Source organism: Suncus etruscus, chromosome 9 (genome assembly GCF_024139225.1).
Source record: "Suncus etruscus isolate mSunEtr1 chromosome 9, mSunEtr1.pri.cur, whole genome shotgun sequence".
Taxonomy (NCBI): Eukaryota; Metazoa; Chordata; class Mammalia; order Eulipotyphla; family Soricidae; genus Suncus; species Suncus etruscus.
The window spans coordinates 105,527,787-105,597,793 of record NC_064856.1 but is presented as its reverse complement, the minus strand read 5'-3'; the positions used below and the strand labels follow the sequence as shown (position 1 = coordinate 105,597,793).

The 70,007-nt window shown below is 51.3% G+C and overlaps 2 protein-coding genes across 2 annotated transcripts in view; one reads left to right on the top strand and one right to left on the bottom strand.

The window, feature by feature from the left end:
- Window positions 1-13,739, top strand: part of FADS3 (fatty acid desaturase 3) — a 15,107-nt gene extending 1,368 nt beyond the window's left edge. Inside the window, exons 2-12 of the mRNA XM_049779690.1 lie at window positions 8,441-8,551; window positions 8,880-9,077; window positions 9,921-10,022; window positions 10,133-10,255; window positions 10,398-10,458; window positions 11,018-11,094; window positions 11,456-11,553; window positions 11,849-11,945; window positions 12,034-12,113; window positions 12,231-12,356; window positions 13,605-13,739. Coding sequence (XP_049635647.1) covers window positions 8,441-8,551; window positions 8,880-9,077; window positions 9,921-10,022; window positions 10,133-10,255; window positions 10,398-10,458; window positions 11,018-11,094; window positions 11,456-11,553; window positions 11,849-11,945; window positions 12,034-12,113; window positions 12,231-12,356; window positions 13,605-13,656 — 1,125 coding nt within the window. The 3' untranslated portion in view covers window positions 13,657-13,739. The remainder of the gene's footprint in view (window positions 1-8,440; window positions 8,552-8,879; window positions 9,078-9,920; window positions 10,023-10,132; window positions 10,256-10,397; window positions 10,459-11,017; window positions 11,095-11,455; window positions 11,554-11,848; window positions 11,946-12,033; window positions 12,114-12,230; window positions 12,357-13,604) is intronic.
- Window positions 13,740-17,195: 3,456 nt separating this feature from the next.
- Window positions 17,196-48,023, bottom strand: FADS2 (fatty acid desaturase 2). The gene is made up of 12 exons (XM_049779689.1): window positions 47,796-48,023; window positions 30,948-31,058; window positions 29,389-29,586; window positions 29,189-29,290; window positions 25,658-25,783; window positions 22,422-22,482; window positions 22,214-22,290; window positions 18,808-18,905; window positions 18,586-18,682; window positions 18,388-18,467; window positions 18,160-18,285; window positions 17,196-17,477 (listed from the first exon to the last, which is right to left on the bottom strand). Exons 1-12 carry the CDS (start codon window positions 47,988-47,990, stop codon window positions 17,426-17,428), a joined length of 1,323 nt encoding a protein of 440 aa, XP_049635646.1. The 5' UTR covers window positions 47,991-48,023; the 3' UTR covers window positions 17,196-17,425.
- Between the last annotated feature and the right edge of the window lie 21,984 nt (window positions 48,024-70,007).

Below are 70,007 nucleotides of genomic sequence, written 5' to 3'. Positions count from 1 at the left end.
TTGGGTGGGTTCTCTTTATCCCACTTTCATGTCAAGAGGTTGAGGGGCTCCCAGAACTGGGAGTCTCCTCGAGTCCTGGAAGGTGACAGCCCTGTACCAAGTGCTCAGTGGACAGGTGGGTGGCCGTGGAGACTGGTATGTGGGGGCCCACCCGGTGTGTAGATTCCAGTGTGTGTCAGTCAACCCCTTGTCTGAGTATGCAGATCAGCGGCACCCTGGCAGAAGGTATGCACACCTACCCTCGTGGGTGACTGAACCCGGAGGGCTACCATCTACATCTCTGAGACGGGCACTGTGCATTCTGCCACACACATGCCCTTGCTCCCTGCCACCCAGGCCTGGCTGAGCCCTAGCACCCTGGAGACAGTCCTCTAGGTCTGTGCTGACCTCTTCAGGTTCTGCTGTCAGCGGTGATCCTCAAACTTTTTAAACCGGGGGCCAGTTCGTTGTCCCTCAGATCGTTGGGAGGGTCAGACTAAAGTCAAAACAAAAACTCTGAACAGAGGGCCCGAGAGATAGCATGGAGGTAGAGCATTTGCCTTGCATGCAGGACGGTGGTTCAAATCCTGGCATTCCATATAGTCCCCTCATGCCTGCCATGAGTGATTTCTGAGTGTAGAGCCAGGAGAAACTCTTGAGCGCTGCCGGGTGTGACCCAAACCACCACCCCCCTAAAAAAAATCTCTGAATAAATTCCTATGTACACTGCATATATCTTATTTTGAAGTGAAGAAACAAAACAGGAACAAATACAATATAGGGCCTGTGGCCATAGTTTGAGGACCACTGCAGTTGGTTCTGTACTGTGTAGCATGGGAGGACATGGGGGGGAAAGGCAAGCTGGAGAGACCGGGTACTCAGCCCAACACTGGCTCTGGCCCTGGCCCTGAGACCCCACTTGATGACTCAAATCACTAGTCTGCAGTGAGGTTTATAGCCTTGTTTCGTAGGAGTGGGCAGTCCCCTGGACCTGGGTCTTGGACTCTGTCGGTCAGGGACTGTGGGAAAGGCTTCGCCAGGAAGGGCCCTCCTCTGAACCTCAGTGTCCTCATGTGTAAAGTGGGAAGTGTCCAGTTCACTGCCTGACCTCATTTACTCCCGCCCTCCCTCTCCCCTGCACTTCATACATAACAGGAAGGCGCCCCATCCAATGCTGACCGCCTCTCCCAGGACCCAATGCTGGGCTGGACATGCCAGAAAACTGGGCATGCTCAGACTAGTGCGGCTGTGGATGATCTCTGCGAAAGAATGGACCTCAGAATCTGTCCCCCACCAGACTGTCAATGGTTTGAGAGAGCCCCATGTCTGGTGAACCAAGCTGGGAGCTGAAGCTCCACCGGCCCTAGGGTGCAGGTTGGCGGGGGTGGGTGGGAGTGTGGGGGGGCAGCAACGATCCCCCTCTGGCCAGCCCTGCCACCCATCAGCTGTTCTCACATCCAGCAGGGGAGCTTTCCTGCCAGGAAATTCTCAGAGTGCCTATGCCATGATGTCAAGTCTGTGACCATCCTGGGCTACGGAACTGGGTGCCCTGGGAAGAGTGCTCTGGGACCCGGGCTAGGTTTGTGTAAGAACCACAATGGCTGAGGTGATAGCTGGTATGAAGACAGCCTAGGCTGAAGGAGCAGGAGAGGCCCCTACCCCAAGGCTATGGGAAGCACAACTCCCTCTGTGAAGCGTCCTGGCGTGCCTACATGGCCCAGCAGAAAGAAAGAATAGAGGGGCAGGTGACTGCGACTCAGGAGTGGAGCCAGAGGGACGTTGAGGCACCTGTTTCGCCCTTCCTGTGCTCTTCAACTCACTCAGTCCCCCACAAGGATCAGCAAGCCCCCTCGCTGCTGCCGTGTGCTAAGTGCTGGGGGGAGGAAAAGCCACTGGACTCTAGGGGTGCGGCCTTGGCTGGGCCCTTACTGGGGCCATCGGGCACTCACTTACCAGACAATGGGGATGGTGGCAGTTGCCTCAGGCTTCTGTGGCCTGGAAGCCTGCCTGTCTGTCCCCAGAGGAGAGCCAGCCAGGGTGGAGAGAAGAGGGGTCAGGCGATGGGGTGGACCGTGGTCTGCTCCACCATCGAGCCAGGCCCTCGGTGGTGGTGGGGGGGGGGGGGGGCCAGGGGTAGCGATATCACAGCAGGGAGGGTGTTTGCCTTGCACTCAGCCAACCTGGGTTTGATCCCTGGCACCACATAAGGTCCCCCAGGAGTGATTTCTTTTTTGTTTGTTTGTTTGTTTTTTGGGTCACACCCAGCAGCGCTCAGAGATTACTCCTGGCTCTATGCTCAGAAATCGCCCCCGGCAGGCACAGGGGACCATATGGGATGCTGGGATTCGAACCACCGTCCTTCTGCATGCAAGGCAAATGCTTTACCTCTATGCTATCTCTCCGGCCCCCCAGGAGTAATTTCTGAGCATAGAGCCAGGAGTAACCCCTGAAGTGCCACTGGGTGTGGCTCTAAAACAAAAAATAAAACAAATATCGAGGGTGTCTGAGGCTGGAGTGATAGCACAGCTGGGAGAGCATTTGCCTCGCATGTGGCCGACCTGGGTTCAATCTCTGGCATCTCATATGGTTTGTCCAAGCACCGTCAGGAATAATTTCTAAGCAATGCTGGGTGTGGTCCCTCAAACATAAACATGGGGTGAAATTTTTTAGGGTGCTACCGGACTCAGAAGGTGACTCTGGATTAGAATAGGAGTTGGCAGGTTGGCTGAGGCTCTGGTGTGACAGAAATGACAGCGTGGGATGGGAGATGCTGGCCCCCAGCCAGATATTTAGACCCCATGACCAGCCACCCACTTGCTTCTGGCCACCCGGTGCTGCCGCCCACTCAACAGGTGCCGTCAGCCCATCCTATCCCCCTGGGGAAGTGAAGTCACCAAAGGGATGCTGAGAACAGTCTGAGGGGTTCCTCACCTGTCCCTCGAGAAAACTCCCGCACTGGCCTGAGCTGGGGAAGGGTGGCGGCGAGCAGGCAGAAAGGCCAGTTGGGGACCTGTCTGCTTTGGAGACATTTAGGGCTCAGTGCCCCTGGAGAGCTCCTCTCCCCCATGTGCCTGTCCCAGGGGCTTCCTGGGACATCTCTTTTGTGTGTGTGTGTGTGTGTGTGTGTGTGTGTGTGTGTGGTTTTTGGATCACACCCGGCAGTGCTCAGGGGTTATTCCTGGCTCCAGGCTCAGAAATTGCTCCTGGCAGACACAGGGGACCATATGGGACTCCGGGATTCGAACCGATGACCTCCTGCATGAAAGGGAAATGCCTTACCTCCATGCTATCTCTCCGGCCCCTGGGGCATCTCTTTTTACTTTGGTCTGTGCCTCAGTTTCCCCCAGCCATGGTCTCCGGAAAAGGGCGGGCCTGGGTGTTGGCTTGATCTTTCCATCTGGGAGGGGCAGAGGATGGATTCCTGGGGTTCCCTCCCTCTGAGGTCTCACTACCTCGCAGCTGTCTCTTGGTCAGGTCCCTTTTGCTGTCTTCTCCTGAGTGGAACCTTCCTAGTCTTTGGAGATGACAAGATTGCTGGCGTCCCCGCAAGCTCCCCAATCTCCGCCAGCAGAGTTGGACTAGACACTCACTTCTCCACCCCCATCTTCAGACCCCCCCAGGAGCTCTGACCCCTTGGGGTATCCCCGAAGTGCTGTCCCCTTACACCTGCCCTTGCTCCCCTTGTGTGTGCAGGTTCTGACCTGGAGGAATTGGAGGGGGGTGGAGGCTATCGGCTCAACCCTCAGCTTAGGCCCAGGATTGGGGGGTTCCATCTGCTCCCACAACTCCTGGGAGCAATAGGGGGGCTGCCATGTACAGGGAGGACTCAGACTAAGGTCCAGATGGAGGCTGGAAGAGGAATTCTCAGGAAGGAGCTACATTGCTTATTTTATTTATTTATTTATTTGGTTTTTGAGCCACACCCGGCGGTGCTCAGGGGTTCCTCCTGGCTGTCTGCTCAGAAATAGCTCCTGGCAGGCACGGGGGACCATATGGGACACTGGGATTCGAACCAACCACCTTTGGTCCTGGATCGACTGCTTGCAAGGCAAATGCTGCTGTGCTATCTCTCCGGGCCCTGCTTATTTCATTTTTGGGGGGTTTGTTGAGGTGGGCAGAACACGTGGTGGTGTTCAAAGCTTGCTTCAAGCTCCCAGTGCCAGGAATCAAACCCAGGTTTCCTGCACACAGAGCACTTGTCTCTCTGGCCTGTTTCTGCCTAGCCCTCCCCATACTTCTGTGTGCGGGTGTGTGGGTCCCACGCGAGTCTCTGTGTGTGCACATGGGTGTGGCATGTGTCCGTGTGTATTTAGTCTTGGGCTTTGGGCTCCGTGTGCAGAGTGAGGTAGCCAGAAAAGTTGTCAGCCCTTGAGGGCAAAATCCTATCATCATGCAGTGGTTTTTTTTGCTCAGCGAGTGTGGTGTGTACGCCCAAGGGCTTCCAGAAAGAAGGGATGGAAAATTCTGGGGTGTCTGGGAAGGATACTCAGCCATGTGGAGGGATACTGAGGTGGGCCTGGAAAAATAAGAAGGACATGGGAAAAGGGGATCTTTTTTTTTTTTTTTTTTTTGGTTTTTGGGTCACACCCGGCAGTGCTCAGGGGTTACTCCTGGCTGTCTGCTCAGAAATAGCTCCTGGCAGGCACGGGGGACCATATGGGACACCGGGATTCGAACCAACCACCTTAGGTCCTGGATAGGCTGCTTGCAAGGCAAACGCCGCTGTGCTATCTCTCCGGGCCCGGAAAAGGGGTGGTGCTCAGGGGTTACTCCTGGCTGTCTGCTCAGATATAGCTCCTGGCAGGCAGGGGGGGGGGGCGGAGAACATATGGGACGCCGGGATTCGAACCATCCACCTTTGACTTACTGACCTTATTTAAAAAAAATAAATAAAGACAGCTTTTTTTTGGGGTCAGAGAGATAGCACAAGAGGTAGGACATTTTTCTTGTACACAGCTGACCTCGGACAGACGGTGATTCAAATCCCAGCATCCCATATGGTCCCCCAAGACTGCCAGGGGCAATTTCTGAGAGCAGAGCTAAGAGTATCCAGTGAGCACAGCTGGGTGTGACCGAAAAAAACAGCAACAACAACAAAATAAGACAGCTATTTGAGGTTTGAGGTTGCAGCGACAGTACAGTGGGGAGGTTCTTACAAGCAGTCAATCCAGATTTGATTCCTAGCAATCCCATTAAGTTCCCTCCAAGCACTGACAGGAGTATTTCCTGAGTAACTGGAAATAATCTGGAGTAACCTGGCTTTTTTTGGTGTGACCCTTGCCCCAAAAAATATTAAACTAAACAACTATAAACCAAACTGCTCTGTTCAGTTCCTGCTTTTGTTTTGTTTTGTTGTTTCTTTGTTTGGGGGCCACACCTGGTGGTGCTCAGGGCTATGAACACAGAAATTGCTCCTGGCTTGGAAGACCATATGGGACTCCAGGGGATTGAACTGCAGTTAGCGGGTTAGCGCATGCAAGGCAAACGCCCTACCATTTGCAACACAACTCTGGCCCCTCAGTTCCTGCTTAAAAAAATGGATGTTAACAGTGGTTGCCAAAACTATGTGTGAAAAAAGGGGGGGCAGAAAGATAGCATAGTGGTAAGGTGCTTGCCTTGCAAGCGGCTAACCCAGGACCAACGGTGGTTCGAATCCTGGCATCCCATCTGGTCCCCCATGCCTGGCAGGAGTGATTTCTGAGCAGAGAGGAGTAACCCCTGAGCGCCACTAGGTGTGGCCCAAAAATAAAAAACAAGCAAACAAATAAAAAATCTGTGTATGAAAGGGCTGAAGCAGTGGCGCAAGCTGTAAGGCATCTGCCTTGCGTGCACTAGCCTAAGGCTGACCTTGGTTTCATTTTCCGGTGTCCCATGTGGCCCCAAAGCCAGGAGCAATTTCTGAGTGCATAGCCAGAAGTAACCCCTGAGCGTCACTGGGTGTGGCCCAAAAACAAACAAACAAAAAACTGTGTATGAAGGCTGCAATTTCCTGCCTTTCTCCATCTCCCTTCACTCTGGACTGTGGTTGGGATACTCTTGAGACCCAGAGTTCGGTCTCTGATGGCCACATGGCCTTCCACGCTCCCCAGCACTACTGGTGTGACCATGGGACCCCAATTCCACCAGATCGACCCTCCAAAATCCTTTTCAGTGTTTGGACCACACTTGGTGGTGCTCAGGGCTCATTCCTGGCTCTGCACTCAGGCATCACTCCTAGTGGGGCTTGGAAGATCCCATGGGGATGCTCGGGATTGAACTTGGCTTGACTGTGTGCAAGGCAAGCACCCTACCTGCTGTACTAGCACTCTGGCCCTTTCATAATCTCTTTTCATTTGGGGCCTTACCCAGCAGTGCTCAGGGGTTGCTCCTGCCTCTGCATTCAGAAATTGTTCCTGGCAGGCTTGGGGATGCTGGAATCGAACCCTGTTTGGCCATGGGCTGCTACCCACTGTACTATATTACTCCAACCTCATTAAAACAAAAAACAGGGCCCGGAGAGATAGCACAGTGGCATTTGCCTTGCAAGCAGCCGATCCAGGACCAAAGGTGGTTGGTTCGAATCCCGGTGTCCCACATGGTCCCCCGTGCCTGCCAGGAGCTATTTCTGAGCAGACAGCCAGGAGTAACCCCCTGAGCACCGCCGGGTGTGGCCCAGAAAACCAAAAAAACAAAACAAAACAAAACAAAACAAAACAAAAAACCAGGGGCCTGAGATAGAGTATGGAGGTAAGGCATTTGCCTTATATGCAGAAGGTAGGTGGTTCGAATCCCAGTATCCCATATGGTCCCCCGAGCCTGCCAGGAGCAATTTCTGAGCATAGAGCCAGGAGTAACCCCTGAGCACTGCCAGGTGTGACCCAACTCCCTCCCCCCCCCAAAAAAAAAACAAAAAAAACAGGGCCTGAGCAATAGCACAGCTGGGAAGGGACTTGCCTTGCACGCAACTGACCCGGCTCTGATCCTCAGCATCCCATATGGTCCCCCAAGCACTAGCAGGAGTGATTCCTGAGTACAGAGGCAGGAGTAACCAGCCCTTGAGCACCGCTGGATGTGGCCCCCAAACAAACATAAAACCCAAGTTAAAAACCAAAGTAAGGAGCCAGAGAGATAGCATGGAGGTAGGGCATTTGCCTTGCATGCAGAAGGACGGTGGTTTGAATCCCGGCATCCCTGAGCCTGCCAGGAGCGATTTCTGAGCATAGAACCAGGAGGAACCCCTGAGTACTGCTGGGTGTGACCCCCAAAAAAATATAAAATAAAAAACCAAAATAGAGCCCCGAGAGATAGCACAGTGGCGTTTGCCTTGCAAGCAGCTGATCCAGGACCAAAGGTGGTTGGTTCGAATCCCGGCGTCCCATATGGTCCCCCTGCCAGGAGCTATTTCTGAGCAGACAGCCAGGAGGAACCCCTGAGCACCGCTGGGTGTGGCCCAAAAACCAAAAACCAAACAAACAAACAAAAACCAAAATAACTAATTGCTGAATGTATCGCTTTTCCTTCTGTACTGGGAGGACGGAGCACCCAGGGGACCACAGACAAGGTAGTGCTCTGCCCCTAACCAGATCCTGGGGAGATAGTCCAGGACAAAGCCACCACAGGGTCCCCTAAACCCTGCTGAAAGTGCCCCTGGTTTACAGTAGCTCCGGGGTTCTGCTGCCAAAGGGATTTACAGATCCCTTCGCTTGAAGGGATCTTCCTTGGAAACCCCAAGAACTCCTTTATACATGGCCCTTAACCTTGTTTTTCCCAACCCACACCTCCTCCTCTTACTCCAAGTCGCCCTGACCTGGTAAGCCTGGTAAACCGATCACTCCCACATCACTCCCTGCCCTAGTAGGGCCCATCTGATGGGCAGGAGAATAGCAGTTGATCTCCAAAAAAAATCTGAGACCGGGGCCAGAGAAATAGCACAGCGGTAAGGTGTTTGCCTAGCAGGCAGCCAATTCAGAACGGGTGGTTCGAATCCTGGCTTCCCATATGGTCCCCCGAACCTGCCAGGGGCGGTTTCTAAGCAAAAAGTCAGGAGTAACCCCTGAGCACCAATAAGTGTGACCCAAAAACAAAAAAACAAGGGCCGGAGAGATAGCACAGTGGTAGGGCGTTTGCCTTAGACACTGAAGGACTGGTTTGAATCCCGGCATCCCATATGGTCCCCCGAGCCTGCCAGGGGCGATTTCTGAGCATGAAGCCAGGAGTAACCCCTGAGTGACCCAAAAACCAAAAAAAAAAAAAAAAAAAAAGTCCAAAAACAAAAATCTGAGACCTTCTCTACTTGTGAAAGGCTTTGGTTTCAGGGCATACAGCTTGTGAAACCTAGATTTGTCTTGGAGAGGGGTCCTGGAGGCCAGCCCAGGGCTGAGAGTGGGGAAGGACCCAGGTGTGCCCCAGGGGAGTTAGGGTCCCGAAACCACCGTCTACCTGCTCTGCCCCGCATGCTCCAGCCCTCTGCCTCCTCTCCCAGGATGCCTTCCGAGCCTTCCACCAGGACCTCAAATTCGTCCGCAAGTTCCTGCAGCCGCTGCTGATTGGAGAGTTGGCCCCTGAGGAGCCCAGCCAGGATGGAACCCAGAATGTGAGCTGGGTAGGGTTGTGGGGGGCACCATCTGCAAGCAGCTCCTGCCACTTAACCCCACATGGCAGGCCGACAGAGCGGGAGGGCACCCACTTGGCACAGCGCCCTAGAGCCAGCCTTGTCAGCTGTAGGCCAGTCCATTGCCTGATCTGGGCTTGGCACCCCCCACTCCTGACTGAACTAGGTCCTACTCTGCTCCCAACCAAAGTCTCTGCCTCTGGCTTGCATGAGCCTTTTGTGAACGCTCCTGCTGTGGCTGGGACAGGGGATCCCCTGGGGACTGTTTTCTCATCTCACCCAGTGGCTCCTCTCACCCGCACCCCTATAGGACCAGTTAGTGGAGGATTTCCGAGCCCTGCGCCAGGCGGCCGAGGACATGAAGCTGTTCGATGCCCAGGCCTCCTTCTTCGCCTTCCTGCTGGGCCACATCCTGGCCATGGAGGTGCTGGCCTGGCTGCTTATCTACCTCCTGGGCCCCGGCTGGCTGCCCAGCACCCTGGCCGCATTCATCTTGGCCATCTCCCAGGTGACCCAACACCAGGAGGCCAGAGAGGCGGGTCGACTCTTATCTGATGAATGAATGAATGACTGAATGATTTTTCTTTAGTTTTGGTGCCACACCCGGCTGTGTCCAGGGCTTAACTCCTGGCTCTGCACTCTGGGAAATCATTCCTGGTGTTGACTAGGGGAGGAGGGAATCCTATGGGGAAATCAAACCGAATGCCAGGCCAGCACCCTCCCCATTATCCTATCACCCCAATTCCTTCCCCCACCAAAATGCATCTTCACTGATGCAAAGAAGTTGCATGTTAGCTCCAAGGAAATTTGGGCCTGGGCCAGAAGCAGGAGGTTGGCCCAGCTCCACCTCCCCCAAAATGGACAGGCCCCTGCAGCGCTCCTCATTTGTGTGCTGCTCAGAGGGCAGGAGTCCAGCTTCTGTCTCCCCCAGGACCACAAAGTGTGGGTGCCCCCACTCCCACGTCACCAAAACTAGAAAAAAAGGAGGAATGTGTCAGGGCCAGAGGGGTGGTGCAAGTGGTAGTGTGTTTGTCTTGCAGTGGGCTGATCCAGGATGGACCTTGGTTCAATCCCTGGCATCCCATATGGTACCCCGAGCCAGAGGTGATTTCTGAGCACAGAGCCAGGAGTAACCCCTGAGCGTCACCGGGTGTGGCCCCCAAACCAAAAATAAATAAATAAATAAATAAATAAATAAATAAATAAATAAAAGGAGGAATGTGGATTCTCCGTCCTGCTAGCGTATGAGGCAGCCCAGAGAAGTGGATGAGGGCATGCATAGATTGAGGGGTGGGGGTGGGGGCACAGGATTATGACTTAGCTAGACCCTGGTCTGCTCCACTCTCCCCAGGCCCAGTGCTGGTGTCTGCAGCACGACCTTGGCCACACGTCCGTCTTTAGGAAGACCCGCTGGAACCACTTAGCACAGCAATTCGTGATGGGGCAGCTGAAGGTGAGGAGGAGTCCCAACAGTAGGGACAGCCATGAGGCCAGTGCTGGGGAGAAGGGAGCCCGGTGCACAGCCCGGCCCTGTACCCCTAAACCTTGGCTCCTGCCCTGCAGGGCTTCTCTGCCCACTGGTGGAACTTCCGCCACTTCCAGCACCATGCCAAGCCGAATGTCTTCCACAAAGACCCGGATGTGACAGTGGCACCCGTCTTCCTTCTGGGGGAATCATCTGTTGAGGTGTGTGGGGGCCACTGGGCATGCCGGGGGTGGGTGGGGCTTGAGCACTCAGCCTCTGATCAAGGCTCCCCCCAATGCCCTGGCTGGGGAGGGAATTGGGGTGGGGGAGGCTGCCTTCCACAGAGGCCTCCTGTCTCTACAGTATGGCAAGAAGAAGCGCCGGTACCTTCCCTACAACCACCAGCACCTCTACTTCTTCTTGAGTGAGTATCCTGGGTTTCTGTGGGGGTGCGAGACTCAAGTGGGGACAGCCCCCTCCCTCCCCACCAGTCCAGGAAAAGAGGCCAGCTGGCAAACCTGTCTGCTGCATGGCTCCTCCTTTGCCCTTGCTGCCTGTGCCCCCGGCCCCTCTTGCTCCCAGACCTGAGCTCTCCCAGACCCCAGCAGCCTGGGGGGTCTGTTGTGGGGGAGCACAGGGGGAGTACCCACTTTGAAGGGACATTCACAGAACAGGGCGGGCAAGAGTGAGACATGGAAGCCGGAGAGACAGCTCAGCAGTAAGGCATTTGCCTTGCAAGCAGCTGATGCAGGATGGACGGTGGTTTGAATCCCGGCATCCCATAGGGTCCCCCAAGCCTGCCAGGAGCGATTTCTGAGCACAGAGCCAGGAGTAACCCCTGAGTGCCACGGGGTATGACCCAAAAAAACAAAAACAAAAAAAAGAGCAAGACACATGGGGTGCTGTGATGGTGAGGACCAGCCCAGCACTCCTCGGAGGGGCCCCTGCCTGGCTGCTCCTGAGCCCCATGCTGCTCCCCGCAGTTGGCCCCCCGCTGCTCACGCTGGTGAACTTTGAAGTGGAGAATCTGGCCTACATGCTGGTGTGCATGGAGTGGGCGGTGAGTGGCTGCTGGGGCGCAGGGCTGAGGGCAGCAAGTTGGGTGCTCCCATGTGCCTGCAGAAAGGGACATGGGACCGTGGGGGCATGAATGTAACATGACCGCAGGGGTGTGGGTGTAAGTGACTGCAGGGGTGAGTGACTGCAGGGGGAACCTGTGTGTACATGTGATGTGTGTGGGCAAATAGCCTGGAGGATGCGTCCCCGAGTCAAGTCTCCCTAGCAGGGGCCCCCAGGCTCACCCCTGCAGTTTCCTTGCCTCTGTGCCTGAGGAAACTGAACCCCTGAACAAGATGGGGCTCACCCCAATGGCAATCCAAGTGCCTTGACCCCCCTCCCACCCCCACCCCCACCTTTCCCAGGACTTGCTCTGGGCTGCCAGTTTCTACTTCCGCTTCTTCTTTTCCTACGTTCCCTTCTATGGCTTTCCTGGGGTGCTGTTCCTGTTTGTAGCTGTCAGGTAGGAACCGTGCATGCTGCAAGGTGGGGAGCGAGGAGGTGGCTTGAGGCAGTCAGACCCCCCCCCCACAAATCGTCTCCCCAGAGTGGGGTCAGCAGGACCGTCTCCCCCACCAGGGATGGATGGCAAAGTGTGGGGACCCCTGCCCAGGATGGAGCCTGCTCCCTGCTCCTCGCCCACACCACCATCGAGGGAGGGGGCTGCCGCAGGTGGCTGCTGTGCAGAGAGGGAAACTGAGGCCCTGATCCAGCCCCTTTGGGCAAATGGACATGAGCAATGCCTGAGCCTCACACAGGGTCCTGGAGAGCCACTGGTTCGTATGGATCACGCAGATGAACCACATCCCCAAAGAGATCGGCCACGAGAAGCACCGAGACTGGGCCAGCTCCCAGGTGGGGCTACCTGGGCTGGGGGTGTCCCCTGGGGAGAGGGTGTCTGCCTTCCCAACTGGTGCCAACTCCCCTGCCTTGCACCCCGCAGCTGGCAGCCACCTGCAACGTGGAACAATCCTTCTTCAACGACTGGTTCAGCGGGCACCTCAACTTCCAAATCGAGCACCAGTGAGTGCTAGGGGCCACCCCAGGGAGGCGGGATCACTGGACGTCCTGGGGGGCCTGGCTGGGAGGGGGTTCCCACATTCCCCACACACACACAGTACAGCCTCGCCCTCCACGCAGCCTCTTCCCCACCATGCCTCGGCACAACTACCGCCGCGTGGCCCCGCTGGTGAAGGCGTTGTGTGACAAGCATGGCCTCAGCTACGAGGTGAAGCCCTTCCTCAAGGCCCTGGTGGACATTGTAGGGTAAGGCTCCCCCACAGAGGCCACACAGGGAGTCTGGGGGTGCAGATGGGAGTCCCGAGAAGGCGAGAAGGCTCGGGCAGGGGAAGCTGATAGGTGTTTGGTATGGACTGAGGGCGCAGTGTTTTGGGTTGTGGGTTGTGTGGTGTGTGTGTGTGTGTGTGTGTGTGTTCCACTGCTGGAGTTATGAGGTGGTGGGTAGAGGTCAGAACGATAGCATAGTGAAGAGGGTGACTGTGTACAGCCAACCTGGGTTTGATCCCCAGCATCCCATATAGTCATTCAAACCTACCAGGAGTGTTTTCTGAGCACAGAGAAAGGAGTAATCTCTGAGATCTGTTGGATGTGGCCCAAAAGAAAACTAAAAATAGGGCCTGGAGAGATAGCACAGTGGCGTTTGCCTTGCAAGCAGCCGATCCAGGACCAAAGGTGGTTGGTTCGAATCCCGGTGTCCCATATGGTCCCCCGTGCCTGCCAGGAGCTATTTCTGAGCAGACAGCCAGGAGTAACCCCTGAGCACTGCTGGGTGTGGCCCAAAAACCAAAAAAAAAAAAAAAAGAAAACTAAAACTAATAATAATAATAAGAGAGAGAAAGAGAAGGTAGTAGGTAGAGATGGACAAGAGGGGACAGGGAGGGGCCGGGCGGTGGCGCTAGAGATAAGGTGCCTGCCTTGCCTGTGCCAGCCTAGGACGGACCGCAGTTCGATCCCCCGGCGTCCCATATGGTCCCCCAAGCCAGGAGCGACTTCTGAGCGCATAGCCAGGAGTAACCCCTGAGCGTCACCGGGTGGGGTCCAAAAACCAAAAAAAAAAAAAAAAAAGAGGGGACAGGGATAAGGTACCTGGTCTGTGGCCAGACAGGCTGGTGTGGGCCGAGCTGCAAAGTGGGGTAGGAAGGTGCCCTGGCTGGGGGGGGTACCCCAAGAGTGGGCATTGGCTCAGGTAGCTGTGCAGGAAAAGGCAGTAGTGAAGGGAACTCAGGAAGTCCTGCCCCTCCTTGCAGCATTTGTGCTCCTGGCCATGTTGCCTCCTTTGGGGTCTTCTCTCCCCTGCTGTGTCCATAGAGAGGCTCCAAGTGGGGGCTCCATGCCATGTCCATCTCGGGGCTCAGAGAGCAGCCGAGTGTCGTGAAAGAAGGAGGCTTGGCTCACCTATATGGTCAGCCCTATCCCCCACTGCACTCACATGTTGAATGGAGCCTGGGAAGGGGGCAGGCCCCTGACAGTCCCCCCTTGTCCTCCCATCCACAGGTCCCTGAAGAAATCCGGTGACATTTGGCTGGAAGCCTACCTCCACCAGTAGGGATGGCACCCGGCTGCCCACTCCACGTTCTGTACCCCCAGCCTGGGCATCCCGCCCTCCTGGTTCTGCTGTCCTACCCCAACTCCCCTCCATCCCATCTACTTGTAGCCCTATGTGTCCAGGGCTAGGGACGGGACAGAAAGCTCCCCCACCCTAATAAGCACGACCCATTTATCTGGAGCCAGAGTTGGGGAAAGCTGTTATTTTTATATTAAAAAAAGTCAGCTGTTGTATAGTGTTGTCGACTTTAATGCGCTCTGAAGCGGGGCACTTGGGCCCTGGGAGTATCAGGGGGCTGGAGGAGAAAGGGACGGTGCTTTGGGGCTCACAGCTGCACTCCTAATTTAGCTTGGTCATCCTGGGCCCACCCTGCCTCCCTCTGCACAATGGATGGAGCTGAGGACCCCTCCTTGCTGGCACTGTGTGCCATATGATTGGGGGGTGCTGGGGGCTTTTAATAGGGAACCTTCTCCCCATTTTTCTGCCGGGTCACCGGACGTTGGGCTCCTTGTGTGGAAAGTGGGTGTTTCCCAACGGTTCTGGGGAGATCTAAAGAGAGCCAGGCAGCCACTTCCTGTCCCCCCCCTTACCCCACCTCGCTTTTCACAGCTCCCGACCCAGGTAAAGGTCTATTCAGACAAAGTTGTCAGCAGGAAATGTGAGTGAGGGCTTCCCCTCTGGACCCAGTGCCACGGCCACACCACTATTGGCGGTGGAAGTGGGGGGCAGATAGTCTGGGAAGTCCTTGCCTGGTGCATGTCCCTGTCACCTGGAACCAGGCTGAGTAAGAGGTTAAACTCTGATTCAGTGCTGTGTGCTCTGAGGACATTACTCAACCTTTCAGTGCTGATGGATAAAGAGCCCCAAGCAGCAAGACCCAGAGGTGCCCTCCAGCTGTGCCCTGGCTTTTGCATACTTTCTGTCTTGTCCCACGTTGGGACTCCCGGAGCAGACTGCCCACTTTGCAGAGAAATCCCTTTGGTACCCTACCGGGCCGGCCCGATGATGCTGGGGCAGAAGCGCATCCTGCATCCCAGAGCAAAGTTGACCTGATGGATGATGGTAGCTCCAGGGAGGCAGCGCACCGGGCCTCGAGCGCCACCCAGAGGCTCCCGGAGTCTTAGCAGGTACGTGGCGGGAGCTGCGCCGGTGCGCCCCTAGCGGTGGTCTCGGGGAGCACAGAGGGCCTGGATGTCAGGTCTTTGCTTGGCCTCCCAGACTCAAGCAGTCACAGAATTTAGGGACAGACTAGTACAGGCCAGGATTGCAGGGAAAGGGAGCACTGGGAGAAGCCGCGATTGGTTCTAGCTCGGCAAGCAGGGAGTGGAAGAGAGGCCAGCAAATGCAGTGTTGGGAGTGGTGGGTGAGACTCTGGGCTTAGACTTTCACATAGTCATTCACACACACAAGTGACTGGTGTGGCAATGACTACTTGTACAGACAAACATCTGGGCTACCTCATCTAGATTCTCTGATTCTGGACCAGAAGAACAGATGTGGGCACAGTGGCGCTCAGACTATGGAACCTCCCACGCTGGCTCATAGCACCCCAATACTCCCACCATATCCCCTGCCAGGGTGCCTGGCTCTGTGGGTCAGGGGAACTGACCAAATAGGCTGACACAGCATAGACTGTCCCCCTGAAAGAGAAAAAGAGAAGGCAGTGGGACAGAAGGGGCAGTGGGGATGGGCTCGTTCTACAGTTAGTAAGTGAAGCTTCTAGTTGTGACTCTACCCTGGATTTAGGTGTATCTACCTGAAACCCGCCCATTTCTGGGTGGGGTCTTGGGAACTGGATATTACATTACCTTACCTGCTAGAACCCTCCCATTTCCTGGGAGTGGTCTTGGGAAGGTGAGATCAGGCCTTTGAGCCAGGGGATTAGGGTCTTTTGGCCTTTTGCCAGCATGGAGAAGCATGGGGAAGAGACATGGCCGGACAAGTTAAAACACAGGGCAAGCTAAGGATAGCATGCATAAATGGTTGAGACTGACCACAGGTGTGATGTATAGGGCATGAATAAAGTTGATGCTTCCTGAAGCCTGCCTGTGAGTGAGACTTCTTTCCGACGTTCACCTAAACCTAGGACCAGCCGGTGAAGGGGGGTTGCAGAGCCACGTGGCCTGGGATGGCAGAGAAAGGTCCCTCCATCCATCCACCACCCAAGCCCATCCTAAGGGCTTAATGCAACACTAATGTCTGTGGGCCAGAGCCAAGACTGTCCCATATTCCCCCACTGAACTGACCCATCCCACTTGCAGTGACCTCCTCCCTCCCTCCCAAGTCCTGCACTTAGTGGCCCCCAGCCCTAGTACTGGAAGTCAGGTCTGGCTTTGCAGGGAGGCAGAGTCCTGTTTTATAGCATCCTGTGAGCTGGGGTGCTTGCTAGTGGGAAGGAAAGGTGGTCCCCATTGTTGTCATTCACCTGTCAAATCACTTTACTTTTTCTTTTATCTTTGTTGAGTTAATTATCACAAATACCCTTAATTATATCAGTCCTGACCCTCGGGTGATTTTATTTTAACGTATTATTATATATAACATTTATTAGCCAGTTCATAAAAGAGGCAGAGAAAGCAGCAGAGAGTTAAAAGCTTGGCTGGCTCACTAAGATCCAAGGAACTACTGAGAAACCCTGGCCAAAATATACCGCTTCCTGTGACACTGATTTCTTGTGCAAAACTGAAGGCTGAGACCTCAATTACAAACCCCACTTCTGCCAGCCCCAGAGGACCATTTCTGGCAAAAGTAGACAGCACCCTGGGAAGCCCAGAGCCTTTATGGGGCAGACAGGAAGACAAAGAGTTACAAGAGTCATGACACTCGGATCTCGGCGCTCTGGGGAACCAGCTCCCATGGCTGTGTGGTCCTGGCCAGCTCTTGGGGTTCCAGGGAAGTGGAGGGGGCAAGGGTGCAGAGTAGAGAGACAGCAGGACAGGAAAGAGCTGAGGATGCCCCTGTCCCCTCCATCCCCAAATACAAGGACACAGCTCAGCAAAGGCATGAGAATAAAATTATTTATTTCCCAAAAACGTAGAGCAGAGGGGAGTAAAGTGATCTAAAATGAAGGTCAGTTGCCAATGCGTCCTAGGGGTGGGGGGAAGACAGCGGCTCCAAGGCTGGGGTGCTCCTGATGGTGGGGGTTTTCCACAAAACACCCCAAAGGGTTCTGGTCTTACTGTCACGTGCTCCCCCAAATGCCCCATCTGCTCAGTCAGTGCAGTTCTCCAGCTCCCTCCCAAGCCACACACGGGTGGGTGTTTGTAGGTGAAGGCCCCAAGCACCCAGGCCCCCCGGCTTCAGGCTTCTAACCCACACTGCCTCCTCCACGTGTCCCTAGTTCCTTCTGCAGCTCCTCAGTGTCCCCCACCCCACCCTGGGGTGAGCCTGCTGGTGGTCAAAGGTAAGATTGTCAGGGTCCAGCCCACCCCTAAACCCCAAATATCAAAAGGGCTCTCTGGTAACAAAAAGGGTACAAAATCAGAAGGTAAGTGTGGAAGACGTCAGAAAAGGGGTGTGCCAGGATGTCTCTCACGGAATGGCACCTGAGGGAGGCCTGAGAGTTTCCAAGGGCCCCACTGGGTATGGGAAGAGGGGTTCGGCCACACACCTGCACCTCCCTGAGGCCAAGACAAGGTGCTGGAAGTTAAGAAGGGAAGGAGAGAGGAGAGGAAAGAGACCAAACCTGTGTCCACAGGCCACGTGCACCCCTGGAGCCAGAACCCACCGCCCTGGGACACCCACTGCTCTGTCTCCCAAGTCTGTTGCTTCATTTGTGCAGGTAGGCATCCAGCCACAGTTCCCCTGATTCTTTCAGGGACCTGCAGGGGGAGAAAGAGAAGGGTGTGGTCAGTGGGCCCTGTTGGGTCCCATTTACTCCTTTGTTGCTTGTTTGCGTATCCTCAAAGAGCTCCCAAAATGAGAAATTGATTCCCATCACCTTGTCCCCTTTTGGGGGGAGATCTTGGTAATATTTACCCGCAGCAAATAATCCACAGACAGGAGGGTTAAGGGGTAAAAGGTTGGGCGAAGAGACTCCTTCGTCAGCCTGCTGCTAGCTCCAAAACACACCTCGAGCCAGCCAGCCAACTCTGGCAAAAGACCCCCAAAACCTCGCTCCCAAACTATTTATTCAGCTCTCAACAGCACCCCCACCTGGGAGGTCAAGGTGGGACAACAGGCAAAAAATAATCTTTTTTTTTTTTTTTTTTTTTGGTTTTTGGGCCACACCCAGCGGTGCTCAAGGGTTACTCCTGGCTATCTGCTCAGAAATAGCTCCTGGCAGGCACAGGGGACCATATGGGACACCGGGATTCGAACCAACCACTTTAGGTCCTAGATCAGCTGCTTGCAAGGCAAACACCGCTATGCTATCTCTCCGGGCCCAAAAAATAATCTTATGGAAATATTTTCATATACAACAGGCCCCAGATACGATGCAGGGCAGAGTCCCTCCATGCCCCTAGCCAATCCCGGGGTACCTGCGCCCCTTCCCCGGCTCACCTGACGATGTCCAGGAGGGCCCTGAGCAGTGGCTTCTCCTGGTACTCGATGCCATGCTTGGCACACAGGGACTTTACCAGGGGGGCCACCTTGTGAAAGTTGTGTCGGGGCATGGTGGGGAAGAGGCTGCAGAGACAAGACAAAAGGGGGACAGTCCTGGTCACTTCCCTTCTTGCCAAGGAGGGGACAGGGGACAGGTTTGGATCGGACCAGCCCCCTGGTACTCACTGGTGCTCGATCTGGAAATTAAGGTGCCCGCTGAACCAGTCGTTGAAGAAGGACTGCTCCACGTTGCAGGTGGCCGCCAGCTGCAAGGAGGCAGTGGGTGGTGAACCCTGAGACCAGACCTTCCCCCCTCAAGCCTCACCTTCTCCTCCCCCACACCCTTTACAGCCAGGTTCATTTGGGGGGGGGGGGGGTTCTCACCTGGCTACTGAACCAGTCCCGATAGGGCTCGCGGTTGACATCCATGACAATGTGGTTCATTTGCGTGACCCACACAAACCAGTGGCTCTCCAGAAACCTGCAGGCATGGCTGGCTCAGCACCCCATTTTTCTATCCATCTGTCCATCTGTCTATCCATGGACAAACCCCGCGCACTGCACCCCTTTCCCCTGCCCCAGGGTTGACCGGCAACGCATGGGTACCTGATAAAATTGAGAAACAACACGGCCCCCAGGACGCCATAGAAAGGGGTGTAGGTGATGAAGAAACGGGTGTAGTAGCTGATGGCCCAGGCCAGGTCCTGCAGATAAGACAAGATGAGGAGGTGGAGGTGACAGGACCCCCGAAGACGTGCTGATAGGCACTCAACCTGCGGGCATCAGGTAGGGTCACGGCGACTCAGCAGGAAAGAGCAGGCCGATTGGCAGGTGCGATGGGAGGGGGTCAGGGCATGGAGCGGGGAGCCCGTAATCACCTGCACACATGTCACCCCAACACTTGGCAGGGCCCCGCACTGCCCTTCGGCACTGCCTGGGATTCCTCCCTCCCTGCAGCTGGACAGCGTGGCAGGGCAAAGGCCAGTGGACGCCCCTGACCCAGGCCTCCGGTTACCCCGCTGTCCCCAGCTGCCCCTCCAGTGGACAACAGCCGCCCAGTGCAAGGAGACATGTTGGTTCCTGAGCAGGCATCATGTCTGTTGGACACAGCCTAAGCCCTGCACTGGGCCATTCTTTCCCTGCCACCGGGTGCCAGAGCCAGAAACATCCCTGAGTTCCAAGGGCACCTAGTACCTAGCCACCATGAGACAGCTTGCATAGGACTAGGTGGCTGGTGTGTGTGTGTGTGTGTGTGTGTGTGTGTGTGTGTGTGTGTGTGCGCGTGCGTGCATGAAGCTGGGGTTGTGTCCAAATTCCCACTGGCCCACATCTCGGCCTCCGGGGCAGCAGGAAGGTTCTGACATGCCCTGTCTGGCTGTGACTAGTTTCCTGCCAACCAGAGAGATCAAGTTATTTGGGTGGCTCAGACAGGAAATGACTTGAACGCCTTCCCTCACTCCATGCTGGATACCAGGGAGGAAACAGACCGATTTAGGGGCAGAGACTTCGGTACGGACCCCCGCCCCTCATTGCTGGCATCAGCTGAGTGGGAGGGGAGAGCAGTGAGTAAGGCTGAGAGGGAAGAAAAGGGGACCATTATTCCACACAGAGCCAGGACTTCCCAAAGGGAGAATTTCCAGAAAGAATGTTGAAAGGAAAGGGGCCAGAGATAGTAGACCCCCAGGATGGGTGGGAGCAGGAAAGGGACCCCTCCTCAACTCAGCCCTCACATCTGGGGTGGATCATCCATACCCTAGGGTGCGAGCTGCTATACCCCCTCTCTAGCCAGATGCCCACTAGACAGTGATGCCTGGGAGGGCCAGAGCGATGCAATAGAACAGTAAGGTGGGGCTGGAGAGATAGCATGGAGGTAAGGTATTTGCCTTGCATGCAGAAGGTCGGTGGTTTGAATCCTGGCATCCCATATGGTCCCCCAAGCCTGCCAGGAGCGATTTCTGAGTGTAGAGCTAGAGTACCTCCTGAGTACTGCTGAGTGTAACCCAAAAACCAAAAACCAAAACAAAAAAAGAACAGCAAGGTAATTCCCTTGCACGTAGTCAACCAGGGTTTGATCCCCCACATTCCAGATGGTCCCCCAACCACTGGCAGGAGTAATCCCAAAGCACAGAGTTGGGAGTTAGCCTCAAACAAATCCCAAATCAGAGTGACCCCTGAATGCAGAGCCTGGAGCCAGGCCTGTGCATAGAGCTGGGTGTAGCCCAAACAATTCCAACTCCCAAAGAAGACCCTGTCACAAGCGATTTATAGGTCAAAGCGTGTCTCTGCCTGTGTGATCACAGGTCCGGGTCTTTGCAGCACGCCCAGGTCCCTTGAAGCCTCTCCCCTCCAGCCTGCACCCTGGCAGGGCAAGGCAGGGTGCCCCAAGGTCTGAGGGCCCGATCACATTCCCTGGCTCTGCCACCTGATCCTTCAAGTATCAGGATTTCCTTCCCTACCAAAGCCTTGGCCCAGGCTTTGTGTTCCTCTGTCCAGGAGCAGAGAGGGGAAAAAAATGAAATATTCATGTCCGGAGTCATGAAAGCCGATTAAAATACCCCCAGCAGACTTCCTACCCCCCACAAAGCTGGGCTCACTTCCCTTTCAGCTGCCATTTTTCCCCTACAAGAACTCAAGTGCCACAACTGTCCCTACTGGGGCAAGCAGGCTGGATTCAAATGCTCTCCCTCTGCAGAGCTAACCCCAATCTCACGCCCTCTGGCTCCAACACTCTGACCCCAGCAATAGAGTCAGGCTGGCAGGGCTGTGCCCAGTTGTTCCTGGCACACGTCCAGTCCCCAAGAAGGGACGTCACACAGGGTCCAAGGAAATGGGGGTGGCGATCACTTGGCTAGAGAGACCAAAAACCTCAGTGTCTGACAGGAAGCATCCAGCTAGTCTGTCTTTGTTGCAGGTTGTGCTACTTTGGGTATAGAGCTGGGGGTGGCCGGGGTGATGGTAATGATAGAGCTGGAACCCAGGGCAGGGCATATGCTCCAGTCCTGTGACCCATCTCTCCAGCCCCCAAGTAATTATTTTTAATGCAAGTGCATAAAAGTTGCCGGAAGTCCCTCAAATGTCAAGGCCAGCAGGAGGTGCTGTTACGGAGGTGAAAGCATCTCCTAACCTTCAACAGCGCCAGGGATGAAGAGATGCAGACAGGGGAGGAGAGAGGAAAGGAAAAGGAAAGGAAAGAAAGGGACAGGAGGGGCCAGAAAGAGAGGTGGCTAGGAGGGCTGCGAGAGTGCTTTGCAAGTAAAGGTTCTGGTTGGACCCCCAACATCAAGCACAGAAATGCCCCAACACAAAGCCCAAAGAAGGCTCCAAGAATTGCCCTAGGGGCCAGAGAGATAGCACAGCAGTAGGGCGTTTGCCTTGCACGTAGCTGACCCAGGACGGACCTGGGTTCAATTCTCAGCATCCCATATGGTCCCCGAGCTGGTCAGGAGCAATTTTGAGCGCAAAACCTACGTGACTGGGTATCCCGAGTCTGGACCCCTATTTCTTTTTTTGTTTGTTTTTTTTTGTTTTGTTTTGTTTTTGGGCCACATCCGTCGGTGCTCAGGGATTACTCCTGGCTGTCTGCTCAGAAATAGCTCCTGACAGGCACGGGGAACCATGTGGGACACCGGGATTCGAACCAACCACCTTTGGTCCTGGATCGGCTGCTTGCAAGGCAAACGCAGCTGTGCTATCTCTCCGGGCCCTGGACCCCTATTTCTGCCCTAGGCAAACCCCAGGGACAGGCCCACCCTCTAGTACCACACCCCAGATCCCTTAATAGCCCCACACACCCCTTCCACCACACACCTCCCAAGTCCCAGGATTGCAGGGGAGTGCTTTTTGGAAACAGGGTCCCTACAGATAGCACAGAGCAGGAACACTGCTAGGTTCAACAACCTTAGGAAAGGGGCACTTGGATGTGGAGCCAGACATGCAGGGACAGCTGGCAGACCCCCAAGCCCAGTGTGCCTTGAGCTCTACCCAGGACTTACCACCTCTACCCAGGACTTACCACCCAGTCCTTGCGCACAATCATGGTCATGATGATCTGGTACTGGAAGTACATGGGGATGAGCAAAGGCGGCCCAACTGCAAGAGACAGAGAGAGTGTCAGGCTCCCCCAGATGCAACCTGTCCATGTCTTCAGGTCCCCAAATTCCCAGGCTGGGGCGGGCTGGGACCAGCGAGGATGGTGACCCCCATCCCAGCCCAACACTCACTGAGGAAGAAGTACTCGTGCTGGCGATTGTACGGCAGGTACTTCAGCTTCTTCTTGCCATACTGAGGGGAGATAAAAGCCGTGAGCTCAGGCCGCCCCTACCTGGCCATGTCACCCGCAGAATCTCCTCAGCCCCTGCTGGGTGGTTCACAGGCCTCCCCCCCACATAGGTGAGGTACAGCTGGCACTGGGAGCCCCACTGAACATGGGTCACCCCAATATCGCTCAAAGGCCTGTGACAGGCTCTAACACAGGGGCAGGCAGGCACCCTCGGGACTCTAGGGTCTTTTGGGGGGGGATTTTTTTTGGGGGGAGGTCACACCCGGCAGCACTCACACCCGGAGCCACTCCTGGCTCCACTCTCAGAAATCGCTCCTGGCAGGCTCAGGGGCCCATATGGGAAGCCGGAATTCAAACCAATGACCTTCAGCATGAAAGGCAAACACGTTACCTCCATGCTATCTCTCTGCCCCGACTCTAGGGTCTTAAGAGCTCCAGGTTGACCAGGAGCAACCACTAGGCACACTCACCAGGCACAGGGTCTCTGGTACCCCTATTCTCTTGTGGCTGCCACCCCTAAGCCCCCTTCCCAAGTGCCACAAGCAAGAGAGAGCCAAGGCATGGGTCCCTGGTCCCATGGAGGGCAGCTAGGCCCTGTCACTCAAGAGGCCCCTTTGCCCCCCTTCACCCAGCACTAAGGTCACATGTGCCCCTCAGGACTGATTGGCAGGAGATGCTGTTATCACCAAAATGCAGGGAGGGGGCCCTGCCCTGCACCCCCTTGCCTGAGCCCGAGCCCTGTGAATCAGCCAATCAGAGAGCTAAAAGGAACACTGAGCACCAGCACTCAGCCCAGCTGAGTGAACCATGGTGTAGACACTGGCTCTCGCCCCAGTTGAGCATACAGTGTAGACATCAATACTGATCCCAGCTGAGCAAATAGCATAGACACCGGCTCTGATCCCAGCTGAGCAAACAGTGTAGATACCAGTTCTGAGCACAACTGAACATGCAGAATAGACACTAGAGCTGGCTCCTGCTGAGCACAGTGTAGAACCAGGAAGAAAGCACTGGACAGAGGGGAGCTGTCTGGATATGGGGCCATGGCAAGATGTAGGTCAAGGGCCTGGGGTTGTTTATGCCCAAATCTCAAGGAGATGGTGGGCAGGAGAAAACAACCCCAAGGGCGAAAGTGTACATGGCTCAGCCTGGTGTGACCAAAGCCCAACATCACCATCCCAGCCTGGGAAAAAAAAAAGAGAGGGGCTGGAGAGATAGAAAAGCAAGTGGGGGGGGGGGGGTTGCCTTGCAAGTGGCTGACCTAGGACCGGCCTGGGTTCAATCCCCAGCATCTCCTGTGGTCTTCCGAACCTGCCAAGAGTGATTTCTGAGCAGAGCCAAAAGTAACCTTATGTGCCACTGGGTGTGGCACCCCAAAAAAAGAAGCCGGTGGTGGCTGGGTATCCCCAAGCCAAGACTGGTGGCAGAAGGGAGGGTGCCCGCTCTCCCCATCCCCCAACCTTTGCCCACTGGAGGTTCAGCTTGTCCATGAACCTCAGAGGCTTGGGTTAAGGCCAAGGGGCACCGGGCAATGTGGGGGAGACTTGTCAGCTTTGGAACAAAATGTCTAAGAGATGACAAGAACCTTCCTTGTCTTTCTTGACCTATTAAATTCAGGAGAGGTAATTCAGCCCCACCCAGCCACCCCCTGTCCTGCCCTGGGAACCCACAAACATACAGAGCAATGAGGGTCCTACACCCGGCCTAAGAAGAAGGTTCGTAAGACTCCAAGCCACGGGCCCTGCATGACCAGGGTGATTCCCAGGCGGAGCAGGAAGGCTGGGGAGAACAAGCCAGGGGAGGTGCCATGCGGGAGCTGTTGCTAGGGACACAGGGAATATCTGTTAGGACAGCCAGCCCACAGCCCTGCCTCAGAGCCTCCAAGAAAGGCAAGCTTTTGTCTCCACTTATCAGAAGGCCAAGGGATCAGTTTGAAGAGATGAGCCGATGTGAGCATGGCTGCTGACCAGCTGTTTTCCAGCAGAACAGGGCAGAAAATAAATGCCTTAACTGGCCTGAGGGACCCTGGAATTCCAAATGCCCAAAGCCCAGATCTTTGTCCCCAGAAAAATCCATGATTTGGGGTGTGGGGGATTTGGGTCATGCCTGGTGACACTCAGGGGTCACTCCTGGCTCTGCACTCAGAAATCGCTCCTGGCAGGCTCGGAGGACTATATGGGATGCCAGGTATCAAACTTGGGCCCATCCCAGGTTGGCCATGTGCAAGGCAAATACCCTACCACTGTGCTCAGGTTCCACTTTTTTTGCTTTACAAAAAAAGAGATCAATGAGCTGGAGAGACAGTAGAGCAGGGAGGGCGTTTGGCTTGCACATGGCAGATTCAGGTTGGATTTCCAGCATCCCATAGCCTCCCCTACCCAGCCCACTAGGAGAGATTCCTAAGCAAAGAGATAAGAATAAACCATAAACCCTGAGCATCTCTGGGTGTGGCCTCCAAACCAAACTAAAACTAAAACAAAGAAAGAGATTAAGAGGTCAGTTTCTAAAAATGTCACAAAAAATATTTAGAGTGTATTGTCAACAAGAGGCAAAGACTAGGCGCTGGAAGGGGACCTTCTGATAGAAACTATCAGTTTTGGGGCCAGAACAATAGCACAGTGGTAGGGCGTTTGCCTAGTCCGCAGAAGACCTGTGGGTTCGATTCCGGGTATCCCATATGATACCCTGAGCCTGCCAGGGATGACTTCTGAGTGCAGAGCCAAGAGTAATCTCAGAGCACCATTGGGTGTGGCCCAAAAACAGAACATAAAGAAAAGGGAACTAACTAGAAGGTCAGAAAGCAATTGGCTGTTAGACCTAGCATATATGACTCTCTACCACAGCTGAACTCAGACCTCCCCAGGTCATGTCACCTGCTGGGTGACTGGCACAGGGACCGGGAGCCCAAGAGTTGTGATTTTGAATCAGGTCTCCTGGAGCTGGCCTTCAGGGACTAAACTGGGGGCTTCTCGGAACTTTGGGTTCCAATCTCCCTCTCCCCTGGAATGACAGGGAGGTGTGGCAGAGGCCATGGAAACTCTAGCCTGAATTAATTAGGGCGCCCTGGACTGTTCCCACATCCACATTGGACATACCCATATCTGCCACCCCACATGTCGCTGTCCGGCACCCTGACCAGACCCCCACCCGCCCAGCAACACTGGCCCCCAGCCCTACCTCCACGGGCTGCCACTTGCCCAGGACAAACACATGCAGCATGTTCACATCCGGGTCCTTGTGGAAGATGTTGGGCTTGGCGTGGTGCTGGAAGTGGCGGTGGTTCCACCAGTTAGCAGAGGCACCCTGTGGGGCACGGGACAGGTGAGCAGAAAGTGGGGGCAGGCCAGGCTCTCCCCAGCACCCCCTTTTTCCACCAAACACAGTCCCAGTTGGGTCTTGGAGTCCAAAGATGACTCAATCAGTGCCCGGATGATGGATTAGCCCTCGAGTTCTTGGTACCTCCTGCCTGATCCCCAGGAGAGAGGAGAGAAGCCACAATGAGGGACGCTGGGCACCAACCTCCACCAACTCCAGGCCAGGGTTCCCATTTGCCTCCTCCTCCGTCCCTACACTGTGCCTGCATGGTTGTGGGCAGGGTAGAGCTTGAGGGAGAAAGAAGCATTGTGGTCCACATGAAAACATGCAGGTAGGTCTAAAGCTCACTGGCAAATATAGAAAAACATACAGGTCTAGGGGCTGGAGAGATAGCATGGAGGTAGGACATTTGCCTTGCATGGAGAAGGACGGTGTTTTGAATGCCGGCATCCCATATGGTCCCCTAAGCCTGCCAAGAGCGATTTCTGAGCACAGAGCCAGGAGTAACCAACCCCTGAGCACTGCCGGATGTGACCCCCCCAAAAAAAAAACACCATACAGGTTTAAGCTCTAAGCCAGGGAAAAATGAGAGCTGGTCACACAATGTTTGAATGGATCTGAATGCTCAAGAATAGATCCACCCTCCAGTCCAAAACAGATGATCCACTTGCCCAAGAATGGATCTACTCACCAGGAATGAATCCATCTACTCAGAAATAGAGCATCTACTCAGCCAGGAATGGAGCCACTCACCCAGAAAGTGAAGATCCACTAGCCTGAAAATGGATCCACTCACCCAGGAATGGATTACTCACCCAAAAATAGATCCACCCAACCTTAAGTGGAGGATCCAATTGCCCAGGAATGGATCCACTCCCCCAGGGGCAGATCAGCAAATGGACAGTTGTCTGGGCTCATCCCTTCTTCAAAGAGGAAGCCTTGGTGAGACTACCATGTGGGCACCTTAAGCCACACCCCTACAAGGAGATGCCCCCCCAACACACATCCCCAGGGTAGGGACAGGTCTTGTCCCTGAGTACGGGACCTAGGTGAGCTCTTTCTGGGACAGTCACCAGCAGGCAATGGAGAAGGCTCTCTCTAGTGACAAGAAACCACTTGCTAAACCACAGCTTTAAGGGTTTTGGGGCCATTAGGACAGGAACACACAGCAGAGCCCAGTTTGGCCCTCAGCACCACTTATGTTCCCCTGAGACCCATCAAATGGGATTCCTGAGAACCACTAGGTATGGCACCAAAACTTGGATAAATGAAACAGACATTTTTTTTGGGGGGGTGTCACACCTGGCAGCGCTCAGGGGTTACTCCTAATTCTATGCTCAGAAATAGCTCTTGGCAGGCCTGGGAGACTATATAGGATGCTGGGATTCAAACCACACTGGGTTGGCTGCATGCAAGGCAAACGCTCTACCACTGTGCTATCTCTCCAGCCCGAAGCAGACATTTTATTACAACCCACAGGTTTTCACCACTGCTGCAAGCAGGAAGAGCTCCGAGTAGCATTTGGGGTGACCTCAGAACCCCCCACTAAGTAGGCGAGGACTCATTAGAGCCAAAGGTGAGCAAGGGCAATTTTCCTGGTGGAGAAATGAGAACACAGCTGCCTCCCCAACACAGCAAGAGAGAAAATTCCAGAGAAAAAAAAAGGAATGGTGGGTAAATGAGTTCTCCCCTCATGGGGGCTTGGTGGGGATCCACCATTGCTGGGCCCTGTTCCTAGGCCTGGTCAGCTGGGAGAGGATCCCCCCACCCCCCATAGCCCTACATGCCTCTAGCTTGGAGCCTGCCAAGTACTGGTTCTTCCCGCCCTCCCAGAATCCGGATTTCATCAGCCACACATGAAGCCGCCAGTCGCAGCCGCTCTGGCCCAGAGGCCCAGGATGGGAAGGAATGAGGCTCTAGCCAGCCTCATCAAGCACAAGGGTTACAGATACGAGTGGAATGTTCTAGTGTGAGGACCAAGGAACAAATCCAGACACACCCACACACAGATACCCTCTCCCTTGAAATTCTGCAAAGAAACCAGACTCTCGGGCCATGGCAGGCCTGAGCCAGGCAAACCACCTCCTACGGCAGTCCAGGGGGGTTCCACCCCATCAGAAACCCAGATGGGACCAGCTTAGCCCAGGAGTAAAGATACTCCCCAAGCCACAAAGGGCAGGGAGGGACGTTAGGAAGTCCAGACCCTCTCCAGGGGTAGCTGAGCCTTGTAAAAGGAACCTTACAGAACTGAGCTGAATTCCCAAATCAAAAACACGCACCTCTCTGCTGGGCACCTGGCCTCTGGTCAGCCCCACCTGCCCTCTCCTCCTTAGGGGGAATGCAGTCTAGATTTTTTTTTGGGGGGGGGGGGGTCCACACCCAGCAGCACTCAGGGGTTATTCCTGGCTCTACACTCAGAAATCACTCCTGGCAGGCTTGGGGAACCATATGAGATGCCGGGATTCGAACCACCATCCTCCTGCATGCAAGGCAAACGCCCTACCTCCATGCTATCTCTCCAGCCCCTCAGTCTGGATTTTTTTTTTTTTTTTTTTGGGCCATACCCGTTTGACACTCAGGGGTTACTCCTGGCTATGTGCTCAGAAATTGCCCCTGGCTTGGGGGGACCATATGGGACGCCGGGGGATCGAACCGCGGTCCTTCCTTGGCTAGCGCTTGCAAGGCAGACACCTTACCTCCAGCGCCACCTACCCGGCCCCCAGTCTGGATTTTTAAACCTTTTTTTCTCTTTGGAGTCCCACCCAGTGGTACTGAGGGTGTACTCTCTGCTCAATGCCCGAAGTGGACCATAGAAGCTGGGGATCAAACCCAGGGCACCTGCACACGAAGCCTGCACCCTGCTTGAGCTTCACTGAGTCGTTCCCCTGCCCACTTCCAAGTTGTAAACATTCTTGTCCATCTCAGCTACAGTGTGCATGGTGGGAGGTCCCTTCTCGAAGGATCACAAGAACAAACCCTTCTTTTTGGCCTACCCCCACCCCGTAAACATCCCAAAGGGGTCTGTGGAGAAGGATTTCAAAGGATCAGAAAGGTCCCCAAAGGTGGGGCCTGAGCGATAGGACAGTGAGTAGAATGTTTTCAATCCCCAGCATCTCACATGGGCACCATAGGAGCGATCCCAGAGTGCAGAACCAGGAGAAACCCCTGAGCATGGGCAGATGTGACCCAAAGACCACAAGAAAAGGAGGAGGATTCTTTTGATACCAAGCACCTTTCACACCCTACCCCACACAAAGGCGGCAGGAATAAGCTAGTGAGGGAATCTGGACCCAAGGAAGAAGGCCCAGCATCTATCTGTCTGTCTGTCTGTCTGTCTGTCTGTCTGTCTGTCTGTCTGTCTGTCTCTCACCCACACCCACCCCTGACACCTACCTTCAAGTGGCCGATGATAAACTTGTGCACCAAGTGATTCCACCTGGACTTCTTGTAGACCGACAGGTGGCCGTAGTCATGTTGCAGCCATCCAGCCTGGGCCTGGGGAATTGGACACCACAACCTCAGCCCGTGGGTGCTGGGCCCCCCTGGGCAGTGAGGCTGGGGGACTTCTGGCTGGGGAGGGTCCCCAGCCTCACCTGAGAGGTAGCAAGGATAAAGGCCACGATGAGCGTCGGGATCCAGCCATTGCCGAAGTAGGAGAGGGCGAGCCAGGCGACGGTCTCCAGGACCACGATGTGGCCCAGAAGCAGGAGGAAGAACAGTTGGTTGCTCTGGAACAAGTTCATCTCCTCGGCTGTCTTCCGCAGGGCACGGAAGTCCTCGGTGATCTGAGACTGTGTGGGACGTGGGGAAAAGGATAGGCCATGTAGATCTCTCTGGGATCTGGGGCATTCGAGGGGGACAGAATGGTGTCTTCCACACCCACAGAGTAGCCCCCAGAAGCTATAGCAGAGCCAGTCCCCATCTATATCCACTGCCCTCCAGTGTCTGGCTTGGCACAGCTCTGGAAATGGAGGGTCTGGTCTGTTCACAGCCAGCTAAGGGCACAGAGAAGCAACATGAAGGGAAAGCTTCCAAGAATGGGGAGGGGGGGGAGAGTAAAGGAGAGAGTAGAAGCAAAGCCATGTCTATCTATCAGGATGGCCAAGCTGGACCAGGGAATCCTTGGAGAGTTGGATCACAGGGTAGAGGTTCTGGGCCACACCCAGCAGTGCTCAGGAGTTACTCCTGGCTCTGTGCTCAGGAATCACTCCTGGGGTCGGAGAGATAGCATGGAGGTAAGGTGTTTGGTTTGCATGCAGAAGGTCAGTGGTTCGAATTCCGGCATCCCATATGGTCCCCCGAGCCTGCCAGGAGCAATTTCTGAGCATAGAGCCAGGAGTAACCCCTGAGCGCTGCTGGGTGTGACCCAAAAACAAAACAAAACAAAACAAAACAAAAAAAAGAATACTCCTAGCAATGCTTTAGGAGACCAAATAGGATGCCAGGGATTGAACCTGAGTCAGCTGCTTACAGCTGACGATCCCCAGCATTCAAACACTGTTGGGGGTAGCCCTATTGGACCCCAGGACCTCCCCTGCAACCCCACCAGAAAATACAATCCAGGTCACACATGGATGAACTTTAGATACATGATGCCAAGTGAGCTAAGGTCAGAGCCTGGGACCAGACGCTGCCTGATTTCACTCAGAGGTGCTGAGAAATGGGCCAACTGCACATGAGGCAAGTAGAGGGGTGCTTTCAGGGGCAGTGGTGTGTGTGTGTGTGTGTGTGTGTGTGTGTGTGTGTGTGTGTATGTAGGTTGGGGCAGAGTCTTTGTTTGGGGCAACGCCAGAGTTGGGAGATGGGTGTTTCATGTGTATTCTGCAGAAGTGGGGCCCAAGAGATAGCACAGTGGTAGGGCGTTTGCCTTGCACACAGCCAATCCAGGACGGATGGTGGTTCAAATCCCGGCATTCCATAAGGTCCCCGAGCCTGCCAGGGGTTATTTCCGAGCGCAGAACCAGGAGTAACCCCCGAGTGTGGCTGGGTATGACCCAAAAACCAAAACCAAAAAAGGAAAAAAAAAACATGCAAAAGTACAAGGGGTTCAGATGGCCACTGTGACAGGGATGAAACCCAACCACCCACTCACATGTGGGGAATGGAGATGAGGACCCCCCCCCCCCAGCACGCACACAGTCCCCTGACTCACATTCTTGCCGCGGTCCTGGCTGGGTTCATCAGGTGCCAGCTCCCCAATAAGCAGTGGTTTCATGAACTTGCCCACGAAGTCCAGGTTGGGATGGAAGGCACGGAAGGCATCCTGGGGAGCAGGGACCCGTGATGAGTGGGAGAAAAGACCCCAGGACCAGGTCCTTATCCCCTAACCCACCAGAGGGCAGTGTGCACCAAGCAAAACTGGGCTCTTACCTGACGGACACTCCCCCACCCTCCACACAGGGGGATGACCTGGAGCCTGGAGATCTGAAAGCCCACAGTGCAATCTGGCTCTCTGCACACTCAGGGCTGCAGAGCTGGCAGGAGAAAGTGCCACTGGGATGACATCCTCATCCCCACACCACCTGGAAGTTCCACCAGCCACGGACAGACTGCCACCTCCTGATACCTAAGCACTGGCTGGGTAGCCCCAGCCACAAAGTATGGCTGGTGTTCTGAGAAATTGTCTTTTCCTCATCTTTATTTGGAGTGGAGGGAGGTTGGGTCACATCTGGCGGTGCTCAGGGGACCATAGGGGATGCTGGGATCCGAACCAGCCTTGGTTGGCCACTTTCGAGGAAATCGCCCTTCCTCTGTGCTATCTCTCCAGGCCCCTTTTATTGTTTTGTTATGTTTGATTTTGAAGGAGGCCACATCTAGTAGTGCTTAGGGCGCCATATGGGGTGCCAGCGATTGAATCCAGATTGGCCCCTAAGCCCATTTTGTCTTTCTGTTGGTGCTCAGGTGTTAGTTAGTCTGGCTCTGCACTCAGAAATTATTCCTGGCATGCTTGCTATATGGGGTGTCGACGATGGAACCCGGGTTCGCTGCATGAAAGGCAAACACCCTACCCAGTGCACATTTCTTGCTCCCAATGTCCCCAGTTTCTCTTCCACCCATCCCCTGCCTTGTCTCTGTGGTAGACATCTTTCTTTTCTCTTTCTTTTAGACACTGTGGCTAAGCCCATTTTTCAAAATCTATCACCCCCCTCCAGGTACACAAGTCATTTACATTTTTTAATTAAATTAAATAATTAAAGTATGTGGTTTACAAACTTATTGTTGATATTTGTTTGTTTGAATTTAGGGGTCACACCTGGAGAGGCTCAAGTATTACTGTTGGCTCTACACGCAGGAATTATTCCTGGCGGGCTTGAAGAACCATATGGGCTATTGGGGATCAAACCCAGGTGGGCCACGTGCAAAGCAAACCCTTACCCGCTGTACTATCACTCTGGCCAAAGATGCCTGAGTTTTAGGTAGTGCCAATACCCATCACAGTGCTTCCATATTGTTAATTCCCCATCCTCTGTGTGTCACCATAAGAGACATATTATATGCTGGAGAGATAACATGGAGGCAAGGACGTTTGCCTTGCATGCAGAAAGACGGGGTTTCGAATCCCGGCATCCCATATGGTCCCCCGAGCCTGGCAGGGGCGATTTCTGAGCGTAGCGCCAGGAGTAACTTCTGAGCACTGCCGGGTGTGACCCAAAAACCAAAAAAAAAAAAAAATACAAAAAAAAATAGACATATTATTTTTGGGGTCACACCCAGGGGCACTCAGGGGTTACCCCTGGCTCTGCGCTCAGAAATCGCTCCTGACAGGCTCTGGGGACCACATGGGATGCTGGAAATCGAACGAGGGTCTTGTGTTGGCTACATGCAAGGCAAATGCCCTACTACTGTGCTATTGCTCCGGCCCACATGGCAGGCACATTAAAGTTGAGTGATTCCAGCTTAGATCTCAGATTGCCAGTGTTATTGGGTCTATGCTTTGGTTTGGGGGCTATACCCATCTGGAAATGCTCAAGGGTTATTCCTAGCTCTGTCCTCAGAGATCACTCCTGGTTATGCCTGGGTAGCCAATCCATATAGGAAGCCAGGGTTCAACCCCATTTAAGGGAGTGTCTCCTCCTCCTCCCCTTCCTTTATTCTTTCCTCCTCTGAATCTATACTGTTTTATTCTAGTTCTCATCTTCCTCCTACACTTCACAAAAATAAAAAAGAAAGAAAAAACCATGCAAGGCAAGAACCCTACCTACTGGGCTATTGCTCTGACCCTTTTTGAATTTTTGTAACAACTGTAATTACTCTTATGGTACAACACAGCAAAAACATGATGATGGAAAGCCCCTTCCCAGACCAGAAGCCGTGAGCCCTTCCCAGACCAGAAGCCGTGAGAATTTTGGGCAAATCTGCCTTCCTAATTGCATTGAGAACCAGGAAACCAAGAACTACTCCTTATGCAAATTTCAGCGAGCTGACAGTCTGGATCCTCTTTCTTTGCTTGCTTTTTCTTTTTCTTTTTGTTTTCGTTTTTGGGCCACACCCGGTGGTGCTCAGTGGTTACTCCTGGCTGTCTGCTCAGAAATAGCTCCTGGCAGGCACGGGGAACCATAAGGGACACCGGGATTCGAACCAACCACCTTAGGTCCTGGATCGGCTGCTTGCAAGGCAAACGCCGCTGTGCTATCTCTCCGGGCCCTAGGTAAAGCAGTTGTCTCACAACTTTATGACTCCAGTTCTTAATGGTTCCCTATGCCTTGCCAGGAATGACCCCTGAACCCCTCCAGGTGTGGCCCATACCCCCACTTTCAACTATTTCAGCAGTACATTTGTAAAAGACTCGAATGTGCATTTCACAGCTCAGGCTTTACGAACGGCCTGTAAGAATTTGAAATGACAGTTCAGCCAAACCACATTTGCAATCAGAGCAAGCCAGAGAAAACCGCGAGATGATCTCAAGCAGGACGGCAACAATGAAGTTTGATAAGAACAAAAAATATCAGAGATGATCTCAAGCAGGACGGCAACAATGAAGTCTGATAAGAACAAAAAATATCAGAGAATGGATCAAGAGGACAGTGGGAGGCTTGCTTAGAGGATAAATGGGTACAGCTGCTTTAGCACATAATTTGTCATCACCTTTTATATTCACATATTCATATATGTTAAGACCAAGCAATTCCATTCCTCGGGGCCCATTTCACCCTCAGTTTGGTTTGGATTATTTCCTGTGACGACCAACTTTTGCTCCAGACTCAGTTTCCCCTGGGGTGGGATCATGGCGTGTGGAGCCTCCCAGGACCATACCCTGTGATGCTCGAATCACTCCCGATCGTGCTCAAAAGAACTATCTGGGAAGCTAAAGATGGAACCCAAGTCAATTGCATGCAAGACAAGAGCCCTCCCTGCTGTACTGTGGCTCCAGCTTCTCTTCTCTGGATCCTTTTATTTTGTGTTTCTTTGTTTTGGATCACACCCAGTGGTGCTCAGGGCTTACTCCTGGCTCTGCTCTCAGAAATCGCTCCTGATAGGGTTGGGGGATGCTGGGGATCAAACCCAGGTCAGTCTCGGGTTGGCCACGTGCAAATGCCCTACCGCTGTTTTATCACTCCGCCCCTGAACCCTCTTTCTAAGGAGCCAATTTTCTAAGGGTCATTTTTCAGCGCCTTTAAGTTCTGTGCTAAAAAACAAAAGACAAAATCCTTTCCCCTCTTAATACATGTCTGTGCTCTGTTTGTCCTCATCACTCTGGAAACTGGAGATTGCTGACTCGTCTGATCACCAAAGCTCTTTGTTATTACTCTGAAGAACGCCAAGGCCTAGGGAAGGCCAGACTGGATTAAAGGGTCCCCTTAGAGTCATGCCTGCCCTTTTCTCTCTCACACAGATGCTCCCAAACAAGCTCGGCAGCCTCTTAGAACCTGTGTCACCTTTGCCTCACCTCAGTGGTGCCAGAAGCTATAAAACAGGAGCTCAGAACCAGTGATGCAACTAAGGCCGGGAAGCCAGAACACTGGGCAGGTTGCCTATCCCCGGGACATAACAACTTAAGGTTTCATTTCACAGGACTGGCTTCTAGCATTCCTCTTGGGCTCCTTCTAGGAGCAGGGAAATAAAAGTCTAGGTTTCAAAGATTGGAGCAAGGGTGCAATTGGTAGGGTTTTTGCCTAGGATGGACCGAGGTTTGATCCCCCAGCGTCCCATAGGTCCCCCAAACGAATAAAACAAACAACCAAAAAAGTTCCTAATTGGAGTCCTGAGTGACAGCACAGTAGTAAGGTGTTTGCCTTGCATGCAGCCAACACAGACTGGACCCTGGTTTGAATCCCGGCATCCCATATGGTCCCCGAGCCTGCAGGGTGTGACTTCTGAGTGCAGAGCGAGCAGTAACCCCTGAGCACTGCCAGGTGTGATCCCCCCCTCAAAAAAAAAAAAGTACAGCATGGTATTGAAATAAAGACAAACCCTCGATCGGTGGAATAAGCTTGAGTACTCAGCGAATGTTCCCCAGACATATAACCACCTAGTTTTTGATAAAGGAGCAAGAAATCCTAAATGGAGTAAGGAAAGCCTCTTCAACAAGTGGTGTTGGCACAACTGGTTAGCCACTTGCAAAAAAGGGAACTCAGACCCCCAGCCAACACCACGTATGAAGGTAAAATTCAAATGAATTAAAGACCTTGATATCAGATCTGAAACTATAAGGTATATAGAACAACACGTACATAAAACACTCCATGACATTGAGACTAAAGGCATCTTTAAGGAGGAAACAGAACTCTCCAAATAAGTGGAAGCAGAGATAAACAGATGGGAATATATTAAGCTGAGAAGCTTCTGCACCTCAAAGGAAATAGTGCCCAGAATACAAGAGCCACTCCACTGAGTGGGAGAAATTATTTACCCAATACCCATCAGATAAAGGACTAATATCCAAAATATACAAGGTACTGACAGAACTTTGCAAGAAAAAAAATCTAACCCCATCAAAAAATGGGGAGAAGAAATGAACAGACACTTTGTAAAAGAAGAAATGCAAATGGCCAAAAGGTACATGAAAAGATTCTCCATATCACTAATCATCAGGGAGATGCAAATCAAAACAACTATGAGATACCACCTCATGCCACAGAGATTGGCACACATCAGAAAGAATGAAAACAAGCAGTGCTGGCGGGGATGTGGAGAGAAAGGAACTCTTATTCACTGCTGGTGGGAATGCCGTTTAGTCCAAACTTTATGGAAAGAGATATGAAGATTCCTCCAAAAACTGGAAATTGAGCTCCCATATGATCCAGCTATACCACTCCTAGGGATATACCCAAGAAACACAAAAATACAATACAAAAATCCCTTCCTCACACCTATATTCTTTGCAGCGCTATTTACAATAGCCAGACTCTGGAAATAATCAAAATGCCCTTCAACAGATGAGTGGTTATAGAAATTGTGGTACATATACACAATGGAACATTATGCAGCCGCCAGGAGAGATGAAGTCATGAAATTTTCCTATACATGGATGTACATGGAATCTATTATGCTGAGTGAAATGAGTCAGAGGGAGAGAGATAGATACAGAATAGTCTCACTCATCTATGGGTTTTAAGAAAAATGAAAGACATTTATTGCAATAATTCTGAGAGACAAGAGATGAGGGCTGGAAGGTGCAGCTCACTCATGACATGAAGCTCACCACAGTGATAAGTGCAGTTAGAGAAATAACTACATTGAGAACTATCCTAACAATGTGTATGAATGAGGGAAGTAGAAAGCCTGTCTGAGTACAGGTGTGGGTGGGGTGGGGAGAAGGGAGATTTGGGAAATTGGTGGTGGGAATCTTGCACTGGTGAAGGGGGGTGTTCTTTACATGACTGTAATCATACAACTATAATCATATTTGTAATCAAGGTGTTTAAATAAAGATAATTTAAAAAAAGTTCCTATCCGAGGACTTGAGTGATAATACAGTGGGAGAGCTCATCTCACAAATGGATGACCCCAGGTTCAATCCCAGGGATCCCATATGGTCCCCCCAATCCTGTCGGGGGTAACCCCTGAGCTGAATCACCAGGTGTAGCTGAAAAAAAAAAAAGCACTCACAAACAGACAAAAAAAATCAAGCAAAAAGAATTTCCTGTTTATAGGCTAGGAGCAGGTGAAGAATGACATTAAGATATGACCTTTTTAAAAAGAAAAGATATGACCTTTTTTTTTTTTTTTAAGATATGACCTTTTAATGAAGAAACTAAAAAGATAAAAATAAAGAGGGGAAAAAAGATATAAACTTTTTTTGGGGGGGGCCACACCCAACGTTGCTCAGGGGTTCCTCCTGGCTGTCTGCTCAGAAATAGCTCCTGGCAGGCACGGGGGACCATATGGGACACCGGGATTCGAACCAACCACCTTTGGTCCTGGATCGGCTGCTTGCAAGGCAAACGCCGCTGTGCTATCTCTCCGGGCCCGATATAAACTTTTTTGGGGGGAGGGCAGTGCTCAGGGAACTATATGTAGTGCCAGGAACCAAATCTGGTTCATTCTTTTTTTTTTGGGGGGGGGTGTCCCTGGGTGAGCTCAAATGGTTTAGTCTTTTGCAAGAGAAGCAGAGAAGCACTTTACCCACAGTCCTATTTCTCTGGCCTCAGGATTTTTTAATATGATTCCTTGAAGAAAAACAAACAAACAAACAAACAAAAAAACAAACAAACTACAAGAGGAAGATGAAAAAGTACCCAAGTGGCAGACAGGTCCATGTGTCTGAGCCAAGGGCAGGCAGATGAGCTCTGGCTGAATGTCTGGAAATGTTGCAGGGGGCTTTTGGCTTTTGGGGGGCCATACTTGGAGATGGCCAAGGATTAGTCCTAGCTCTGCACTCAAGAATTATTCCTTGGGGCTCGAGAGATAGTACTGCGGTAGAGTATTTGCCTTGCATGCAGATGGATGTTGGTTCAAATCCCGGCATCCCACATGGTCCCCTGAGCCTGCCAGGAGCGATTTCTGAGAGCAGAGCCAGGAGTAACCCCTGGGTGCTTCTGGGTGTGACCCCCCCCCAAAAAAAAAAGAATTATTTCTTGTGCTGCTTGGGGGATCTTATGAGATGCTGGGATTGAACCCGGGTTGGCTGCGTCCAAGGCTAGTGTTTTACCTGCTATATCATCTTTCCAGCCCCTAAGGTTGGAGTATTTTAGGATGGGAAAAATGGGGCAAATCCTGACAATTAATGGATGCCTTCACTGCTACCCCTCAAGTTCACTGCCAAGTGTCCTCATTTCCTGGGCCCAGTTACCAACAAAACAGGGCCTGAACTTGGCAATAGCCAGTTTCCAAGTTTCTAGGACATTCTCATCCAATAGCCCATTTAACTAAGGAGAGGGAGAAGGAGAGAGCAAGAGAGGGGGGGGGGAAGAGGGAGAGGGAGGGAGGGAGGGAGAGAGAGAGAGAGAGAGAGAGTGTGTGAGTGTGTGTGTGTGTGTGTCCAGAAAGAGCTTTAAGGGTACCACATGAATAGAGAATGGTGGACTCATGTTCCCAGAGCAGCCACTATAAGAAAGCAAAGCCCAGGGGCCGAAGAGATAGCACAGCGGTAGGGCATTTGCCTTGCAAGCAGCCAATCTAGAATGAATGGTGGTTGGAATCCCGGCATCCCATATAATCCCCCAAGCCTGCAGGAGTGATTTCTGAGCACTGTGTCAGGAGTAACCCCTGAGCACTGCTAGGTGTAAAAGCCCCCCCCAAAAAAGGCAAAGCCCAGGTAAGACTGGGAGGACTGTTCATGGCTCACAGGCTGGTCCCTTGCAGACACCTCTCATCTCTTATCTAGGAAGAACAAAAAGGAACTGAACTGCCCTTATCTTTCAGGTTTGGAGTGGGGAGTGTAAGACAAGGACCCCTTTCATTGGTTCTTCATCTGTTTCTCTGATCACTGTGACATCAAGTCGAAACTGGCTGCTTCTGGGACTGAACTGATAGTATAATGGAGAGGGCATTTGCCTTGCACACGGTTGACATGGGTTTGATCCCCCAAGCCTGCCTTGAGTGATTCCTTAGCGCAGAGCTAGGAGTAACCCCAGAGCACCTCTGGCTGTGGCACCAAAACAAAACAACAACAACAAAAATACAAAAAACAACTAACTCTTTGGAGCTGGAGCCATAGTAAAATGGGGAGGACTTGCCAACATCCCATATGGCCCTCTTAAGCACAAGAAGGATTAAGTCCTGAGCCTGGGCCAGAGAGGTAGCATGGAGGTAAGGCATTTGTCTTGCATGCAGAAGGTCGGTGGTTCGAATCCCGGCATCCCATATGGTCCCCCGAGCCTGCCAGGATCGATTTCTGAGCACTGCAGCTGTGACCCAAAAAACAAAACAAAACAAAATGAAAGTCCTGAGCCTGAGCATCAGTGGGTGTAGGCCCAAAAGAACAAAAAACAAACTAGAACAAAAAACAGGGGCCGGAGAGATAGCACAGCAGTAAGGCATTTGCTTTGCATGCAGTTGACCCGAGAGGGACCTGGTTCAATTCCTGGCATTCCATATTGGTCCCCCAGTCTACCAGGGGTCATTTCTAAGTACAAAGCCAGGAATGGCCCCTGAGCATCAATTAATCAATCAAAAATTAAGTTTATAAAAAAAAAATAAAACCAATTGCCCCCTCCCAGCCTGTTAGGAGTGATTTCTGAGTGCAGAGCCAAGAGTAACCCCTGAGTGCTGGGTATGCCCTCCAAACCAAAATCAAACAAAAAACACCAATTGCTTCCCAGGCAGGTGAAATCATATAGCAGCAGGGAAAGCATTTGACTTGCCAGAGCCAACCCAAGGCTTGATCCCGGACACCTTAAAATGATCCCCTGAACCTTGCCTCGAGTGGTCTCCAAGAACACAGCCAGGACCACCACCAGGTGGAGCCAAAACCCAATGTGCCCCTTGGTGGGTGGGTAAAGGGACTACTTCCTGCCAAAGTAACCCTTTCCTCCTTTTTGCTGTGGGGAAGTGATCATAAGGGAAAGCTGCATGTAAGATACTTCCCTTTTATGAATATTTAGTCCCAATGTCAGCTGTTTCCAAGAAAATGAGGGCTTGGGGGAGACGGGAAAGTGAACAGAGCATTTAATGTATCCTCAGTCCTTCATATGTTCCCCCCAAGCTCGCTGAGTTCACCCTACACAGAAAGGTGATGCCTCCCTGCTGGCCATATTTTGCAGAATGGGGTCTTGAGTAAAGATCGAGGTAACCACCTGCTGCTTTTACTCAAGACTTATAGGGTGGGGGACTGGAGCGATAGCACAGCAGGGGTGGCATTTGCCTTGCACACACAGCTGATCCAGGTTCGATCCCTGATATCCCATACGGTCACCCAGCCTGCCAATAGAGCCAGGTGTAACCAAACCCTGAGCATCACCAGGTGTGGCCCATAAAACAAAAGAACAAGTATCTTATTTTGGGGTGACTGAGCACTGCTGCTTTCCAGACCTGCCTTTGGAACTGGCATTAATTAATTGCCCAAAGCAGGGGCACCCTGGCCAATTATTCCCTAGAAATATCTTTCTCATGCCTGAGAAGATGTAAGTAAGGGCAAGTGTGTCTTAATCAGATCAAGGGGATTTTTCAGAAAAAATACTTGGGGACCGGGGCCGGGCGGTGGCGCTAAAGGTAAGGTGCCTGCCTTGCCTGCGTTAGCCTTGGACGGACCGCGGTTTGATCCCCCGGTATCCCATATGGTCCCCCAAGCCAGGAGCAACTTCTGAGCACATAGCCAGGAGTAACCCCTGAGCGTTACCGGGTGTGGCCCAAAAACCAGAAAAAAAAAAAAAAAACTTGGGGACCACTTTTCCAGGGGCCCTGGAGACCAAGGAGGTCCCGACCAATCCAGTGCTGACCAGTTTTGCCAACCATGTGAATTCATCCCAGCTGCCTTTGGCATTTCCATCCATTGCCTACAGCAGGGACCCCTTTGTTAGAAAGAAGAGCACTGGGCTGACCCCTGAGGCTAAAGGGGCCCCTTCTCATTAGTACTTTTCACCTCAAACCACCCAGTCCTGGAGCCAACTGTATCCTTGATAAAGTAGTTTCCACTACAAAACTGCAAGCTCGGTCCGGAGAGATAGCACAACGGTGTTTGCCTTGCAAGCAGCCGATCCAGGACCAAAGGTGGTTGGTTCAAATCCCGGTGTCCCATATGGTGCCCCATGCCTGCCAGGAGCTATTTCTGAGCAAACAGCCAGGAGTCACCCCTGAGCACCGCCGGGTGTAGCCCAAAAACCAAAAAAAAAAAAAAAAAACTGCAAGCTCTGATAACTTAATCCTCCTCATCCTCCTATGGAGGGAAGATACAGGGCCAGGTCTGAGGGGTGTTTGTGGAAAGAGAAGGGGCACACATGGGGTGCAAGAGAAGAGCCCTTTTGCAGAGGCTGATTTGTTTTGTGTAGTGGTCACACACCAGCAGTGCTTACAGCAATTTTGGTTTTGGTTTTGGTTTTGTCTGGGACCTCACCCAAGATGCTCAGGAATTTCTTTTTTGTTTTGTTTTGGTTTGGTTTGGGGGCTGCACCCAGCAGTGCTCAGGAATTACTCCTGGCTATGTTCAGAAATTATTCCTGGGGCCAGAGTGAAAGCACAGTGGTAGGGTATTTGCCTTGCAGCGGACAGACCCAGGTTCGACTTGCAGTATTCCATATGGTTCCCCAAGTCTGCCAGGAGCAGTTTCTGAGTGCAGAACCAAGAGTAACAACCCCTGAGCACTGCTGGGTATGGCCCCAAAACCAAAAGAGAAAAAAAAAGGAATTATTCCAGGTGGTGCTCTGGGGACCATATGGAATGACGGAGATTGAACCCAGGTCAGCTGTGTGCAAGGCAAATGGCCTACCAGCTATGCTATCACTTTAGCCACTCAGGGCTTACTCTTGGCCTGGCTCTATGCTCAGGAGTCACTCCTGGTGGTCCCTAGATAGTGTCAGGGATCAAACCCATGTGGACTGCATGCAAGGCAATGCTGTAGCTGTACTAACTCTCTCTGGGTTCTGAGCCAGTTTTAGAAGATTCTCAGCCTCACTGGTGGCTCAGGAAACCTCACAGGTCTGCTCTAGATATCACAGGGAGCAAACAGGCCCAGGAAAGTGCTGGGCTCTTCTAGGCCACCCTCACCTCCACAGTCCTGTAGGTTCAGAAAGGTTCAAATAGATGGAAACAGGGTATAGGGGGAGTGGAGGAGGTAGAAATTGTGGGGGGAAAAAAAAAAAATCAACTCATTCTCACTCTCCAGGCTCATCTGGCACCTTTCCCAGACACCCGCCTCCCCACTTCCTGGGTTCCTGGGGGTGCCCCGCTTCAGAAATACTATCATCTTTTTTTTTTTTTTTTTTTTTTGGTTTTTGGGTCACACTCAGTGGCGCTCGGGGGTTACTCCTGGCTTTGCGCTCAGAAATCGCTCCTGGTTCAGGGAACCATGGTATGCTAGGGATCGAACCACAATACATCCTAAGTTAGTGTGTGCAAGGCAATCGCCCTACCACTTGCACCACTGCTTCGGCCCTCAGGGGACCATATGGGAAGCCGGGAATCGAACCACCATTCATCCTGGATTGGCTGCATGCAAGTCAAACAAATGCCCTATCGCTGTGCTATCTCTTCAGCCCCCAGAAAAACTATCTTCGGGGTCCCACACTTTCTGTGGAGTGTGGTCCTGTTTCTTTGGTTTTGCTTTGTTTTGTTTTTGAATTGGAGGCTACACCAGGGATGCTCAGGGTTTACTCCTGGCTCTGCACTCAGACATCATTCCAGAAGGTTCTCAGGGGACCACATAGGATGCCGGGGATCAAACTCAGATCTGCCACAAACAAGGCAAGCACCTTACCTGCTATACCATCTGTACTATCTCTCGGGCACCAGAACATATCTTTCTCACTAAGAGGAAAGACCATGTAGTTCCTGGCCCTGCTGATGACTAGTGTCTATGAAAGAAGGGGACCCAGGCCCTATAGGGTCCCATAGTGAAGACCTTTGTCACCTTCTCACAGGTAGAGTGATGCTCTGGCACCCCAGAATTACCCCTTCTTCTGCATCAGAAGCTGGTGAGCCATAAACTCAGCCAGGTGGGAGAGAAAGGGCAGGGGTGGAGTAGCGGGACATTGCTGCTACCCTCCTGTTCCTGTCACACTCCAGGATGCTGAGAGACCAGGAGACCTCGAAGGTATTTCCTGCTGGGGGCAAAGGCTCCTGCTAAAATGCGCTGTCTTCAATCGAGCTGATCCCTAAGTGTCCCTCTCCCCACGGGGCCATAGAGGCTCTTCACTCACCCCCCTTTGCAGAAGGTACCCTAGAATGACTCAATTCTGAAAAATTCCCAGTTACAGCCAGTGGGCAAGGAAGGTAAGATAGGGCCAATCCGGCCTTGATTCTCTAGAATTTGGAGCCAGTCTCTCTCTAGTCAGCAGTGTGTGTGTGTGTGTGTGTGTGTGTGTGTGTGTGAGAGAGAGAGAGAGAGAGAGAGAGAGAGAGAGAGAGAGAGAAAGAGAGAGAGAGGGAGGGAGAGAGAGAGAGAGGGAGGGAGAGAGAGAGAGAGAAGAGAGAGAAATTGTGTGTGTGTGTGTGTTTTTAAGTGTGTGTAGTAATTCCTGACTTACAGGAAGAAGACCTGGGTCCCGATGAAGTGTGGGAAGGGGCTGGAGCAAAAAAAAGCAGAAAAGGGGTTCCCCAAACCCAGTCCTACACATCCTGGTCCTCATTAGTCCTCATTAGTGGTGGGCACAAACACTGCCCATATTTCTGGCTGACCACAGGGATCTCCGATTCAGACCCCACATCTGGACATTCAGCCCCAGGCCTTAGGCTAGAAGGCAGTGGGAGAATAAGCCCAGAACCAGACAGACTCCAGCACCCTACAGAAAGGGGGTAGCAGAGGCTGGCTGTACCCCTGCGGGGCACACTGGGTCAGTTCTACTATAGACATGTGCTCTGTCCAGAGGCTGGCACCGAATTAGGCCCCTGAAAGGCAAATAAGAAATGGAGATGGGGGGGGGGAAGAGATAGCATGGAGGTAAGGCATTTGCCTTGCATGCAGAAGGTCAGTGGTTCAAATCCCAGCATCCCATATGGTCTCCCGAGTCTGCCAGAAGCGATTTCTGAGCGTGAAGCCAGGAGTAGACCCTGAGCGCTGCCAGATGTGACCCAAAAACCAAGTAAATAAATACATAAACAAACAAACAAGATCTTCCTTTGGCCAAAAAAAAAAAAAAAAAAGAGAGAGAGAGAAAAGAAAAAAGGGTCATTGAGGGCCATAGTACAGCAGCAGATAGGGCACTTGTCTTGCACACTGCTGACCAGGGTTTGAGGCCTAGTCGCCAAGACTGGTCCCAGAGCACAATCAGCTATGGCCTATTCCTCTTTGGCTTAACTGGGCCAATTTGCGAGAAAGTTCCTGAGGGAATGTGCGAAATTCCTGTGAGTACACGTGGCAATATGCTAAGTTCCGAGGGGGAGATGCCAAATTCCTGTGGGGGAAGCCTGAGCTTGAGGCTAAGATTCTGGGAGAAGCCAAGGTTGTCCCACCCTGGATCTCCCCCTTCACAAATATAAAGGGTGCTCAGACTAGTACTTGTATTTGCCTTGCTTGGGTACAGGAACTATATGCTAAAAAAAAGGAAAAGAAAAGAAAAAAGGGGCCAAAGAGATAGTAGGGTGTTTGCCTTTTACAAGGCTGACCCAGGACGGACCTGGGTTTGATTTTCAGTATCCCATATGGTCCCCAAGCCTGCCAGGAGCAATTTCTGAGCACAGAGCCAGGAGCAACCCCTGAGCACTGCCAGGTGTGGCTCAAAAACAAACTAACAAACAAACAAGAATAAAATAAAGAAAAAGAAAAAGGCTGAACAAACCCCATCCTCCCTGGCTGTCAGGAAGGAAAAAGTGCAGAAGTTGGTGAGCAGCTGAGTGAGGCCAGGGGTGGGTGTGGGGTGTCAGGGTTAGAGGTGGAGAGAGAAAGCAATACCCCATCTGCATTCTTCACCCACTTCCCTGTTTGCAGGTGAGAAGGATTCTGCAGACCAAGTATTAGCGAGGCAAGTTGTGGAGGGCTGAGGTTCTGTGGATCAGATGCGCTTTGGACAGGTCCTACCCACTAGCAAAAGACCAGCGATGGGCCGGGAAGGTGGCGCTGGAGATAAGGTGTCTGCCTTGTAAGCGCTACCAAGGAACGGACCGCGGTTCGATCCCCCGGCGTCCCATATGGTCCCCCCAAGCCAGGGGTGATTTCTGAGCACATAGCCAGGAGTAACCCCTGAGCGTCAAACGGGTGTGGCCCAAAAACCAAAAAAAAAAAAAAAAAAAAAAAAAAAAAGACCAGCGATGTAGAATAGGAATATGAGGGGATATGTCAGGGACCTACTCTGTGGTGGGAGAAATATAAAGATGCTCTTTTTCCTTTCCATAGTTTTTGGGCCACACCAGGCGGCACTCAGGGCTTTGCATTCAGGGGTCACACTCCTGGCAGGCTTGGGGGACCATATGGGATACCAGGAATCAAACCCTGGAACCTCCATGTGCAAGGCAAACACCTTATGCTATCTCTCCAGCCCCCTTTTTTCTTTTTAAATTTTTTTGTTTTGGGGCCACACCCAGGAGTGCTCAGGGGTTACTCCTGGCTCTGTGCTCAGAAATCACTCCTGGATCAGTTGCGTGCAAGTCAAATGCCCTACCACTGAGGGACTATCTGGGACTCTGTGTATCTGTGACCCTGGGTAAGAAATAAGCTAGCACCGTGCCTGAGGTTTTTGCCTCAGGAAGGACCGAGGACATTAGGATTTTCTTCATATCCTGCTATGTCAAAGCTGGCACAGACTAACATGGACCCCACCGAGTTCCTCTCATTTATTTATTCTGCATAGAGTTCCTCTCATTTATTTATTCTGCATACGAGGTGTCTCCACTCAACCCTCATCTCCCCTTTCCTTCCTTCTGGCTTCCCTGTCCCTTAGTCCCACCTATCAGAGCAGTCCCCCCTTTACACACACACACACACACACACACACACACACACACTGACCTAAGACTGACAGTCTCCAAAGGGCCCCACCACACAAAAGATGCTTTTCCAATGTAAGAAAAACAAACAAACATTTATTTTTACCATATTAGAAATGATCAGACCCACCCATCCAGCATAATGGACTTTTCCTTCCAGGAAACTTTTCTGGGGAAGGCCCAAAAACTGGAGGGTAAGAACCTTTCTAGAGAGGCTGGAGCAATAGCACAGTGGGGAGGGTGTCTGCCTTGCACACAGCTGACCCGGGTTTGATCCCTGGCATCCCTTATGGTTCCCTGAGCCTGCCAGGAGTGATTTCTGGGCGCAAAGCCAGGAGTAATCTCTGAGCACTGCTGAGTGTGACTAAAACAAAAAACAAAAAACAAGCAAACAAAAAAAGAACCTTTCTAGAATGTACTTATATCATGAATATGGCCATGGGGAACAGCAGGCCGCCCCCCCCCCCAAAAAAAAACAAGGCTGTAAAAGCCCTTCTGCGGCCTCCTGGTGCAAAGCCAAGGGCCGCAACACCTGTACCCAACAAGTAACTGCCATCATAGTGGGGAGCATGAGTAAAGTACATCAAGGCATGCCCTGACCCTCTTCCAGACCTTGATTATGTTTGAACCTTCATCACCCAGTGAACCCACCAGTTAACCTACAGGTTGGCATCACTGTTTGCTAGGGACCCTGTCCCAGAGCAGGGAGGAAAGGGTTGCTTTCTTTCCCCAGGCACTAACTATCACACTCTCTCTTTCCCTGACATCCCTCAGCCACTATCCCGTATCACAGACACCCTCTTCCTTCTTGGGGGATCTTTTCCCTCTTTCCCAAGTGCAGTTGGGGTGATTGGGTGATTCCACTGTGTCTTTTTTTTAATTAATTAATTAATTTTAGCCTACAACAGGCGGTGCTCAGGGCTTACTCCTGGCTCTACTTTCAGGAAACGCATTCCTGGTGGTGCTCTGGAGACCATATGGGACACTGGGGATCAAACTCGGGTTGGCCACGTGCAAAAAAACAAAAAACAAACAACCTTCACTCTATATTTATCTCTCCAGTCCCTCTTTTTTATTTTTATTTTTTGTTTTTAATGCAAGAATTCTAGACTCCAGCTTGGACACCCTGGAAGCAAAAGCGCTGCAGATCTGGCTCGCCCATAGAGTGGGGAGACCCTGGCTACCCCAGGATGGTGGCACCCCCCCACCACCGCGCGGTGCGAGGCGGGAAGGGCATTCCTGGCAGCGTTTAGGAACAGAAGCTCTTTGAGTTGAACGTCCCCGAGTAACCTCGGGTCCAAGCCGGACCTGTGGTCACGCCAGCCAGCCGAGGGCGGCGACATCGACCCGGTTCAGTCATCCCGGTACATCTGATGATCGCCGGGCACCAGTCCCCTTCTTTGATGTTGCAGCGATCACCCCCCCAATCCCGACCCTGATCAGCCAGAAGAAAGCTGATCCTTGCAGGGGTGGACCCTTGGCAACCCCGGTGCCAGCCCCATGACCCTTCCTGGGGCCCCGACGAGTCCAAGCCGGCTGCGGGTCCAAGATCCCCCCTTTCCCCCGCACCCCACTTGTCCTCCCGGGCGGCCATCATGGCCATCATGTTCCGGAGACTTGGCCCCGAGGCTGAGCGCCCCCTGGGGGGAAGCCCCTGGCCAGAACGCACAGGCGAGTACGTGCGCGCCAGAGCGCACCAGTGCGCGCGGGGACCTTGCACGTTTCCAGGGCGCACGGCGTGTGTGTGTGGGGTCTCCTCCCGGGGTTCCCAGCGCCACCGACTCTCCCACACCGTCCACTGAGCTCTGCAGCACCCGAAGAAAGCAATTGAAAAAAAGGGGGGGACCATGAGGCACACCTTCCCTGCCCTGAGCACACCCCAAGTTCCTTGGCAGAACCGTGTGGCTGTTTTTTGGGGAGGTGCATAGTGGTGCCAAGAAGGGAACCTCTGGGATTCTGGGCACCCCCAGGCCTCAGCCACTCACGCAGGTGGTAGGAGAGCACCCCCACACACATCCACTCCCACCCTGTCGTGAACCCTTACCGTGGCATCTTCCCCCGCGTAATGGCCCAGGACCCTCTGGCCTCCAGGGTGCCGGCTGGACCATTTGGTGACGTTGTAGACCTTGCGGCCGATGACCAGCCACTTGTCGGCGCGCAGGTTGTGCTTCTGAATCTCCTCCCAGCGGTAGGTGGGCATGGGCGCCTCGCCTTCGCCCTGGTTGCCCCCCTTCCCCATGCCCGCTGCCCCAAAATGCCCCGTGCGCAACGCAGCGCAAAGAAGCGGCCTGGCCAAGCGCACCGCAAGCCCGTGTGCGGCCCAGGCCCCTCCTCGCTTTCGGCTTTTGTCTTCTCCTCCTCCTCTTCCTCCTCCTCTTCTCCTCCTCCTCCTCCCCCTCCCCACGCCCCCTTCCCCCAGCCGGCTCCCCCACGCCCGGAGGATCCCCGCCCCCTAGCTCCAACCAACCTCCCGGTTCCCCTTTCTCCCAGCCCCACCCCGATCTGGACTTTTGCCTCCAGCAACCAGTCTTCTGGGGAGGGTTGCTCAGGGCCCCCCCCACGCCCCCCTCGACTCCCCACCCCGCGGCTGGCTGGCTCCGCATCCTCCCGCGTTCCCCGCGTCCGGGTTTCCACAGTGATCAGCAGAGCGTCTGCACCAATCCGAGCGCGTCGCCCCGCCTGCCATTGGCCCAGGACGATCTTTCGAAGGCCAGCGGGGCTGCCTCGGCGGGTCCCGGCCCCCCTCTTCCCCGCCCCAAGCTACTACGTGTCCCTCCTCCGGCCTCCCCGCTCGGGTCCCCAGTCCAGGGCGCGCGCGGCGGGCGTGGCCGGAGACCCCCCCGTGCGCTCTTGCGCGCCACGGGGCGTGTGCGCGCGCTCTTTCTGAGGTTCCACCCACTTCTCTTTGGGGTGTTCTTGCACCTGATGTCGGCGTCAAAGAGGGTTCGGGGACCAGCTTCCATTTCCCGAGTTTCTGCAAGGCGCAGGGATGCCCCTTCTGGATCTGCAAAGGCGTGCGCCCGGGGAGGTCTCCCCTCGTGGGGCTGGAACCCTGGAACGGCAAGCTCTCATTAAGTCAAGTATAATGGACTTCTCTCTCTTTCTCTCCCCGCTGTGCTTCCTGGTCGTGCCGCCATGCTTGGAGGAAGGAAAGGGACAGGACGGGGGCCCTTGTCCAGCCTCCCCCAGCTCCAGGCCTCTCCCGGAGGAGGCAGGGTCGGGCCCGTGATGTGTCTTGGCTCCGGGAAATGAAGACGGACTCTTGCTATGGATAATGGAAAGTGGAGGTTTTTCCTAGGCTTGGGGGAACACCAGCCTGAATTGGGATGAAGGAAGCTGCCTGGGGTTTGAGATCAGAATCAAAGGTCTCACCCCATTGAGGGGTACTAGTTGCAGGTGGGTTCTTTCTTGGGCATCTGAATCTAATAGGTACCTAAGTGATTAAATGCACTCTTTTTTTTTTTTTAGCGGGGGGGGGGGGGTCACACCAGTTGGCACTAGGGGTTACTCCTGACTCTGCGCTCAGAAATTGCTCCTGGCATGTTTGGGGGACTATATGTGATGCCGGGAATTGAACCGGGGGCCATCCAGGGTTGACTGTATGTAAGGGTCTGGCCCCTTAAACTCACTCTTGAGCTTCTCAGTCCAATTTGAAGACAAACAGGGACCTTTTTAACCAGATAGCTAAGGCCAATATGGAAAGGCTGAATTGGAAGATTCACCTCTCCTGCCTGAGACACAGTGCAGCAGGCACTTGTCTTGCATGCAGTGTGGGTTCGAGTCCCCGCATCCCATATGGTGTCCAGAGCACTGCCAGGAGTAATTTTTGAGTGCAGAGCCAGGAGTGAGCCCTGAGCATCAATGATGTGGGTCCCAAACCCTCCCCTCCCCCAAAGAAAACACCTCCAGAACAAAACACAAAAAAGTAAGACAAAGTGAAATTAGCCTGGTCAACCAGAGGCACAGCTCGTTCCCTGCAGACCCCTAAGGGAACCTGCAGGAAGAAACAGAACAGCTTTGCTGAATCTGCCACCAGACATCTGGGTATCTACCAACCTGGATCTATCCAAAAAATACAAACACTGGTACAACCTGCTTTGCAGGCTGCCGATCCAGGACCAACCCAGGTTTCAATCACTGGCATCCCATATAATCCCCCAAACCTGCCAGGGGCGATTTCTGGGCACAGAATTAGGAGTAACCAGTGAGCGCTGCCCCAAAACCAAAATAAAAGTATAACCATATGCAAATCATAAAAATAATTTAATATTAAAATTTTGTTTGTTTTTGTTTTGTTTTGGGGTCATACCCGACAGCACTCGGGTTACTCCTGGCTCTGTGCTCAGAAATTATTCCTGGCAGGCACAGGGACCACATGGGATGTTGGGATTTGAACCACCGTCCATCCTGGATTGGCTGCTTGCAAGACTAACACCCTACAGCTGTACTATCTCTCCAGCCCTATTAAAAAATTGTAATTAAGGGCTGGAGAGATAGCACAGTGGTAGGGCACTTTGCCTTGCAAGCAGCCGACCCAGGACTAAAGGTGGTTCGAATCCCAGCATCCCATATGGTCCCTCGTGCCTTCCTGGAGCAATTTCTGAGCAGATAGCCAGGAGTAACCCCTGAGCCCCGCTGGGTGTGGACCAAAAACCAAAAAAAAAAATTTTTTTTTTTTTTTTTAATTAAAGAAAGCACAGTGATTAAGGCATTTGCCTTGCACACAGCCCACCAGGGTTCGATCTCCAACATCCCATATGATTCCCTGAGACCACCAGGAGTTATTCCTGAGTGCAGAGTCAGGAGTAACCCCCTGGGCATCACTGGGTGTGTTCCCCAAAAAATGAAAAAAAAATAATTAGGGGCCCGGAGAGAGAGCACAGCGGCGTTTGCCTTGCAAGCAGCCAATCCAGGACCAAAGGTGGTTGGTTCGAATCCCGGTGTCCCATATGGTCCCTCGTGCCTGCCAGGAGCTATTTCTGAACACACAGCCAGGAGTAAGCCCTGAGCACTGCCAGGTGTGGCCCAAAAACCAAAAAAAAAAAAAAAAAAAAAAAATTAGACTAATAAGGCAAATCAGTAGGCATTAAGAATTAAATTAAAAAAAAAAAAAACTGGGGCCGGGCGGTGGCGCTAGAGGTAAGGTGTCTGCCTTGCTAGCGCTAGCCTAGGACGGACCGCGGTTCGATCCCCCGGCGTCCCATATGGTCCCCCAAGCCAGGAGCGACTTCTGAGCGCATAGCCAGGAGTAACCCCTGAGCGTCACCGGGTGTGGCCCAAAAACAAAAAAACAAAAAAAAAAAAAAAAAAAAAAAAAAAAAACTTTGGGCCCGGAGAGATAGCACAGCGGTGTTTGCCTTGCAAGCAGCTGATCCAGGACCAAAGGTGGTTGGTTCGAATCCCAGTGTCCCATATGGTCCCCCGTGCCTGCCAGGAGCTATTTCTGAGCAGATAGCCAGGAGTAACCCCTGAGTACTGCCAGGTGTGGCCCCCCCCCCAAAAAAAAAAAGAATTAAATTAAAGGGGCTGGAGTGATAGCACAGAAGTAGGGCGTTTGCCTTGCACGGGGCTGACCCAGGATGGATCTGGGTTCAATCCTCAGCATCCCATATGGTCCCCCAAGCCAGGAGCGATTTCTGAGCACATAGCCAGGAGTAACCCCTGAGCATCATTGGATATGCCCCCTCCAAAAAAAGAATTGAATTAAAGTTAAGAACATTAGAGAAATTACTACACTAACAACTACCATGACGATGTTAATGAGTCAGAGAAGTAGGATGCCTATCTCGAATACAGGTAGGGGATGGGGGAGGAGGAAGATAGGGGGTATTGGTGGTGGCAATGGTGAAAGAGGGTGTTCTTTTTATGACTGAAACCCAACTACAATCATGTTTGTAATCATGGTGTTTAAATAAAGATTTATTTTAAAAAATCAAGTTGGCGGGGCCGGAGAGATAGCATGGAAGTAAGGCGTTTACCTTTCATGCAGAAGGTCATCGGTTCGAATCCCGGCGTCCCATATGGTCCCCGTGCCTGCCAGGAGCAATTTCTGAGCACGGAGCCAGGAAAAACCCCTGAGCACTGCCGGGTGTGACCCAAAAACCACAAAAAAAAAAAAAAAAAAAAATCAAGTTGGCGACAAAGAATTTTGGAGGGCTGGAATGGCGTTGTAGGGGTTGGAGTTCAACCATTCTTTGACTTACTCAAATTTGTTTGTTTTTGTTTTGGGGACACACCTGGCAGTGCTCAGGGGCTACTCCTAGCTCTACATTCAGAAATGGCTCCTGGCAGGCTCGGGGGACCATATGGGATGCTGGGATTGGAACCACCGTCCTGTCCTGCATGCAAGGCAAACACCCTACCTCCATGCCATCTTTCCATCCCCTGAAAGTTTTTTGTTTGTTTTTGTTTTGACTTACTCAAATTTTGCTGGATGAAGGTCCATGGGATGGAAACTAAGGCATGGCCAGCCCAGGGGCTGATCCAACTTTGGATGTGTTTTTGTTTGTTTTTTGTTTTAGGGCCACCATTGGTGCTCAGAGGTTACTCTTGGCTCTGCACTCAGAAACTGCTCCTGGTAGGCTCAAGAGACTATATGGGATGCCGGGGATCAAACACAGGTCTGTCCCAGGTTGGCTGCATACAAGGCAAAGATGTCCTACTGTTGTGTATGTAAATATTTTAGGGGATTAGTATGTTGCTGACCCTAACCTGATTGGTGATTGTGCCTTACCCTAGGGTGTGACCTGGCATTCTGTCCCCACCCTAGGGTAGTACCTGATTCTGCTTCCACCATTGGTTGGTATCTGATCCCACCACTGGATGGTACATGATTCTGGGGGATAAAAACAAGGGTCTGGGCCGGGCGGTGGCGCTAAAGGTAAGGTGCCTGCCTTGCCTGCGCTAGCCTCGGACGGACCGCGGTTCGATCCCCCGGCGTCCCATATGGTCCCCCAAGCCAGGAGCGACTTCTGAGCGCATAGCCAGGAGTAGCCCCTGAGCATTACCGGGTGTGGCCCAAAAACCAAAAAAACAAAAAACAAAACAAAAAACAAGGGTCTGTGGAAGGCTCGGGGCTTTTTTGCTGGAACTGAGGCTGAGTCTTTGGACTTCAGTCTTGTCCACCGAATAAAGCTAATATTTCCACAAGCCTGACTGTCTGCGAGCTGTTTACCTGCCGTTTCACCTCAGAACCGTCGGCTAGACAGGGTGGCAGACGCGTGCTCCGAGCTGGAAGAGAAAGGCCTCATCCTCCATCCCTCTATCAGTCAACCTCTTCAAGGACTGACTTGCAACACCCTACCATTATGCTATTGTTCTGGCTCAACTATGTATGTTCTGGGACTTGCAAAATCAAAGCCTAAAAGGAAATTTGTTGGTTGGGAACAAGGATCTCCTTGGAGGTAGGCAGGTGCTCTGGCAGGCTAGTGTGGGGCAGGTAAAGTGGGGAGGGGACGTTTTATGCTGTTCCCGTCTGGCTGGCCACCTCAAAGTACTGCCATCTGACTGGTGTGAGTTCTGCTTCACAAACCCTTCAGACAGGAAGAGAACAAAATGGAGATCTGGCTTTGAGACCCCAAAACCACCAGGCTCTTCTGGTAAATATGAGTGATGTAAATTCTCCACTGTACCCCCAGGACCCCCCCAGACTCGTGCCTATTGGCAGCTGGCCATTCCTGAAAAACTTGAACTCAAGCATTTGGGAGGTGGCAGATCAGAGGAACAATCTCTGAGAGGGAAACCCAAGATTATCCCATTGATATTCCTCACAGACTGAAAGGGGGACCCCAAGACCCCCCAAAGTCAGGATAGAGGTTGACTTTGGAGCCAAGGATTGAAGAGATACCCTAGCAGGGTAGGCGTATGCATTGTATGCTGCCACCCCAGGTTCGATTCCAGGCATCACACTGGCTTTCCCTGAACTCCACAAGAATGATCCCTAAGCAAAGCCAAGAGTAAGTCCTAAGCATAGCCGAGTACATCCCCCCCAACACAGCAAAAAATGTTTGGAGTGAGCTCAGTTAGTGAAGGGAGGAGCTCCCCCACCAGGAGCAAGCTATTCTCTCCTTCCTCAACACTCACGCCACCTGGACTGTTGGACCCCAAAACAAAACAAAACAAAATAAATTATCCCTGGGCCCAGAGAGATAGCATAGCGGCGTTCGCCTTGCAAGCAGCTGATCCAGGATCAAAGGTGGTTAGTTCGAATCCCAGTGTCCCATATGGTCCCCCGTGCCTGCCAGGAGCTATTTCTGAGCCAGACAACCAGGAGTAACCCCTGAGAAACGCCGAGTGTGGCCCAAAAAAACAAAAAAAACAAAACAAAACAAAAAATCATCTCTGATTTCTTGGAGTTTTTTTGTTGTTGTTGTTCTTTTGGGGCCACACCTGGTGACACTCAGGGGTTACTCCTGGCTCTGAGCTCAGAAATCATTCCTGGCTCAGAGGACCATATGGGACACCGGAAATTGAACCCAGGTTCTTCCTGGGTTGGCTGCATGCAAGGCAAATGCCCTACTGCTGTGCTATCGCTACGGCTCCATACTGGTTTCTTTTATCTGTTTGTTTTTATTTTTGTGTTTGTTTCTGTTTTGGGGCCACACCCGTTGACACTCAGGGCTTACTCCTGGCTATGCACTCAGAAATCGTTCCTGGCTTGGGGGGACCATATTGAACACCGGGGATGGTCCATCCTAGGCTAGTGCTTGCAAGGCAGACGCCTTACCTCTAGCACCACCGCTCTGGCCCTTTATCTGTTTTTTTGTTTTGTTTTGTTTTTTGGGCCACACCCAGCGGTGCTCAGGGGTTACTCCTGGCTGTCTGCTCAGAAATAGCTCCTGGCAGGCACGGGGGACCATATGGGACACCGGGATTCGAACCAACCACCTTTGGTCCTGGATGGGCTGCTTGCAAGGCAAACGCCGCTGTGCTATCTCTCCGGGGCCCTGGCCCTTTATCTGTCTTATAATATCTGTTTACAACTTGGTTTCATCCCAAACCAAGATCATCCCTGGTTCCTTTGTATCTGTTCGTTTACATTTGGGTTTTACCCCAAAACAGAGATTGTCTTACATGTAAACCTGGGCGGGACAGGCTCAGGATAACCTGAGCTATTTCCCTTTACTCTGTCCTTACTTCCCCACCTCGGGGTGGCCTCTATACTCAATAAAAATGACAGTTCTGGGGCCCAGGACCAAAAGGTGGTTGATTGGAATCCCGGTGTCCCATATGGTAGGCAGCTAGTTCTCCACATGAGGTAGAAGATTGCCAGACTATAATACGTGTTTCATTCTCAGCCTGGTGTGGATTATTTTGTGCAGTGACTGCTTCACAATCACCTGGGGTTGGAAATACAGTGCATGGGGGTGATTTTACACTTCACTAGTGCCCATGGTTTCCATGTTCCCAGTCCCCACCCTCACCCCGTCTCACTAACAGGCTCTTTAATTATGCATGTTGGCATATTGTTACTAGTAGGGAATCATGCTTAATACTTTACTACCTTTCAGCATGTTATCCTACTCCAGAGGGACCTCTTCTCATCACCTTTTGTTCTCTTCTTCATCCACTTCACCCCCCCCCCCCAAATAGCTGGCATCCTACTGCAGGCCAGTTCTCATGTTCTTTTTGTTTGTTTGTTTGTTTTGGGCCACACCCAGCGTTGCTCAGGGGTCACTCCTGGCTGTCTGCTCAGAAATAGCTCCTGGCAGGCACGGGGACCATATGGGACACCGGGATTCGAACCAACCACCTTTGGTCCTGAATCGGCTGCTTGCAAGGCAAACGCCGCTGTGCTATCTCTTCGGGCCCTTACCTGAAAACCAGTTCTCATGTTCTTTATTTTAACTAGCTTTGGGCATTTGTTGTTCTCCAACTATGTTTCTTTTTATTTATTTTTGTCTTTTGTTTTTAGGCCACACCCAGCAGCACTCTGGCTCTGCGCTAAGAAATCGCTCCTGGCAGGCTCAGGGCCCACAGGAGATGCCTGGGATCAAACCTGGGTCTGTCCTGGGTCAGCCGTGTACAAGGCAAACGCTCTATCGCTGTGCCATCGCTCTGGCCCCTCTTTATTTTTTTTTAATTGGTGGAAGATTAGTTTTGTTTTGGTTTTGATTTAGGGGTTTGGGGCCACACTTGGTGATACTCTGGTGTTACCTGGCTCTCTGTTCAGGAATCATTCCTGGCAGTGCTCGAGAGCTATATGGGATGCTGGGGATGGAACCTGGGCCAGCTGCATGCAAGACAAGACCCTGGCCACTGTGTGCTATCACTTATACACCCCCCCCCCATTATGTTTCCTTATTTTTCACATAAGGAGTGAGAGAACATTAGAGGTTGGAAGATACCATACACTTTTCCCTGCCCTGGCCATTCTTTGCTGCTGGTTGGGCTAGTGTGACCTTCTTCCCATCATGCCCAGCAGACCCCCAAAGTCATGATGCAAAAAAGGTGGTCTCTTCCGGGCTTCCAGTTCTTGAAGGATCTCTTTCCTTCCTGAGAGCTGGGAATGTTTGCCACCATGTGGAATGGCAGCACATGAAGTGCTGGCTTCAGGAATTCACAGGCAACTTTCCTTCCTTTCCATGCCTATTTGAAACCATGTGGGGGAATGTATAGATAATTTTTTGGATATTATTGGGTTTACTTTGTCATATACAGAATGTCTATGTTGTATAATTTCCTTTCCACCTTGGCTCACTACCCAAAGCTCATTTTTAGTCCTTTACTCCCTCACTCCCACACCTATTACCCCACATTTAACCATGTTTACCCTCAGATCTTGGCTACCCATGAAGCCATCACCCAAGCCAGCTACCAGAGTGAAAATAATAGACTCTCAGGCTGCAAAGAAACCAGTACTCTTTTCCTATCTATCTACTCTCAGCAGCCGCCTGTCCTCCACCTTCCTTCACTGTGTAACTGTGGTTGCTACCATTCTAGGTTTCTGATTAGTTCCCACTCAAAGGCATTTTCTGATATGGAAATGCTAGGAGTCATTTTGTAGTCTCCAGTAGGCCAAATCACAGACCAAAGTGGCGTCCAGGATTCAGCACTCTCCTCCCGACTATTTTTAATGACATGCATACATACAAACATATATATATATATATATATATATATATATATATATATATATATATATATATATCCTAGATGTATGCCCTTAACTGTTCTAACTCTTATTGAATATCCCCTTATACAATGACAGTTGTGCCCACTGTTTTCTGTTTGGGTGGTAGAAGCATCTTTTGCTTCAGAATTCATGCTAGAACCAAGTGAAGGGGATTGTTGGACTTGTTCCTTCGGCTCCCCAAAGGCACCAAATAATACATTGTGGCATTGTTCCTCTTTTACATAGGTGTATTAAAATGGGAAAATACTACATATGCAAACAAGTTATTATCTAACAGAGATAGGAACACAATTTTGGAATGTAATTAGGCCTTATACCCTGAACACTGGCATAATGACTTGGCTCAGGCCTCCGAAGAATGGGCATTGCCCATACACCCCTGAAGCATTGACTATCTACGGAAAAAAACACACTTTTCTATAACATCACCAGGAGGCAAACCCCAACCAGGGGAGACTCTACCAGTACCCTGGCATTGACTTTACTCCAAGGAGTGTTCCCTTGACACCCAGATGACTCAGCGACAGCAGCAACTTGCTTGCAGGGCATGATGCTCCGCATCTGATGGTGAGGTAAAGCTGGAGGACACTCCACATCCTGACTTTGATGAAACGCAGAAACCACACAGAAACCAGAATCCTTTTGGCACAGAAACCAGAATCTTCAACGACAGAAACCGGACAACAACAACAGCTAATGTGTGAAAAAAATTCACCACAGAAAATGACTCAGGGGTTGGACAACCTACTATGCCTGAAGCCCAGAGTTGGTCTTATGCCAGAGAACTTCTGGGATAAGGTCTTTTTGTATTTAGGACAAGGCTTTTTTTTTTTTTCCATTCTACCCATGTTTTGCAGGGCCTATGCAAACAACAACACTTGCCACTCTTACACTGTTACAGCTGTATTTTTTTTTGTTTGTTTGTTTTTGGTTTTTGGTTTTTGGTTTTTGGGCCACACCCAGCGGTGCTCAGGGGTTACTCCTGGCTGTCTGCTCAGAAATAGCTCCTGGCAGGCATGGGGGACCATATGGGACACCAGGATTCGAACCAACCACCTTTGGTCCTGGATCGGCTGCTTGCAAGGCAAATGCCGCTGTGCTATCTCTCCGGGCCCACAGCTGTATTTTTTTTTAAACTCTTATCCTTTTTTTAAAAAAACATAATCACTTACTAAACTTTCTGCTGGTGCTTCATTGAATTCAATGTGACTCAATAGTTTTCAAAAATACTTTTGTTGCTTTTGGTCTTCCTAAAAATGTATCATTATCAGTTATGTCAACTATGTAATGCATTTTCTTTAAATAAATTAAATTTGGGTGGTCTCACACAGCAACCTGCTTCCCCTCGTTTCCTCCCCTCGTTTTCTCGGAATCCCACCATAGCCCATAGCCTCCTCAGAATCTTTCCGGGACTTCCTGGGTGTCATTATGCTTTTATCAGGGACAAAGGGACCAGCCTTGGAAATGGCTCATTACCCAGGGCAGCTTCTCCAGCCAAGTAGGGGAAAGGCTGGGCAGTGTGGGGAGGGCCACAGAGACGGCCTAGAGGGAATGAAGGATGGGGGTGAGGCTTCACAGCACCCTGATGTCTGCCTGGGAGACCCACAGGGACTCAGCAGAGGGAGAGTGGAAAGCCCCAAGGAGGAGCTGGACCATGGGGGTGACCCTTGATTCTCAGCTTCCCACCCCCACGTCCTGTGGTCCTTCCCTCTCTCCCTTCTTTGGGGGGGGTCAGTAAGTTAAAGATTAATCTTGGGGGTCAGAATGATAGCACAGCGGTAAGGTGTTTACCTTACATGAAGCCAACCTGGGACAGATGTGGGTTCTATACCCGGCATCCCATGTGGTCCCCTAAGCTGCCAGGGGCTATTTCTATTTTTGTTTATTTGGTTTTGGGTCATACCAGGCAGCACTCAGGGGTTACTCCTAATCCTATGCTCAGAAATTGCTCCTGGCAGGCTCAGGGAGCCTGAATTCTGGGATGCCAGAATTCGAATCACTGTCCTTCTGCATGCAAGGCAAGTGCCCTATCTCCATACTATTTCTCCGGCCCCTTCCAGGGGCGATTTCTTTTTTCTTTTTCTTTTTTTCTTTTTGTTTTTTGGGCCACACCTGGTGGTGCTCAGGGGTTACTCCTGGCTGTCTGCTCAGAAATAGCTCCTGGCAGGCACGGGGACCATATGGGACACACACCAGGATTCGAACCAACCACCTTTGGTCCTGGATCGGCTGCTTGCAAGGCAAACGCCGCTGTGCTATCTCTCCGGGCCCTTTCTGTTTATTTATTTGTTTGTTTGTTTGTTTTTGGTTTTTGACCAGGGGCGATTTCTAAGCACAGAGCCAGGAGTAACCACTGACTGCCATCAAGTGCAGTAAAAAAAAAATAAAATAAAAAAGAAGGAAGGAAGGAAGGAAGGAAGGAAGGAAGGAAGGAAGGAAGGAAGGAAGGAAGGAAGGAAGGAAGAAAGGAAGGAAGGAAGGAAGGAAGGAAGGAAGGAAGGAAGGAAGGAAGGAAGGAAGGAAGGAAGGAAGGAAGGAAGGAAGGAAGGAAGGAAGGAAGGAAGGAAGGAAGGAAGGAAAAGAAAAGAAAAAAGACCCATCTGGCATCTGAGCATCTTCCTGGTCAACCAGTGTTCTTCTCACAGGCTTCATTCACTGCTGAATCTGTGCACAAACCAGCAATTCTCTCTGTGGGGACTTCCTGTCCTCCCAAATTCATCAAACTACTCCTGAGAGCAGCAATAGTCCCCCTGTGTTGGGTCTGTCTGTGGAGTTGGAGTAAAGGACTTTCCCCCTCATGTATGGGGGGGGGGGGGCCTGACATAGAATCAGCTTTTTGCATGCATGTTCCTCTGGGGAACCCCCTCTTTCCAGAGTGGGGGGCTCTATTTGGATCAATAAACTCAGGCTGCTCTTGAACTCCACCTGCCTGAGGGTGGACCAGATTCTGCTTTCATTCAGCCTTCTGGAACCTTCTCTGAAAGGCCAGAGCAAGTCCAACAGCCTCTCAGGCCTCTGAGAGAAGGTAGTGGCAGGCTGATTGCCCCTGTCATGTTGCTAAGCTGCTGTGATCCATCCCCACAAACACACATACCACACAAAGCTCTAGTTTTTTTTTGTTTTTTGTTTTGTTTTTTGTTTTGTTTTTTTTTTTGTTTTTGGGCCACACCCAGTGTTGCTCAGGGGTTACTCCTGGCTGTCTGCTCAGAAATAGCTCCTGGCAGGCACGGGGGACCATATGGGACACCGGGATTCGAACCAAGCACCTTTGGTCCTGGATTGGCTGCTTGCAAGGCAAACACCGCTGTGCTATCTCTCCGGGCCCAAAGCTCCTGCTCCTACTTCCACCCGTCTTCAAGTCCTTGGCTCTTGGCTTATCTCATATTTTCTTTCTTTCTTTCTTTCTTTCTTTCTTTCTTTCTTTCTTTCTTTCTTTCTTTCTTTCTTTCTTTCTTTCTTTCTTTCTTTCTTTCTTTCTTTCTTTCTTTCTTTCTTTCTTTCTTTCTTTCTTTCTTTCTTTCTTTCTTTCTTTCTTTCTTTCTTTCTTTCTTTCTTTCTTTCTTTCTTTCTTTCTTTCTTTCTTTCTTTCTTTCTTTCGAGGGAGGAAGGAAAGGAAGGAAGGAAGGAAGGAAGGAAGGAAGGAAGGAAGGAAGGAAGGAAGGAAGGAAGGGAGGGAGGGAGGGAGGGAGGGAGGGAGGGAGGGAGGGAGGGAGGGAGGAAGATATCTCATATTTTCTTTTTTCTTTTTTTTTTTTTTTTTTTTTTTGGTTTTTGGGCCACACCCGGTGATGCTCAGGGGTTACTCCTGGCTATGCGCTCAGAAGTCGCTCCTGGCTTGGGGGACCATATGGGACGCCGGGGGATCGAACCGCGGTCCGTCTCCTAGGCTAGCGCAGGTAAGGCAGGCACCTTACCTCGAGCGCCACCGCCCGGCCCCAAAATGTTTGTTTTTTTTTTTTATTTGTTTTTGGGCCACACCCGGCGTTGCTCAGGGAGTACTCCTGGCTGTCTGCTCAGAAATAGCTCCTGGCAGGCACGGGGGACCATATGGGACACCGGGATTTGAACCAACCACCTTTGGTCCTGGATCAACTGCTTGCAAGGCGTTTGCCTTGTGTTATCTCTCCGGGCCCCTCATATTTTCAAACACCTTACCTCCATGCTAACTCTCTGGCCCCAAACATTTCATTTCTTCATTCAGTTCTTCTATATACCACATGTAAGTGAAATCATCCTGTGTTTGTCCTTCTGACTTACTTCATTTCACATGAGATCTTCCAGTTCCATCCACATTACAGAGAATTACATGATTGCAATTGAATGATTGCGGCATAGATTGTGTTGCATGCATGTACCACATCTTCAGAATCCACTGACATATTATTGGAAACCTAGTGTTAGTTTAACCTTATTTTACCTTAAACAAAGATCATTCCTGATCACTTAGTATGTTTTCTTTTGGTTTTTGGTTTTTGGTTTTTTTGGTTTTTGGGTCACACCCGGCAGCACTCAAGGGCTACTCTTGGCTCTATGCTCAGAAATCACTCCTAGCAGGCTTAGGGGACCATATGGGATGTCAGGATTCGAACCACTGTCCTTCTGCATGCAAGACAAATGTCTTACCTCCATGCTATCTCTCTAGCCCCATTTTGTATGTTTGCTTACAGATTGGATTTACCCTAAAACAGATTGTCTTACTTGTTGCTGCAATCGGCTTCTGTCTTACAGTGCCAGTGCGATTTTAGTGAATCCACTTCAGGGAGAGTGGGTTGCCCAGACCAGCATACAGAGAAATATGAAATATGAAATAAATGAAACCACACAGAGTATGTGGGGTCAACACATCTTCTGGCAGAGTGTGACAAGTTTAATATTTTGAGCAGGGGAATTTATAGGGATAAAATTAGCCAGAGGTAAAGAATAATTATAATAAATCACAAAGCAGATTACAACAGTAACAATACCTAAACTATGGGTGCGACTGTAAAAATTCTAGGTTACAAAGGAGAAGGTCACAACTCAAGGGAACTCTTTTGCAAGCTTACTTTAAGTGCAAAATTAGGATTAGGAGGGAGTAGAAAATATCTAGGAACTTGATCTTTACTAGAGGTTAAGTAAAGGGAGGAGCCAAATCCCCAAAAAGGAGTTTCCCTGTTTCTAAAGGAGGGTCAATAGTCAATAGCCAGGATCTGCATTCTGGTTACGCCCTTGATTACCAGAAAATGCAGCTACAAGGACATATATGAAAAAGAGAGAAAAAGTATTGTCTTTGCTTTTAGGGCTGGCTATTATCCAGAAAAGGGGTTCTCAAATAAACTTTGGTGCTGGAATTTCTGAGCCAAATTATTTGATAGAGGTCATTATTTTCCCTGATGTATACAAAGGAGAGATAGTCAAATACTGGCTGAAAATGTAATGCCAAGCATCTCCTTGGAAATTCCTCAACCATCCACGCAGGGGAAAAAGGAGTCCACAACGGGCCTTTTGAGGAACCCCATGGGGGTTAAATTGGTTCTCCCCACTAGGAAAATCTGAGGATACATCTGGTGGGCTGAGCCCCCCTAAAAGTTTAGGTATGTCCTGGCACTTGTAAACCTGGGTGGGACTGGCTCAGGATAGCCTGAGTTATCTGTTCTTACTGCCCCACTCAGGGGTGGTTTTAGTACTCAATAAAATAAGGCAGTCCTGGGCCAGAGAGATAGCACGGCAGTAGGGCGTGACCTTGCAAACAGCCTATCCAGGACGAAAGGTAGTTCAAATCCCAGCATCCCATATGGCCCCCCTTGCCTGACAGGAGCTATTTCTGAGGGCAGAGCCAAAAGTAACCCCTAAGTGATGCCAGGTGTGACCAAAAACCAAAAACAAAACAAAAAGCAGCATTTCTGACAGGCAGCTTATTCTCCGTATGAGGTAGAGGACTGCTAGACTACACATGTTTCACCCTCAACTTAGTCTGGATTATTTCATGTGTGATCCTGCTTCATATACTCATTCACCTGGGCTTGGAGATACAGTACAGTGGAGATCCTGGCAGTGGGGTGATATTACAACCCGTAGGTTGATTCCATACTATTGAATCTACTTTATAGATTCCATTTGTACTACAGTGAAAAATGGTGTGCGTATGTCTTTTTGAGTGAAATGCTTTGTGACCCGGAGGCAAATAACCAGAAGTGGGAATGCTGAATCATGTGGCTATTCAGTTTTTAGGTTAATGTTGTTTTTTTGTTTTGTTTTGTGTTTAGTTTGGGGACACACCCAGAGGGGTTCAGGGTTACTCCTGGCTCCATGCTCAGAAATCGCTCCTGGCAGGCTCAGGGAACCATATGGGATGCTGGGGATTGAACCCACTCCTTCCTGGGTCAGCCACAATCAAGGCAAAGACCCTACCACTGTGATATCACTCAGGCCTTTATTTATTTATTTATTTATTTATTTATTTATTTATTTATTTATTTATTTATTTATTTATTTTTGGTTTTTGGGCTACACCCGGCGGTGCTCAGGGGTTACTCCTGGCTGTCTGCTCAGAAATAGCTCCTGGCAGGCACGGGGGACCATATAGGACACCGGAATTTGAACCAACTACCTTAGGTCCTGGATCGGCTGCTTGCAAGGCAAATGCAGCTGTGCTATCTCTCCGGGCCCGGCCTTTTTTATTTTTTAATTTTATTTAGTTAGTTTGTTTGGGGGTTACACCCAGCTGTGCCTCTGAGCAGTGCTCAGGGGAACATAGGTGGTACTGGAGATTAAACCTGGGTCAACCATGAGTAAATCCAGTGCCTAATCTGCTGTACTATCTGTCCAGCCCCATCTGACCCTTTAATTCCACACCCACTACCACTGCCCAGGTTGACACCCGAACACTCAGCCAGTGGACATGCTCCTGGGTTATTTGTTGGATACAAGCATCAGCATGGATTTCTCAGGCCAGTTTCCTCATATCTGGTGAATTCAGCCCAGTAGGCACAAGAAAGGAAGGAACATAACCAGTCTTCTTGAGGACTCACACCTTCCCTACAGCTCCAAGTTGAATGGTTAGAAAAATATATAGAGACCTTGGGGATCAAGCAATAGCATAGCAGTAGGGCGTTTGCCTTGCACACAGCCAACCCAGGACAGACCTGAGTTCGATCCCAGGCATCCCATATGGTCCCCAAAACCTGCTAGGATCAATTTCTGAGTGCAGAGCAGGAGTAACCCCCCCCCCAAAAAAAAAGAAAATATATTGACCATCTTCAAGAGGGGCTAGTGATGAAATAAATTTACCTCTATACAAAATTAGGGAAAGGAGACATAGCACAGCGGGTAAGGCATGTGGTCAACCGGAGTTGGATTTTTGGCATCCGGAACACAACCAGGAAGTAATTTCTTTCTTTTTTTTTTTTTTTTTGTAAATAAAGTTTTATTTAAGGCACCCACCCTGCATGCAGTTTTCATCTTCCTTCACTCTGGGGTGCCTCCTCTGACCACCTTCTGCCTCCCTGCTGAGTCTTAGCCCAAGGAAGGTGGTTCGCTTCTGGGAGTCTGTCTGCAGTGGATCTATCTGCAGTCTTCCCAGGATCTACTGTCATTATCTTCAGGGTCATGTGGCCTGAGCAGCTGCTGCTCATTCAGGCACCCTCAAAGCAAGCTGAGGTCCAAGTCATTGCCACCTGGCTATTGGGCCCCATACTGCCAGGAGTAATTTCTGAGTGCAGAGCTAGGAGAAACCCCTGAATATCGCTGGGTGCCCCACACAATTTCCCCTCACCAAAAAACAAACAAACAAATACCAACAACAATGAATAAATCTTTGTGCATAATTAAAAGGTGTGTATATTTCTTTTTTTTTTTTTTTTTTTTTTTTTTTGGTTTTTGGGCCACACCCTGTGACGCTCAGGGGTTACTCCTGGCTATGCGCTCAGAAGTTGCTCCTGGCTTGGGGGACCATATGGGACGCCGGGGGATCGAACCGCGGTCCGTCCTAGGCTAGCACAGGCAAGGCAGGCACCTTACCTCCAGCGCCACCGCCCGGCCCCCGGTGTGTATATTTCTGATCTTGCAACTGAGTGAGTGACTAAGAAGGTGGATACTTTATGGCAAAAACATCTGTCTTGTGTGTCTGTAGGTGGAGAGAGACAGTGAAGGAGGGGTGAGGAAACATCTGGCCAGGGCCTTTTTTGGGGGCTCAAAGAGAACTGGCAGCCTGAAGTAATGAAAATGGGTTTCCTCTTTCTTTTTTTTTTTTTTTTTTTTCTTGGTTTTTGGTTTTTGGTTTTTGGGCCACACCCGGCGTTGCTCAGGGGTTACTCCTGGCTGTCTGCTCAGAAATAGCTCCTGGCAGGCACGGGGGACCACATGGGACACCGGGATTCAAACCAACCACCTTTGGTCCTGGATTGGCTGCTTGCAAGGCAAACGCCGCTGTGCTATCTCTCTGGGCCCGGGTTTCCTCTTTCACTGGAAGCCACATCCAGGTAAGTGTGAAGTACCTAAAAAGATTATTTAGGTTGTGTGTGTGTGTGTGTGTGTGTGTGTGTGTGTGTGTGTGTGTGTGTGTGTGTGTGTGTGTTGTACCTTTGCAGTGGTCTGCCAGGGAAAGTTCATGGCATGATGGACCCAGGAATACAATCTGGACATTAGGTGAAGTGAGAATTAGACCAGATTGTTGGGTTTCTCTGAGCCTTGGTCTCCTCCTCTATCAAACAGGTGATACCTGCCTTGTGGGATTATGAAGATAAAATCAGATAAATAGAATAAAAACTAAAAGCATGTGACAGCCTGGGAGTCCTATGCCCCACATATGAGCTTGGCTGTTACTGATGATTCAGTGGGTCTGGGTTTTGTTACTGCCAGTGTCTGTTTCTGACTTATGTAGTGACTCCCAGCTAAGTGTTCTGATACTTCCTCTAATCCCATTACTGTAAGACAGACTGTAAGACAAAGATTTTAAGATAAAAGACAAAAAGGCTTAGGGAGGTTAAAATGTTTTCCCAAAGTCCTAGAGTTTATTGTAGACAGAATGAGTCAAATTCTGTGGCTTTTTTTTTTTTTCTTCTTCTGTTTTTTGGGTCACACCCATCGTCACTTAGAGATTACTCCTGGTCTGCACTCAGAAATCACTCCTGGCAGGCTCTGGGTACTATATGGGATGCTGGGATTTGAACCACTGTCCCCTGGGTTGGCTGCATGCAAGGCAAATGTCCTACAACTGTGCTACCACAGGGTCTAAATGGTGAATAGTAATGCCTGGCATTCTCTCACTCATTCATTCACTCATTTATTCATTTGTTCACTCTTTCATTCACCCACTCACTCAATCACTCTCTCATTCATTCATTCATTCACCTATTGTGTTCACTCATTCATTCATTCACTTATTCAGATTCATTTATTCACTTACTCAGTCACTCTGAGTCATTCCTTTTTACTCATTTATCCAGCCACTCATTTATTCAGGCTCTCATTCACTCACTCATTCATTCATTTGTTCACTCATTCATTAATTTGTTCACTCATTTCATCATTCACTCACTCTAACTTGTTCATTTACTCATTCATGTATTCACTCACTCACTCATTCACTCACTTTTTTACTTATTCATTTATTTGTTCATGCAGTCACTCACTCAGTCACTCACTTGCTCTCACTCACTCATCACTTATTCAAGCAGCCCTATGTTGAGTGCTTATTCCTGCCTGGCTTAGTACAAACAGACAGGCAGTGTCAGTGGATCCAAAGTTTATTCTCCAGGAGGAAGAGCCGAACTGAAGAGAGACCTTGGTGCTGCTTTTAACTGGCCTGCTTCCAAAAGCACTTGCTCATTTCCTCACACAAAAATTTGGGGGGGGGGGTCACACCAGGCAGCACTCAGGGGTGAGGGGTGACTCCTGGCTCTATGCTCAGAAATCGCTCCTGGCAGGTTCGGGGGACGATATGGGATGCCGGGATTCTAACCACCGTCCTTCCACACAATTGTTTAAGCTCTTTTAGAGCAGGGGTCCTCAAACTTTTTAAACAGGGGGCCATTTCACTGTCCCTCAGACCATTGTTTTTACTATAGTAAAAACAAAACTTATGAACGAATTCTTTTTTTTTTTTTTCTGGTTTTTGGGTCACACCCAGCAGTGCTCAGGGGTTACTCCTGGCTGTCTGCTCAGAAATAGCTCCTGGCAGGCACGGGGGACCATATGGGACACTGGGATTCGAACCGACCACCTTTGGTCCTGGATCGGCTGCTTGCAAGGCAAATGCCGCTGTGCTCCGGGCCCATGAACGAATTCTTATGCACACTGCATATATCTTATTTTGCAATGAAGAAACAAAACAGATACAAATACAATATGTGGCCCGCGGGCCATAGTTTGAGGACCACTGTTTTAGAGGATGGACGCTAAGCACTCTTAGCCAGTTAGACCAGCAGTTCACAATAAAGCTTCAAGGCCTCAATGCTGCTGGGGACTTCTAAGGGCTGGGGTCTCCCCCATCCCAGCACAACACAGTGCTGCTGGGGACTCAGTGAAGCTCAGGGCATCATTTGGTGCCCGGGAATCAAACCCAGATCCTGTGCATGCTAGGCCTGACCAGCCCCCTCACCACAGCACTATCTCCACCTTCAAAAGCATCGATTTTTCCTATCTCATTTTGCTGACCACAGGTTATGGGGCCAGTTCAGAACAGAACAAAGAAGAAAAATTCAGATTTTCTGAGTCAATGTCCTTTCCTCTTTGATCTAGTTATCGACAGCAAACAGGGTCAGCGCTCAGCAGGGCTTGGAGCACCCAAGACTCAGGGCTGCAATCCCTCCCTGGGACCTGAGGCATAGGCATCCTCCCTTCTCACCCAGGCAAGCCTTGGGGAGACCAGGGTGAGCAGCTTTATCCTTGGGGTTCAGCCATTGAGTCAGCTCTCAGACCCCAGAATTCCTTCATCCCACTCTGACTACGCGTGACCAGGGCCTGAGCCAGAACCATCTAGAGAACTGGGGTTGTTTTAACACCCAAACCCCTTCCTTCCAGTTGGGGTGTGGACGGACACACACACATACTGATTCAAACCAATCACCTTTGGTCCTGGATCGGCTGCTTGCATGGCAAATGCCGCTGTGCTATCTCACGGGGCCCTCTTGTTTCTATATACAGGACTGACTCATGACAGAGCTTGAGGGACCTTTCCTTCTATAATCCTTCCCCCAACTTCCTGTATCCCTAACCTCTTCTTTTGGTATGTAAAAGCCCACCTGAATCACAGGACCTTCCCACACCCTGGTGGGTGAGGTTTGGGATAATAAAGAAAGGAATGCTGGTTTAGGGCTAAAGAAAGCACATGGCATAGACAGCACATGGCAGAGAGAGCTGACTCCAATGAATGTTTTTTTTTTTGTTGTTTTTGTTGTTTTTTTTTTGGGGGGGGTCACACCTGGCAGAGCTCAGGGGTTACTCCTGGCTCTATGCTCAGAAATCGCTCCTGGCTGGCTCAGGGGACCATATGGGATGCCGGGATTCGAACCAACGTCCTTTTGCATGCAAGGCCAATGCCTTACCTCCATGCTATCTCTCCGGCCTCAAATATCTTTTTTAACTGCTGTGTATTATTTTCCACCACTACCCTGCTTCATCAAACCTGTCAGCTTAAGGGGTTAGAAACACAGTGCTGGGCCGGAGAGATAGCATGGATGTAGTGTGTTTGCCTTGCATGCAGAAGGACGGTGATTTGAATACCAGCATCCCATATGGTCCCCCGAGCCTGCCAGGAGTAATTTCTGAGCATAGAGCCAGGATTAACCCCTGAGTGTTGCCGGGTGTGACCCAAAAAGAAAAAAAAAAAAAAAGAAATACGGTGTCTGGGCAGTCTCACCCAATTTGTAGACTCTATATTTATATTTTTATTTTACATACCTTGAACTTGGGCTGGCTACATACATAGTAAATGCCTTAACCCCTTATTATCTCTCTGGTTCTCTTATTTATAGTGTTTTGTTTTGTTTTGTTGAGGGGGAGGGGACACCTGGCAGTGCTCAGGGGTTACTCTTTGGCAATGCCGGTGTGACCCAAAAACCAAAAATAAAATAAATAAATAAAATAAAAATGCCATGAAAATCCCAAATGATCCAATGATCCCTCTTAGTCCTAGATAGATACTTAAAGACGGAGAATGCTGGTGTAAAAGAGGATGTAAACACAGCAGGGATGAAGTGGGGGTCCTTTTCCCCTAAGCATAGAGGGCAGTGCTCTGGGGAACTACTCTGAGTGGGGTGGCAGGGTACGAGAGAAATGGGGGCTTGCTTTCTGGTCAGTCTTGTTGGCTCCTCTGGAAGGAGGCCTAGGGAGACCTGGGTTCTAGCTTCTCCTTTCCGGGCCTTGAAGACCCCAGCTGGTCCCCCAAGTCACCCCTATGTTCTCTGTGTCCCAACTTCCCTCCCTGAGCCAGCCTGCTAGACTGGAAGCTTTCACTGGACCCAGACAAGCCCTCAATTCGGGGTGTGTGTGATGATTCTACGGTTGGTTGTGCCCCAAGTCCAAAAGTCTGTGACTGCCTCGTCCTAGGCCTGGACAAGAGACAGCAACTCACCACACCCCTTCTGGGTCTCTGTTGTCCCACCCACACTCATTGCAGGAGGGTCACTGAACAACTCAGAGAGTCTAAGCTGCTCAGAGTCACATGACTTGTCCAGCAAGTGGAGTGAGAGGTCGGGGTCCAGGACTGTTTCCCTAGATTTGGATTGAGACTGTGTCTGCCCAGTGCTGAAAGACCTTTGGGCTCGATCCCCTCTCCCCACCCCTCTCCCCACCCGTCAGCCAAACACCGCCTGTTGTTTATGGGCTCTAAGCTGCAGAGCTGAGGTGGAAAAAGCCAGTTCTACTTCTTCGGATGGTCCCTCCAGAATCCAGCCTCCGTGGGGCTGGAGAGATAGCATGGAGATAGGGTGTTTGCCTTGCATGCAGAAGGACAGTGGTTCGAAACCTGGCATCCCATATGGTCCCCCGAGCCTGCCAGGAGCGATTTCTGAGCGTAGAGCCAGGAGCGTAGAGCCAGGAGTAACCCCTGAGCATTGCCAGGTGTGACCCAAAAACAAACAAACAAGAAAAAAAAAAATCTGGCCTCCAGAGGACTCATGGGAAAAAGCAAAATCAATGCCA

Bases quoted from the DNA above. Each gene is read 5' to 3' on its own strand.
- FADS2 (XM_049779689.1), bottom strand. From the start codon at position 47,990: ATGGGGAAGGGGGGCAACCAGGGCGAAGGCGAGGCGCCCATGCCCACC. The intron at 29,587-30,947 runs GTGAGTCAGGGG...CGTCCCACACAG, and splicing joins GCCAGGACCGCGGCAAGAAT to TCTCAGATCACCGAGGACTT. The intron at 18,468-18,585 runs GTGAGAACCCCC...GCCTCCTTGCAG, and splicing joins GGGACTGGTTCAGTAGCCAG to CTGGCGGCCACCTGCAACGT.